General features: G+C 31.4%; 2 protein-coding genes across 2 annotated transcripts in view; both read left to right on the forward strand.

Moving 5' to 3' along the window:
• The first annotated feature begins 20,240 nt into the window (after positions 1–20,240).
• Positions 20,241–54,953, forward strand: LOC147063937 (protein yellow-like). Its single transcript, XM_085958736.1, has 4 exons — positions 20,241–20,289; positions 27,188–27,425; positions 49,567–49,755; positions 53,600–54,953. Exons 2-4 carry the CDS (start codon positions 27,191–27,193, stop codon positions 54,523–54,525), a joined length of 1,350 nt encoding a protein of 449 aa, XP_085814862.1. The 5' UTR covers positions 20,241–20,289; positions 27,188–27,190; the 3' UTR covers positions 54,526–54,953.
• A 16,005-nt stretch (positions 54,954–70,958) lies between these two features.
• ZnT49B (solute carrier family 30 member 9) overlaps positions 70,959–72,089 on the forward strand; it is a 12,970-nt gene continuing 11,839 nt past the window's right edge. The window contains exons 1-2 of the mRNA XM_085958893.1: positions 70,959–71,064; positions 71,146–71,756. Coding sequence (XP_085815019.1) covers positions 71,213–71,756 — 544 coding nt within the window. The 5' untranslated portion in view covers positions 70,959–71,064; positions 71,146–71,212. The remainder of the gene's footprint in view (positions 71,065–71,145; positions 71,757–72,089) is intronic.

Consider the following 72,089-nt stretch of genomic DNA (forward strand, 5'->3'; position numbering starts at 1 on the left):
AAATTATTAATTCTATTCTAATATTCTAATTAATAAAAGACGTCATTTTAAAAAACCTTCAAAATATAGGTAGAAAAAAGACAGATTCATCTGGCATTGCGACCACGACAAAATCACTTTGGAACGGTGATAGTGTCGCCTACACTGCTAGAAGGGTCTGACACCATTCTACCTATATATTAGAAAACAACATAAAAATGGGCCATGTGGAATTCGAACTTACATATTTTTTCACCGACCTGAAGAGTACGATCGATACTTCTACGACAGATGCGAAATAATAACAACTACGTTATCTGAGGTGCTTTAATTTTTTTCCAATGAAAAGGCAACCAACTCTGTTATCAATTAATCAGGAAAATTATATTACTAAAAGAAGGCTTCAAATGTATCAATGAAGCAGTTGTGAATAATATTTTTCTTTTTAATTTGAAGCACCTTAGTAAACGAGGTTATTCAAATTGGCATAAATCAAAGATGGATTGGCAGTTTAACGGATAAATCACTTACCCGGAGAGTCAAATATGTGAGTTTGTATCTTTTTTCTAGAATTTTTCCAATAGTAATGTTTCTGAGGTTTTCAAAATTGTGTATTTTCATAAATACTGTAAATTTATTATTCTATTTAGTGATAATATGAGATTACAATCCGACAAATAATTTTAAATCCTTTGATTTCGGAATGAGTGTTTCTTCTATTTGACATTATATTATTTACATTGAGAACTATTTGGGTTATAAACCTATTCTCAGAATTCGAGAAGAAGAAAAATATTCTCAAATAATTTTCAATTATCTATCTATCACCTGTGAGATAATGTAAATTTAGGTCAATGGTAAAATAGTAATACATAATCATGAACGGAGGCAGTCCACTGTATGACGATGGCATCCATCAGTTTATTATTTTCTTTTAAGTTTTAAGTTAAATCAGTTTATTGATTCAGTAGGTCTAAGGCATAAAGCCCACCAAGAAAGCGCTCGGTGCGCTCACTACTGAGTAGGCCCCCTCCCACCCGCGCATTACCCTTCACTTATGTAATAAGGGGCTCAAGCAGCACAAAATAATTATTATTATCAGCGTCTCTCATAACAAAGCAATAAAAATATTATTAAATTTCTCGGGGCTTGTAATTAAAATCGGACACGCAATAACTAAACAAAGAGTTCGCTGTTCTTAAATAATGGCTTCTCGCCCGTCGCATCGACGACGCTTCGAGGAGCGTGATTTTGCTCGCCGTTTTCAATGAATGGACTACGTTGTATTTTCGTTATTCGTAGCGCCGAGAAGCCAAAAAATGATGACTCATGGGGCAGGCGGGCATAATGCGTCATCAAATCCAGTGTGCGCTGGCGTATTTGATTACGTTGTATTTTCGTTGATTTACGCGCTACTTGTGAAATTTTGCGCGAGAGCCCCACTTGCTGCGTTAAGTGGGTTTTACGCCTAAGAGTGGTTACAACATGTCAGATAATATTTATAGAATTTCCCACCTAGAGACCTAAATTACGGTATATAGGTACTGTGTTTTTCAACATACCAGATTAAAAACGGTTAACTAGTGAGACATGTACAGTAATCTAAAACTAAACAATACTAATACACAAGCCAGATTACTATATAATTCTTGCTTAGTCTATTAGTTTTATCAAACTAATTCTGGCTGAAATTGTCTAAAATGTAATGTATTTTTTTATTGCCAGTGTCGTTGTTATTAGTCTCTAGCACCCATTCTAGTATCGCACAATCAATAAAAAGGTATGGTATATATAAGTAATACCATATTTTTAACAACAATTTCAAATGTTATCATTTCTCACGGGAATTTAAAAAACATCATATTATCAACCGTTCAGAGTTAATTCGCGGATTGTGCGGCTAATCCCTAGCGTATGAAAAATTCACGTGTTGGTTTTTTTTTCAATATGCGTTTGTATCCAGGTACTCACTTAATCAATTGTACGAATAGTTAATAATCATTTCTTGTAGGTAACAATTATTATTGTTAATAAGAACCTCATCGGAATGTCGTCAAGATGTTTATACAAGAGTGCATTCTACCATCCCCACGGTTGGTATCCTGGTATTCCTTTGAAAAGGAACGAGCTTAAGCTGATACTGAGGCAAAGAACAAGGCACACAAAGTTTTGATGTCCTCAAGGGAAGAAACGATTCGCAGTTCTGCGATGAATGTGATGTTTTGGAGGACATTGTACATATAGCAGTAGGTACAATGCCCAAAATATGAACGATAGAGGACAGTTGCAAATTAAGGATATTTTAGAGAATGTCGACGAATTGAAAAGTGCCCTGGCGGTGAGTAAGACGGAAGAGCTTGGAAAAATTGTAAAGTTCTTCAACTGAATTGGAGTGAGGACCTGATCGGCGGATTTGTAGAGACAATGATTATGAGAGTAATAATAATTGTTATATTGATTAAAACGATCGTGCAGTATAATTATTATACTTAGCTTAAAAAAATAATTATTTAACTATGCACTGTAATATTACTATTTGCATTTTAGTTAATCATTCATTGGTGAAGGCTGATTGAATAATGAATGATTTGAATGATATTCAAATAAAGGAAAACACCGTCGATTAACATTTTTAAAAATAAGGTTGGTGAAACTGTTTCTTAAGTGCTATAATATTTTATAAAACGGAAGTAAGTACCTAACATTTTTCATGATAGTAAAATAATATGTCGATAACATTTTTACTATCTCGTAAATTTTAAACACACTAGTCATATTATATTATAATTTAATTATGGTCGTTGTTTCCATAATTCAAGGCAGGTATTCAGACTCTGCAGTCTACCAAAATTGTTGACGTCCAACTTATTCCTTCTGATTTTATTTACTTTTGTCTATTAGATGGTATTTACTTAAGGGCTCGCATGCCATATACAGGTCTAAAATTATAAATTAGGGGTCTCTTAAAAAAAACCGTGATGATCGAGTAGTGCCGTATCAGCTTATAATGTATTGGGTCCCGAATTTGAACACTAAGCCTGGCATATTCACATGATGTTTTTTCAATGTGTGTTTAGACCAGGAGTATGGACATAATAGGTTGAGCAAGTAGCGGCCAACATTTATTTATTGTACATACAAAATATATTTATCCACTTGCGGGATCCATAATAATGTGCTCCTTTTAGGGTCGAACTTCGAATAGATGTACAATATGTAGACAGTATAGGAAAGATTTATATTATGTAATTAGTATTTTCTAAAATGGGATAATAATTTATAAGTATTATCATATATTATATAATACTAGCTGACCCGGCAAACGTTGTTCTGCCATATAAATTATTTCTAGTGAATATTTTGGTTGTTAAATAAAAAAATAACGAATGTATCGTAAGTGTGTGGGGATGGGATCTATGACAGAAAGATGAATAGAGCACTGTAGACGATGACCGCCGATAAAAACAAAATACATCAACCATTCATTTTCTCAATTCAAAATGAGTAATGATGTTCATAATGAATGAATTACCTGTGACAGGATCTCGTTGTCTAATGTTTATGCAATATCCGTCTTGTCCCTTCCAGAAAATTAGCGGATATTGGAGAGCGTCGTATGAACGGTGTGTGTCAGCAATGAACTCCAGATTATTGTTTCTTCTTCGAATCACGATTTCTCGCGTCGATGTGCGGTCGCCAACCATGATTCCAGCAATGTCGTCAACAACAGGCACATTGAATCGACGCACGTGCTCTCCAGCTGGTGTTTTATCAGTATTGATGACAATAGCGTGATTGTCACTTTGCAATTCGTGCATGTGTGCTTTGAAGAATTTCAATAATTCATTGTACTCATTCAACAGGGGGTCCAGTTTGCCGACGATGCGCCTGGCATTAGGCGAATTGAGGCTATTGTAGCCGCAACGTCCATCCACATGATTGATATCCTCACCGCCCATCAAGTAGATTTGTAAAAAATTATGTGGTTCGTTTGGCATTGGCAGCAATGAGCCTACTTTGTGGTATACTTGGCCTTTGATTTTGAACGTAGAATGGAATTGTTGACCATTTGCCGCAGTATTGTGAACTATTTCTGTTGCTCCGAACAAAGTCATTTGGAAGCATGAATTGAATGTGCGAATGGACTTCAGGAACAGGTTTGAATCTGCAACCGTGCCGATGAGCAAGCCGTTCAATGGTTCTGGTGGTATCTCAATTTCTGGTAGTTGCACTTTTCCTGATGCGCAACACATCCCGGCTGACTCATGTTTGAATTTGAGCGCATGACAATGGGGACATTCGTTGTCCTTAGCACAGCGGTTTCCAACCTGGGAGGCGCGCCTCCCAGGGGAGGTGCGATCTATTGCCAGGGGAGGCGCCAAAATTTTTGAATAAATTATTTTTTATACCATAATATCTACAAATAAATAAAAGTTCATATCTTAACGTAACAGTGAAAATTCAGTGCATCAATGTTTATTTTATTATATAATACATATATTTAAATCCTATTAAAAAAATATTTGGAGCGGAGAAATTTAAAAATGGCGCTTTTGCAAACGCTCTGTTTCGGTAATGCACAAAACGACCGCTGGTTGCATGAAAACAATAACCTCAAATTTAAATGTCACTCGTAGCTAAAGTGTCAACTGAAGCGTGTAGGCAGGGTGTGATATATTTTTTTTTAAATTGTTTTTGACGTGATTTCTTTAATATAATATAACAATAATACATGTCTCCACTTTTAAATGATTTCTACGCCAGATATATTGAAGCAAACAAAAATCTATTTCCTGAGTTCTTGGTTAGTTTGCTAATGCATTTTTCATATAATTTTATTAATAGTAAAAAAAGTCGCCTGCGGCGCTACTTTGTTTCAGGGCTATTAAATATTTTTAATATATGGGTGAAAGATCCTGGCCTGTGGGCCCTATTCACTATGTGGAGAATCCATTAATTTTTGTCAATGAACGATGATGAATTTGGTTGACTTCTTTTAAAATTGATTGTGGTAATAAACAAGCTCATTCGTCACATGAAAAAAAATTAATTAAAAAATGAATTTGATATAAGTAAGTAGTAAAAATTTGTGTGTTAAAAAAGTGTCTGTATTATTTAATGAAATAAAGGGGGGGAGGCGCCAAGATTAGATTTTTTTTAAAGGGAGGCGTAGTAACATAATGGTTGGAGACCACTGCCTTAGCACCAATCAGCACTTTTGGATGAGCGGAATATTCAATATCTGGCTCGTACTCGAATGCGAGACGAAGGAACGAAGCGGATGTAAATGTTCGATGTACTTGTTGGCGTTGTCGGTCATTTGCTCTGCGTGTGTTAACTACGAACCGGCGCGCTTGGCTCCGTTCCAGTTGTCGTTGTTGATTTCGTTCAGCTCGTACCTCTTGTGATTGAGATGCACGCAATTGCGACATGCTTACACGCACATTTTTGTTATCTTGTTGGATTTGTTCGTCTGTTCTTTCTGCTCTACTATTTCGCATGTTTGTTGCTTTATTCGTTCAACAGCCCATATGGCCCCCCTTGCGTCTTGCTGGCATTGTGACTTTGATACACGCACATAAAAATAGATAAATTAAAATAAATCGTACAAAATTTTGCACGCACTGCGTTGTGATATGCCGAATGAAATGTCAAAATGACGTGACGCTTTTCTTGAATTCTTCTCGGACGTAGCGCCATCTGTCATTCAACAACATAAATAATTTCGTTCTGTTTGAAATACGAACGACGGTTAAATTTGTTCATACAAAAATAATAAAATCGCGATTAAAAAATGGAAGAATGAGGGTAGGAGAGTGAAAATTTGGGATTATAGGTATTTTTTTTATGTCAAATAATAAAAAAAATACAAAAAAAAAATTGTCAAAAAAATAAAAGAAAATTTTTCTGGATAGAGATACTCTAATCACCTAGCGATATGAAATATACTTGTTGACCTATTCTCATACCTAATAAATATACATAAAATAATTCATAAAAATCGGTCGAGCCATTTCGGAGGAGTTCGACCACAAACATCGTGACACGAGATTTTTATATATATAGAGATATATCGAAAAGTTTAATATTATAATCTTTATCAAATACATTTGACTTTATAATGTTATTAACTAAATGTATACATTTCGATATCACAGTTCAGTAGGGCAGGGGTCGGCAAACTCTTGGACCAAAAGAGCCAAATATGAGTATCACAACGGTTAAAAAAAATTTCGAGAGCCATACATATATTTTTATAAATATGATTTATTTCATTGAATGTTATTGTTTATTTATCAAGTGAAGAAGATTTTGCGAATAAAACTAACGCAAATATAAGTTTTTTTATTGTTGAAATTATAAATATATTTTTTACAGAAAATGAGTTACATCCATGTAACTTGTAGTTTTCAATTTTAGGCGCGACTCCAAATTCCCATCGGTTATTTGGCTTATCTAAATGCTATTTATATTATTCATGTTTGAAAATAATTGTTCACATATACATTATGTAGACTCAAATATGAGTTCTAAAGCTATACCATGTATTAAAAATCGTAGTATCTACCTTATTATGTATTCTTTTAGAGCGCTCCGCTGAGTTGTGAAATTAAATTGCATTTTTCTCTCTCCAAATCCTCAATTTTGTGAGGCTAGACCTACAAATTTGGAGCTACATAGCTCTTTGCTTGTTGAATCCACAAAAAAATCTATTTCAAAGTGCTCCTGTCAATATGAAATGGAGAAAAATTTAATTGTCGACTTTTGCAATGGGCGGATTTAAAACGACAACAATCATACCTTTTTTATAAAAAAAAATGTGAATTAGGAATTTGGCAAAGAGCCGGAAGCCAATACCCAAAGAGCCGCATGTGGCTCGCGAGCCGCAGTTTGCCGATCCCTGCAATATGGGAACAACTCATAATTTAAAGGTTTTGAGTTAAGAATGCCATTCAATGTAGAAAAGTCTTCCCTTTATAATTCAGCAAAAAATTTAGTCAAAAATATCTTCAATGTGTTATAAAATCGAATAACCCTTTCTGTGATTAATTAGTAATTCCGTTATACAATAAAATTTATTGGTTAATTCCTTATTAAAATGTATAATTTCATTGTGCATTGATGAATTACAGTAAATTAAATATAAAAAACATACCCTTTCAACGAAATCAAGGCTTTAAAATTAAAATGAGAATTACTGCAAAAAATTCAAACGCCATTATCTTGGAACAAGGTTTTATGAGTTGTTCCGGTATCAATTTATACATAATGACAACAGAATAATTCCAAAAGGTGATATTATATCCACGGGCATAATGTACCAAAATAGGGCATTTTTCGTTTATTCGAATGAGTCATGATCCACAGTTATAAGGTCCCGACGAATAAAAAATTATATCAAAATAAGATTTTTGTGTTTAAGTATTGGTACGCGATTTATATATTTAGTCTTAGCACATTACACTAACACAGTTTTGAAAGTCCCTTTCATTGTTTAACTCCCTGTTTGAGAGAAACCTTTTTTTTTCAACCATGTCCGATCCTAATATTAATAAGATCATATGGGCCTCCACAGAGTAGGGATTTGAATTAACAAATTTTGTTTATAGGAGAAATGGATGTCAGCCACTTGCTCAACTTATTAAGTCCATACTCTGACTACACAAATTGAAAAACAACATATTGTGTAGGTACTTGCCAGACCCAGGATTCACACCTGAGACCCACGACGCTATAGGCCCGGGATGGGCATATAGACATGTTTCGTGGATATAGAGTATAGTTGAGGGATTTTCCAACATGCTGTCTTCAAATAAAACAATTTATTTAAAAATCACTCGGGTGACCACACAAAAGTATGAGACAACCATTTGTTAATTATTTTTCTATCGGAGGTCTAACTTCTTTATTCATTTTAGAGTGATAACACCATCTTTAGGTACATATAATTAGTTGGATTGCAATAATTTGCGATGTTATGTTTTATCTCCGTAAAATAAATAAATTAAAACACCATTTTTCATAAGCTTACTACTTCTATGGTAATGCCAGCGTTACCTTTATAACTCAGCTTCGCTGTTGAATGGACCCAATGGGATGGGCGAATGGCTAATAATTCCTCTTAAAAACACTGTTGATATAATTTCATTTCTGTGGAACCCCATATGCGTAGGGGTGGAAATGGAAATTTCCATTCTTATATAGATATCTATTTATGTAAGGCACCCACCGTGGCCTAGTTAGTATAGCGCCTGTCTTTGGTAGGACACGGGCTCAATCCCACAGCTGGTATATCATAAGCCGATGCATAAGCGGCGCGGCCATCGTGGGCGTCTTTTTACCCACTCAATAATACTGGAAAGGTTGTGAATAGATAAAATACTGTTATTCTTGGCCGATTAATTGAAATAGTTACTTGTCAATCCGTAATGCATCGTAAGCTTAACTATTTCAAATAATGTCTTAATCGTTTATAATAATATACCTTTATTAATAAGATCTTAACCGTGTCCATTAAATCATTAATTGCAATATAATCAATTATTCAAAAGCAGCTTATTATTAAGAAATTAATAAAAATATTTAAAAATATTATAATAATTGTCTTACAATTACAACGAATTTTCATCACCTGTCAAAACCGGTTTAAAGAATTATCTAAACAAAAAACCACTGCACGGGAGTCGGTCAGAGTTTTTTTTATTAAAATAGCTAATTACCAAGTTATGCATTTTAATGAATAAAAAGTGTTGGTGCATTGACTTTATCAAAGAAATTGATGCAATAAACACCTACGTAAATCATTAGCAAAAAATATGAGTGGCTAATAGAGACTGATAGGTTTTATGTTGTTTGACAGCATTGATTATACTTTTTATATAATATGGCAACAAATGATTATGTTGATATTATACTTGGTGTATATTTACTGTAAATCAATTAACTAAGAAGAATGTATAAAAGAAATTACGATTTTATTCACATGCGCAATAAATAATGATACAATAGTTTCTTTGAAGAGTTTTCTGATGATTTTCTTGAACTGTGTCTTCTTATTTTTAGTCGCATAGCTTTTGTCCTTCAGTATAATTCAGCTGTTTGACATCCCACAATTTTTCCATCCAAATACGTTAGTGAAGTCGTTCGTTGTATATCAATGTTCTTTCTTGCAATGTTTGTTTAATCTATAGTAAGGACCCAATATTTTGGATTATTGGCTATTCATACAATATCAACTCTGTAGAACTCTGAAGCAAAAATGGTGATTACCTTTTTATTTAAACTAAAATACGTAATTTTATCTTCATCTTTGACAATCTCCGATCCTCTGATAGAGTATATAGACCATGGCCCCCACAAAGGGGGGATTAACAGGGCTCTAACCTGAGGGCCCGGACTTGGGAGGGGTCCGGCGTGGCAGGTCAACCAGTTAAGTGAGATAGACACACCGCAAATTTATAAACTCTAATAGTAAAAAAAGTCGCAGTAAAAAAAATATGATTACTTTTAGCGTGTTTCCTGACTAATAAAAACGACTATTAATTATCCAACATGGCAAAGGGTCACATGTAACTTGGCAATCACAAAAGAGGGTCGCAATCAGCCCTTCAAAAAATACCAAAAAATGATAAAAAAAAATACACGGAATACCCTTTATTTTCATTTTCACATTTAAAATACACAGAGTTCCGCGGAGTATCATTTGGGAAACACTACTATAGAACATTACACTGCCCTTAACCTTAGCCCGTCAAATATCGTGGCCTGGGGGCCCGCTTCAGGATGTGGGGGCCATGATATGGACACTACATGGCGTATCTAAGAATCCCTGTTTCTTGCATCTTTTTAGGTCATGCTAGCTTCCTGCATCTCCACCGTACTCTGTAGCACTCTGTGGATGGTATTTAGAAAGCTTTCAGGTTCGAAAATTCGATTTACTTTAAAAACAATCGAATTTCTCTTGAGGTACCCGTAACACGACTCTCTGGGACTGTACTAAAAATAAAACAAAATCTCTCCTACTGTGATGATATACGGTATCGAGTCATTAAATTATACGCAAGCTTAGAGACACCAATACTTAGCTTCGAGGGCACATCTTTGGATACTGGGTATGTGTTAGTATAACTTTAGAAATACCTCTATGTTTAGAAGTAACGGAATATAAGATAAAGCCGGCTGTCTTATATTCCGTTATTTCTAAACATAGAGGTATTTCTAAAGTTATACTACCACATACCCAGTATCCACCGCAAATGACTCGATACCGTAAATCATCACAGTAGGATAGATTTTGTTTTATTTTGAGTACAGTCCTAGAGAGTCCCAGACGTTTTGAATCCAGTTGGACGTTGCTCCAATCCTTTACTTTCAGATAGTGAGCTCTCTTTTCAAGGTGTAATATCCTCTGATGATGTACCTCTGGGCATTTAAAGCTGTTAACACACTCGATGTCTTGCCCGTCGCTAATCAGAAGGATACCTAGACCAGGACAGAGTGTATTGCACAAAACGTTGTATTTTAAGAATTTTATCTGCAAAAGTATCAATTGTCACGACGAAAATATGAAAAAAGTTAAACAATATTATTATACTTAAAAAAAACAATCGCTTTAATCTAGGTACACCGTATAATATATTTTATATTCTTTTCCACGTGTAATTCATAAGTTTACTCCGAGTAAAGAAAAAAATATGATCTATAATGATGTCGTATTTGTGATAAGTTAATATTTTGTTTACAAATAAAATATTATAATCAATTTAAAAGTTTCCATGACCCCATAATGGGATTTATTTTTTATTGTCTTAAAAAAATCTGGAAAATAATATAATAATTTAAAATAAATACTAAATTATTTGCCTTTCACAAAAAATGGTGATATAATTTGCACACCTGCATACATTTTAATATGCTTTATAACGCAAGATAAAGTATTGTTCTCTCAGCGGTGATGTTTATAAGGATAATGGCAATTAAGACTACGGCACGAGCTTGATTTATCGTGCCCACATTATTTGCATTTTAAACTTGAACTGTTAATGATTTCAATGTCCATTGACATTATACGACAGAATTGTTTTCCACTAAATTCTTACAGTATACCTTTCCTTACGACATTATCAACCATGTTAAAAAGAACTTTGACCTAGATAAGTAATAGTCGATTTAGATAACAAATATCATTCTTATATCACACAATCTAAAACAAAGAAAAACTTCGTAAAATTCAAAGCAGTTAAAATTATTTTTTATGCTTCATTATATTTTTAACTGTAGTATTTGATATACCGTTAATAGCACATTAATAAACTTTTGTCACCTCGTTCCAGAAAATAATCACAATGTATATTATAATAATATGTTAATGATATAAATAAGAAATCAACGCAATCCTCACGTATATATTTTAATGAACGGTATTACCAATTAAGGGCTGGCAATCAACCGGATTCGATAGAAGAGAAGCCCGAAGAAACTCGAAGCCCGAATCACTGGTGAACTTCAATCCAGATGCACAGCATGGTAGCTCAGATTTTTAAAGACCACATTTTCTTAGAAAAGTGATTGGGTATGACGAAACGTGATGATTGTGGTCGACTCCGATACCTTCAAAATGGTTGTTGGGGTCACTCGGTGTGTGGTGTTTGATGTGTAGGTAGAGGATGATGATAATGACGAAGTCTACGATGTAGCGGGGTGAGCTTTATTAGCAGCGTATCGGTACAATAGTATACATATTATACATGATAGTTACTATCTAAGTACTCTGATTCGAGTGACATTGAGATAAATTGTTCTTCGTTATTTATACAATAAAAGTTAGTACATTACATTAAATTCTGTTACATAATCATATTAAACTAAATATAGAATCAGCGTTTTAAATTGAGTAGCGAAAAGAAATATTATTTGTTAATACAGTTGTAAGAAAATACTATGAAAAATGTTTATTCAGCTCATACACCGTAATGGTATAGTGCTGTGATATGATGTAATAATACACCGTCTCTTATTTCTCCTAATCGACTTGCTGGTCTAGCTGAGTTGTTTACTGGAAACGGTGGGAATATTTTACTGCAAAGTAATTTGATATTTTTATAAACAATAGATATCTGATCGCTTATTATTCTGCAGCTACATGGTGTTTAGACAGGAAGACCTAAAAATATATCTGGACTTGGATTTTGGACGAATTTCACCATGAGGTGTCATATAGTAAATATATGGCTGTATATTTTTGAGATTAAATTCATGTCTAAATAAAAAAAAACATAATAAACCACCTGAATACAAAGGAAATACAAAATAAATAGTTTGGTATCAAGTAGTATCTATAAAACATCGGAAAATAATGACTGATTTATTATCAGATATTTGACGCCAATCAATATAAAATGCATATTCTTAATAAATACAATACAATTGCTATTTGCGTTGCTTCACTAACAATGCATCATTTTTTTGATCTCAATGCTATACAGCCATATATCGGTACGCTACTCCACGGTCAACTGTAATACGATAAAATTGAATGCGTATAAAAGTTGGTAAGTCACGAAATCATGTTATGGAATAATTGCAATTCGAAGTCCTCTAAAATCAGGCATATTGCCTATTTATTTGTGCTTTATTGACATGTTCTATAATATCAGATGACCTTGAATTTTTATAGCATATATATTTATATATATACACATAATTCATTGTTAACCTTAGATACCTAAATTATAGACTTACCAACTTTTGGCAGTATTTTGGCAATATTATTTATCAACACAGTTTGCAAACCTAGACAAGTCGACTGATTTTTATAAAAATTAATCAATACATGAACTATTTTTGAAAAAAAAGTGTTTCAATAAAACTAACAAAGTCACAAAATATATTATTACAGATTATAAACTTTGATATACTCAAGTAGCATATCCGTAAAAGTTTAATTTACTTACTAAAAAATATTAATACCGGAACATTTTTTTAAATCAAGATTAATAGTAGAATGTTTATGGTCAATATTTTAGACTTAGACTATGTAGTTACTAAGCATAAAAATAGTATGACGTAGAAAAAAATTGCTGGTGAGTTATAGCGGTATGAATGTTTACCTACTCTTATTATTAACATGGGTAATAACAAATTCATCACAGTTATTTTTTTTATCATTGATTCCAGAATCCAACTTTGATATCACCCGCCTCCAGAGAAGGTTGCTGAAAAGATTTTTTTGCAATAAACGGTTGTTAGCCATTTTTTTTAACCTATTGAGTCAATTCTTTATAATCAAAGACATATTAAAAAAACACAACATGCGAATTATTTAGTAGTTGACGTTCTGCCAATCGTATACCGCAAACGGTACCTATACATCCCATGCATATAATAGTATACTCAAAATTGGCATATTATTATTTATTATTATTCAATAATGAATACATATAAGATGTAGGTAATAATCTTATATTATTTTTATCAAAGTTAATATTTTTTTCTAGTTTAGTAATGTCATTTACTTAAATCGATTGGCGAAATTTGAATTAGCTGCTTTTAATAAAATTAAGTTATTATACTTGAATTATAATTTGCATGAACCATATATGGATTGATAGCTTAAATAGAGCACTCACATACATAATAAAAGATGTTAGTTCAAGTGCCACTTGGGCCTTCTTTTCTGTAGGATTTTTCCAATAATAATAATAATACTTCTGGAGTTTTAAAACCATATATTTTAATACACTATTGCTTATATTATTATTCATAACAAATGCTATTTAATATAATATAAATTAGATTGAGTAGTTACGAATGTTTATGAGTTTATAAATATTTTCTACGGTAAATTGTTTCCTATTTAAATGATAATTTTTATCATTTTAATGTCAAATAAAAATCAATAAGTATATAAATGTAGATACCTACCATTGTTGATAACCTAAACATAACAAAGTTTTTAAAACCACCCAAATAATGGTTAGCCATATTATATTCTTTTCATGGCACCTCGAATAACATAAAATCAATTTTCTGACTTATCTCTCGACGGTTTTCGTATCAGAATTAAATTTAAGACTTTTTAAAGTTTGTATATTCAATCTATAATTTCCATTAAAGCTTCGGTATTGTGACATATAAAATGTGTCATATAAATAAAAAAGGTTTTAAGATGTAGATTTTTTTGAATAAAAAATAAAATACATTTAATATATTATTGTTACTAAACTTATTCAACTACCGTTTAATGGCTGAAATACCATTCAATTGAATTAACCCAAATGCTAACAGGTGTTTTTTTATTTATTCGTTTGACTTTGAATGTAAGAAATAAATGTTGTTTTTAATGTTTTTAAATACGTATTGATAATTTAGAACACTTTAAAATGTGAGTTATCAGTAAAATGTATTAAATTGCATCATTCGTATTCTGTCGCTACTGGCTATAGTTGTTTTTAAATCTTTCACACACATACAATATGCTCCGTATGCGTTGTATGAACGGAATAATCAAACTACCTTTGCTTCAAATGTCTTTTTTCTTAAATAAAATTTACTAATTTAAAAACAATGTTTGACTCACGTGTGGCATGACTTATTTTGACATGGGCCACTTATCCATCCATCGACATGATTTAAATTTCTTGAAAACAAAAAATACGTAATTCATTTCCTTATTACCTACCTGTGTTTTATGATCTATTATAGATAAGTAAATTTTACCCTAGATACAGGATCTTGATTTGATCAGTGAGTAACCATTCGGTGCGTTACCGATTTATCATAATCGTTTCCTTACTAAATCCGTAACATATTTTTTTCTGTTGTCTTTTGATTGTAATTAATTTCACTACTTTAAATGAATCGGTTTCTGTTCTACTGTCATGTTCCAAGAAAATTGATTTTACCATTGTTGTTTTGTCTAATACATACTTTTGTAATTTATATCTTTTTCCTTTAAGGAACAAATCGTATATTATAATCAAACATATAATTTTATCTCCAAGAATGGGTCTTAAATCAATAATATTACACAATAATATTAAAAATTTGTTAGTTTTACCAACACATATTATTTTTCAAATAAAATTTCAAAATTTTCATTGTTTTACTCTTTGATGTTAAATACGTTGTAAGAAATATTTTTTTGTTATTATCATCAATAATTACCAGTTTTTAGAATAATTTTATTATTAATGTTATGTTATCGTTTATGTTTTATTCAGTAAGCGTCTTGATAGACAGATATTTGTCTGCATTATACGGGGAATAAAATAATTTAAATTTCTTTTTAAACATACTTTTTTCATTTACCTTAAGACAAATCCACTTCTGCAAAATTGTAGTACACATTACGTGAGGGAGACTAATAACAATAATAGTTTTTTCTTTTATTGTGTTAACTGTCAATTTATGGTGGAAATTCATTGTAATATAATTTAATTTAATAAAACGGAAATTTTTATCGTACTTATTCTACTTTATTACTTATATCTGGACCGGATTCATCCGCCTCAGAGTGAAAATTCTATTTTCATCTGAAAATGACACTCTGAGGCGAACGAAAGAGAATTCAATAGAAATTCACGCAGTCGTGTTTGACTTGACGATCGAAAGGTTGGAAGTAACCGTGAACAGGCTCGCCGCGAGCTCGAAATATGTGGGTCTTCATCTGAACGCGGCTAAGACCAAATCCATGTACTAGTGCTGCATGCATCGACGCCGATACTCCTGCGCGGGTTTCCGGTCTGCCCGTCGAGCTGGTGTCCAGGTTCAAATACTTGGGTGCCACGGTTGCCGATGAAAGTGGTATTTCTAGTAAGCTTGGAATCCGCATGCGTGTGGCGGGCTCTGCGTTCAACCAACTTGGAGTCGCATGGAGGTCAAAGCTGTATTCTGTAAGGACCAAATGTCGTTTGGCTACCTGTGCTCCTGTATGGCTGTGAGACATGGCATCTTACTAAGCTTCAAGAGTCTCGGCTTTTGAGCTTTGAGAATCGATGTCTCCGTCGAATCTTAGGGGTACATTGGTACGACCGCGTTACAAACACCCGAGTTCGTGAGCAGACAAAACAGCCTTCGGTGATTGAATTTATCACAAAGAGACGCTTTACGTGGTTGGGACACGTATTCCGGATGCCGCCAAAGAGTGCGGCGCTTCGTACCCTTGTGGCACAGCCTCAAGTGGCGCCAACTTGTGCTTGCTCTATGCCCCAATGTTGGGACGTGACAGGGTGGAAGAAGAAGAAGAAGAAATAATTCTAATATCTGACTAAAATATAAATAAGCTGAATAATAAGCTGACTATTGACCAAACCAAAATGATACATTAATTCTAAATTCTCCGTTTTAAACCTACAGTGAATATATGACTCAGCGATCCTTCGTCACCATGTCACGACAGCGAGATACTAAAATATTTATATTGTGCCACGTTTATAGCGCCATGAAAGGCGGCCGTGCACTTGCACTACATTCTACATAGCGTCGCTATAGGATTGGTTTCCCGAATATTCGTGTTTGTCGAAATCGACCTCTTAATGCAGAATGTTTTTTTGTATTTGATTGGACGAGAACCATCCCTTTCTTTAAATTACTTTGTAATGGTAATGAATACATCATTCATATGCTGTAAAAATAACAATCTCCATGTATTTAAATATAGGATTATGAAATTTGTTTTTCGTCTCCTGAACATTTGGTCTATTCGGGAAACCAATCCTACAGCGACGATAGGTTACAGTGGATAGGATATGGGATATTTTTTTTTTTGACCATGTCCGATCCTGATAGGATCATATGGGCCTCCACATAGTGGAGGTTTCTATTGACAGATTTTGTTTTTTACGAGAAATGGATGTCAGCCACTTGCTCAACCTATTAGGTCCATACCCTGACACACACAAATTGAAAAACAATATGTGTACTTGCCAGACCCAGGATTCGAACCTGGGACCCACGGCTTTATAGTCCAACGCTTATGCCACGCGGCCACCGTGGGCGTATAGGCGGATAGGATATGGGATATTTACCAAATATAATAAAATATATAAAATACTGGTGGTGAGTATGATAGATAATATTGATGTCAAAAATAATTTTAATCTAATATTTAATAAACATGCGTTATATTATAGCTATATAACTAATAATGCTTATTTTTCGACCATATTCGCACCTTAGGCCTAGTCCAGATGGCGCGATTTGACCCGCGCGCATTCCAGGTACATGTAACCTCATTGAGCCGCCCACATGTAATCGTCGCGTGTCACTTCTCGCGCGTGGTCGACGGAGGTATAAGTGACCTCACTGAGCTATCCACATGCACTGGCGGCGTGACACGCGTCATCTGGATAAGCTCCGAGTACCACGCGGCACCTCCAAGAATCCATGTCGCTCGTCAGTCTTCTTACATCGTTCCAGGTCATGCCAGCATTCCGTATAATATACTCTATAGATAATATTTAGCAGCTAGGACGCTGGAATCCGGTTGGTTGAAAAGCCAACTAATAATAACATGAGTTATATTAATTTTATAGCTATCCATTTATATTATTTTAAGATACCTACACAATTTAAAAAAAATGTAAATTAGGTATCTAGGTATTTAATTATATTTTTTTCAATACTGAATATTTATGTCTTAATGTTACATTTTTAATAATGAAAATACTTAACATTGTGATTAGTATTTGCAAGTACAAGGAATTCACTAATAAATTTGATTTACATGTGTGGTTATATTGGTTGCCTATTTTCTTATAAATAATCTGCACTCACCCAGACAGCGAAAAATATATGTTCGAAAGCAACTTGGTTGAATTATTTTTGTTTTTCAAAATGATGTATTATTGTACTAATATAATATACTTTTTCAATCCATTCTGAGCTTTAAAATCGAAAATTAGAACTGTGGGTTATTTTGTGAAGACTTTTCGTTTCATTCATCTTGTTGTTTCTTTAGTATTTCATTTTGTTTAGAGAATTTTATTACACTTATTTTAAATATCAGAATCTAAACTGACGATATAAATAATATTTTATCAGTATTTTAATAATATAATAAATACAACTTATAATACTATTTTAGATTGATTAGAATTTTATTATACAAAATACAATTGATTGATTTAAAATATAATAATAACTGATCAGTTGCATTGTTTAATATGTTTATAGATACGTTAAAAATACACATGTGGAATAAATTTAATTGAAAGTTCTGATTGAGCGTAGAATAAAACTGTTCAAGGTTTTAAGTCATTGTATTGGATATAAAGCTAATGGAAACGAAAGCTTCAAGATAACGACTTTTAAGTTTCAATTATTGTAACATACATATGACTAAGATAAAGGCCTCCGAATTTTATATGTAAAAAACGTTTCTAAAACTTTGGTAAAAAAAAATATTATTTATTTTATAAAAGTGTTTAGACACATCGTCAGACGAAATGGCAAGCCGCATATGCGACCGTTGAATCACCTGCGACGCTACGGCTTAGCAATACTTTTCGTTACGTTGCGTGAACGTCGAAACGCAGGGATTGCTGAAGATATACATATAATAATTCACAATCATCAACAAAGATGAACACGTGAATTTTAGAATAATATTTCTATAGATATAATATCATAATACTTATATCACTAGTGAAGTTAATTAATAATTATAAGACATGCAACTAAAAACAATTTAGTGGTCAAGTGAGAGGAAATAATATAATTCAACAAAAAAATGAAAAACTTGATTAGCTTAAACGAACAAAAAATTTTGTACTTACTTACTACTTTGTACCTAGCAACCAATAATAGTGGATTGGATTACGGATTTCTTCCGAAATAACTTTTCATACAAAACAGAATTAACTGAAAATGAGTTCAATTCTACCTAAAGATGGCTAAACGTATTAAAAAAATGCATTGGCATCGTGTTCTGATATATTCTAAAAGTTTCAAATATCTAGCTAGTCGGGAAGTTAGTACAAAATCGATTGCAAGATTTGTCCCGGATAAACAACCACCGGACAAATAAGAATACGACCTAATAAAAACGTTGTAATAAACACATTTACTTCAAAAATCAAAGCTTTAGCATTGAAATAAGAATTTGTGCAAATTTTCAAACGCCATTATCTTAGAACCAGATATTTTGATTTATTTCCCTATAGAAGTAAGGTATCGATATGTGTCCATACTAGAAGGAAAGAAATGGCGTATGTGATATAACCTGGAACTTGACAACCTCTTCCGGGAAGAATGTATATCCGCATTGGTAGACTCTGATGGCGGAGCATTTGTAGCAAGAATGGACAGTATTCAACCGCCGAGGGAAATTCTGGATATCAAACTGGACAGTCGGAGGTCGACTAGCAGCTTCAAACTCCGATGGTTTAAACTATTTAATTTTTAAATTCCACCTGTTATTACAATTTTTAGTTTTGTTAAGGCTATACCTCAGTTGAGGCATGGTCTAAAAAGATCGTGGCTAGGCGATGCGCGGATTGTGTAAATGACGCGTGCCGAACGAAATATAATGTGTCATATAAATCCAACATGCTTCCATTTAATGTTTTGTTTATTGTTCTATTGGTAACAACAATAATATATTCATTGACATGTTTTCTTTTTCAAGTAAATGGGTATCGTTTTTTTAGTCATCTTTACACGATTTAATAATTAATACCCCCGTCGCCATCACGAAACAAATTGACGTGTTTCCAGCTCGACGTTCTCTCTCCGAATGGCAGCGAATCCAAAATTTCGTCGCCCCTATAGTTGAAAATTCTTTGCCGTTTCACTGAAGTACCGTTTGAAATAACTGGTGTATTGCTATATTATTTTATCCTACGGCTTAGGTCTTTACAACTTGGAATCATAATCTGTCGTAAGTATATTAAATTACTAAAGTCGCATGTTCGCAACTTTTAAGTACGCGATAATCTAAAAAAAACGGGTTGTATATTATAATATTGCATACTTACCCAATTAAGTGTATTGTTAAAATTACTGTACAATTTGTATATTCATCCATCTTTGGACGATTATATAGGGTGGGTGTATTTTGAATTATAATAGACATAGTTTGAGAGGCATAGCCAAATGTAAATTTCGCATATTTTTGCAAATCAGAGTGTAAGGCTCACGACAGGTGAGCTACATCCACCTCTACGTGTCGTTACGGCGGCGGTGGTTATGTACATTATGTTCACCGGCGCGATCATGGCAGGGCTTACTATTTAACCTGCCAGTCATTGCGGATTAACTTCAGTCAGTGTTCAACATTGCTCTACGATAAGTGGATACAATAAACAACAGGTACCCTTAATTATTTATACTCACTACCTATTACAAGCTAGCTGCATCAATACCTGTGTGAATGGAGGGTGTGTTTTTTTAAATATAGGGTAGTTTTTGAAAGAAAATAGCATAGCAAATTATTTAAATATTGTACATAATAATATATATTTTTTAAATTGATTTATTCTATGGTTACTGGTAAAACCGCATAAGTTAAAAATAAACTTGACAAAACAAAAGTTTTAAAAATTAAAAATTTTATTAAATAGAACACAATATAATATTACACACAATTTTAACATTACCAGGATATTATAAGACCGCCTTAGTAAGATATTACTTAGAACCGATCCTACTAAAGTGGGTGAAACCGGTCCTGATCGTTATTCGTTACTATAGAACAAAACTATTTTAATATACTTAATGTATTTTATTTTGCATAAAATATTTTTTTTACCAATCGTAATAATTGACATTCGTTATTACTAAAGACACTTTTAATATCCCTGATATACATCCATACCAGCAGAGAATGATATTCCAAAATAACTATTTTTTTTCTTATATAGAATGGGTAAAATAACCCAATAAATAAAAGTCAATATATTTAACGCAAAATGAGTTCTATTTTTACTTGTGCAATTTTTCAAATTAGCTTTAAACTGAGTAAAATTTTCTGATGACTTAGCTACGTATTTTAACCAAATATTAGATCAAAAATTTTCTATCAAACGGGGTTTAAAGCAAATTTTTGACAAAAATCACCTTTCAAATCAAATTTTCTTTATAGTTTTTATAGTAAAGTGTAAAATTTAAAAAAAAATGGTTTTTCATTCTTATACTTATAGAATTCAATCAATTGATTGCGTTACAAGTTATGATTACATTTCTATGCAGTATCGATTTTACTGACATTGATGTGGTATAACTTTATTAAAGTGATTTATTTAAAAAAAGAAAACATAATTTTTCTTTATATAACTCAATCGCTAATAATTTTAAAACATAATATAATATTCTAGTTCCTCGTGATATCAAATTTTGATTAAATATTTTAAACATACACAAACAAACAATAAATAATCTTTTCGGTAATTTTATTATCAATGTGTGAATTTGCTTTTGATCTTGAAATATTGGGATAATAAATATTTAAATCCCATTTTATATGATATTTCAGTAAAAAAATAATAATTTAAAGAAAGTGTCAAGTAAGATTAATTAGATAATAAAAATATAATGTTTATCACATGAATAAATTAAATGGTGCTAAATATGTGACTAGATTATTTTTGAGGTTATCAGTTAAAACCACGACATAAAGTCTGTTTTGTTGTAAATGTTATTACACTACTTTTGATCATTTCCATTGAACCTTGCTTTCGTCGTAAAATATATAAAATAATATAATCAAAACCGCTTTTCAACTCCCATGTACACATTACTCATGGCATGTCATAAGAAAGTAAACAACTCCAACCCAATAAGTCGCTTTCAATTGATATTTATTATGCAATACAATGTTTTATCATTGATCTGTCAAATAAGAGCTAAGTTGTATGATGGAGACTTCAATCATTTACTTGTAAAGTTTTCTTAAAAATATTTATAACTGAAACGATTCTAATAAGTGTGTTTCCAACGTCTTTTAAAATGATGTAGGTATGCTTAATAATTTAAATTTTTATGTATAATTACTACTGAACAAATAAAATAGTAAAAAAATATTCTTGTGTGCAAGTAGGTCATATATAAATTTGGTTAACACCTGAAGCAATATATAAGTATGTAAGATTATCACTACCTTAATGGTTGCTCTTTTATTGGTAGCGTTTAAAACTCCAGCAAGTAATTATTATAAGGACTAATTTTATTATTCATAAGACTCTTAAACCAATCGAAAACTCATACGGACAGTTCAAATCTCACAAATTCACTCAATCTATTTTGTAATTATATTGATTCAAGAATTTATTTGACCCGGTTAGTTTTCTGGACAAGTTGAAATATTTCAATGATATTTTCATATTTACAACAAAACATCGCATTACAAAATTGCACTAGTAGAGAGTAGGTTACGATAAGTTGAACGTTAAAGCTTCCGATGTGTAATTTGCATACTTCAAAGTAAATATACTTTCCCTATTATCATCATTACCGTAATTTATATTATCTACTTAGTCAGTTTGTCTTGTAATAATACGGATGCTGATTATGCGGAAAATATTTCAAAATCACACACTATTACTCAGTGGCTAAGGGTACAGGTAGGCTGTTAAGATTCTATATAAATAGTGCACAATAAACTTTTTCAGTCAATCAAACCCTGCCTAATTCAAGTAATAGTAGATAATAGTAAAAAAAAATGTACGTTTTTCTATACTACATAATTTTAGATATTTTATAGATAGAACAATATTTTTAATCGATTATGGTTTAGTTTAAATAAAACTAACCTACATCATCCGTAATATGTATTCTTAATTATTCAATGAAAACAAATAAGTATAACTGAAAATATGTACACTATTTTTATTGGATAGCCTATAGTATACCAAAACTATTATGGTTTCGTTTAGGCAGGGCTTAATTGAATTTAAAAAACGAACCAGCACCATCTGCAAATAGTATTCTTATTTTAATGAACACAAATAATTATGCCTGACAAAGTTTAGTGCGCACTATTTTTGTCGAATATTAGCAGCCCACCTCCACCCTTCGCCACTGAGTATTACTGCAATTTTATTATTAGTAATATTGGTATGGATTTTTACTATTGTCAGATATAACTAAACTGTTGTTAAATTTCGATGAATAATATTGTTAAGTGTTAGTTAAGATATCAAAAATTATCATTATAATATATTATTATGTATATAATATCTATTTATCTTGAATCTCTTTAACAAACACCATAGCGCACTGGAATAGTATTGCAAAAGAATATTTTCTAAACTAGATCAAACTGAATGCTGTTGAATGCGAAATTAAACGACAAATTTATTGTTAATATATTTCAATATTTGCAATATTTAATGCCTTATTACAAACTTATATAATATAATATTATCATTTGAAACGTGTCACAGATAATGAATGAACTTTACATAGAAAACAGAAGCTGTTATCTTTTAGTCGATATGAACTACACCTATTGTTGTTTTAGTAGATTTAATTATTTCTTACAATTTAAAGTACCTACGTACTCTATTGTTTCGTAACACTTATAGCCAGTTTTGTATTATAAATACTTTAAACACTTTTATTTAGAAAACAACCAAGTTGTAAATCATATACACCATGAGTGTTAAGATAATAAAGTTTTACTGTTATATGAATATGTTAAAAAAAGAGAAAATATTTATTTAAATAAAAAACAAAATATTTTAAAAATATATTGACATCGTGGCTGATTGTGAGATTATTATATCATAAATTTATTCGTAGTTATGATATGTATATATCCATTTCACATAACTTCACGAAAATTATCTACGTTTCCATTATAAAATAATATGTGGATAAATGCTAAATAATAATTCTATAAGACAGATATAAATCTTTTCAAATTGCGCGTTTATAAATTGGAAACGCATATTTTATTAAATTACAATTGTATTTGATAAAAAAAATATTAAAGGTCACATTTTTATGTATGGAAATGAAACTAAAAAAAGACTATTAAGGATAATGATTAAAATATTTTAATTAGGACTATAATTAAAGTCATTTTGCTAAGTAGATTTAGTTGTAGTCAGATTTATACCTGATCTGTGTAACTTATATGACCATACAGAGAGAAAAAACATTTTACAATATATAGTGTTACAAACCCAAAAGAAATGTATTTATACTTCCAAATTACTATGACAAATAATCACGTCAAAGCATAAACAAAAGTATGCAAGTAACTAAAACAACATGTCAACAACAGGCTAAGTACTATTTTCCTTTTTTGTTTATAATGAGAGAATATTTTTTTCTTCTATAGTTACAAATTCAAGCATAGTAAAAATGTAATGAAATCAAACGATGTCATACAAAGAAAAACATAAGAATCCTCAAATATATTTGTTTAATAAATTTCTATGCAACACTTTTTTCATTTCTCGTTATTTGTATTGTTATATTATACCTAATATGATATGTACCACTCGCGAAGGGTGGAAGTAGACTGTTAAGATCCGACATAAATATTAAACATTACATTTTGACAGTTATACATATTTGTTTTCATTGAACTAAGACTACAATATGCAGATAGTATTGGTTAGTTATTAAAATTAATTAAACTTTGTGTAAACCAATTGTTGTCTATCTATAAAATTACTTAAAGTATGCCATTAAATCATTCATAATTTAAGGCATTTTATAAAATAGAAGACTAGTTTTTATCTTTATGGTTGGGTTAGGGAGAACTTTAAAAAACGAACCAACACGATCTGTAATATTATGTATTCACCCATTCACTGCTGACTAGATAATGATTGTTTAATTACCACCTTTAAAATGCACGTTAATTACATCGATTGGCCGCCTGGTCATTACGCGCCAGGTGCCTCTTCAGCGTCCAAAGTATTAATTCAACGAAAACGAATAAGTATGACTGAAAAATGTGCAATATGTTTATCTGATTGCCCATAGCACGGCTAAACTATTATGGTTTGGTTTGGGCAGGATTTAATTGATTTTTAAATACAAATTGTACTATTTATTTTGGATTTTAACAGCCTACCTCCAGCCTACGCCACTGCATGTTCATGTATAAGTTGTTACCAAACCAATAAAATGCATATCATATAAATATAAAATATTATTCATAACATTAGCTATACTTACATGTATGATAAAATATTTAAAACTAATTATTTTTGCAAAAAGCAGTTAACTACCTTTTCTACTAATAATTATTCATTTTTTTTATAATTAAACATGCGACGTGTTTAAATAATTAAGTCAATTTTTCATAATACAACAACACAAGCGTCAGGAAATGTCTCAATATCTCATTAGATTGCCTCGAAATGTGTACGACTTCCACAATTCCCTATGTAACATTACTAAGCAATTTATATATGAAAGTAATACGTGTGCAACTTGCATTATAAATAGGTAGATACGTATATCGCGAAATACTTGGTGACCACATGTTTTTATTTGAGCATATAATATCAAATTATTATGTTGAATTACTGCGATACTTGCAAACTTTTATCTTGAGAAATTAGCTCAACATTTTTATATTAATGCTGTCGCTAAATGATCCGTACACTGATGTATTTTTTTATACATGGCATACATTTTAATCCGCCAAAATCGTCTCATAGAAATTTTATTATTTTGCAATAAACAGATAAATACAGATGAAAGCGATGGAAAAATAAACTCTATCTGGATTGTAATAAGGTTAAATTAACAAACTACATAATTTGTAGTTATACGTTGTTATTGTTCACCAACGCGTTTTGTCACCTATGTAGTGTTTATACTTATGTAAATATTTTACGAACTTAAAATTGACTTCTAACAATTTTGCAATAGTGCAATTTCTATCAAAAACTAACCACTTTTGGATTCAGATATTGTATAGAATGGTGTATTTTATACATATTATTAATGGATCGTTACCATGCGGTCAACGCAAATGCACGAATATAAGAATTTTAACAACGGATATGATGTTTAAAATCATCATTTTGTGTACTGTTCCAACTAGTGATTGTAACAATTTCTTTTTTTGGGTGGAAGTATTAAGTGTTTTTGTATTTTTTGAGTTTTATTTTTCCATTGGAGAAAATAAAGTTCAGTGCAATGTAATTACAACGTTTTTATTAGCTCGTATTCTTGTTTGTCCAGTACAAATCTTGCAATCGATTTTTAACTTCCGACTAGATAGACATTTGAAACTTTTATAATATATCAGAACACGATGCCAATGCATTCGTTTAATACTTTTAGCCATCGATAGCCAGAATTCAATTCATTTTCAGTTAATTCTGTTTTGTATGAAAAGTTATTTCAGAAAAATCCGTTAAAAGTAAAAGACTATTATTGGTTGCTATGGCGTTGGTCCTAGCAACTAAATTATTAATATATACGTGCATTACTTTGGAAATCAAAATGAACTGTCAAAATGACATTTCAGTAGTCTATATTTGTTCGTATGTTTTTTTATTTACTTCATATTAAGTACAAGTTTGAGCATATTGAGCATAATAATTCAACAGAAAATTTAAAAACGTTGTATATAAAAGTTATTTTTATCTTATAATTATTTCTAAATAAACCACAAAAATAGAATAGCTATATAAATAGTTAAATAATAATACGATAAAGTCACTATAAAATAATAAAATTTCTATTAATTCAATATTTCTAAGCAAAGGTTTGATTTAACATTTTGTCATGGCTTTTATAAAACCTATGAACATTTGGTAACAACGTAAATAAAAAAAAATATTTAGACTATAAGGTGATAATGGGATATGTGAAAGTTTCATAAAAATCTATTATATACATATTTTATCATTTAAATCGAGTTTGATATATATTGAAATTATAAGGTGTAGGAGACATAATTTTATGAATAATGCCAATGTTGCGCACATTACATCACCGCCGTCAGCGGGGGTTGCATTAATTAATTCTTATGTTTACAAGAAATGTATGTTAGCCATTTGTTCAATCTATGACCCGGGAGTCATGCCATTATAAGCCAACACGTGAATAATTTTTCTAGAAAATAAAAATGTTGTTAACTAGAAATCCTTTTTATTTATATCGAATCGAGCTTTGGAAAAAATATAGTATAAGATACGCTAATTATCAATAATAAAATAACTTACAGTTTTCGTTAAACGTCACAATCTTTTACTTCAGCCTTAACTTCGCTTACGAAATATTATTTTCCTCGCAGACCATGAACATGATCCTGAGTATCGCCTTCTTGGCGTTGGCACTGGTAAACAATGCCAATGCTGTATTCAAGCTTCAGGAGAGGTTTGCCTGGAAAGCTATGGATTATGCCTACCCTGATGAGTATAGCCGCCAGCAAGCTTTGCTGTCTGGAGCCTTCATTCCAGAAAATAATCTCCCAGTCGGCATGGAGCTGTGGAAGAATAAGATGTTCATCTCTGTTCCCAGATGGAGAGATGGTAAGTTCCATTATATTATTTTACATATAAAGTTACGAAAGAATGTAAATTTTTATTAAAGCAATTTCATAATCAATTATTTTAAATCAATTTATTTAAGCATTCGACTAGATTTTAATATATTCACATATAGATTTCTAATCGTAGGTAATATTTGAATTAACTCAAGAACCCATACAGAATAATTACAAGATAAAAAGAACTTTTTATATACAACGTTGTTAAATTTTCCGTTGAATCATATAAACTTGACTTGACTAGCTTAAACCAATGACATTATTAATGGACGACGCACTCAATACAGTAGCTAGCAAGTAAATTCGCGCATTCGCATGTATAGGTAGACGACAGGCAATTTCCATTATGCGATATCACGCATCGGGAATTTATAGCAATATGACCTTTATTGTAATGGCGTTAGAGCAGTGTTTCTAATATCAATGTTCATTTGAGCGAACCCGTTCGAACCGAACCATTTGGCAGACCCAACAAAAAGCATCAGGAATTTATAGCAATATCACCTTTATTGTAATGGCGTTAGAACAGATTATGCCATTAGGCAGACCCGACAATAAAGTGAGTGTAATTTTCTTTTCCAAATGATTCGTCCATATTAATGTCATTGGCTTAAACGATCAAAAATTTGTACTTGATAGAAATACTGAATAAATATAGAGTACTGAAATGTCATTTTGACATTTCATATTGATTTCCATAGTTAACGGACGTATATATTAATAATTTAGTTGCTAGGACCCCAGACCCCTAGCAACCAATAAAAATGTTTTACTTTTTACGGATTTCTTCCGAAATAACTTTTCATACAAAACAGAATTAACTGAAAATGAATTCAATTCTACTTAAAGATGGCTAAAAGTATTAAAAGAATGCATTGGCATCGTGTTCTGATATATTCTAAAAGTTCAAATGTCTACCTAGTCGGGAAGTTAGTTGAAAATCGATTGCAAGATTTTTACTGGATAAACAACCACCGGACAAACAAGAATACGACCTGATAAAAACGTTGTAAAAATATACCGACAACAATCAATTTAATTTCGATAAATATATTTGAAAATTACTTTTTAGTTGAAATTCATTATTTTATATCTAGAAAAAATCTATTTTATATTAAAAAACGAATAATGCAAACCCTTCTTTAAACAATTTTGTCAATAATATTGTTATATTAATTTGATTTATTAAAATGAATAAAATACAAAAGCTTCTGTATTTATTATTTCAATTTGAAAATAGTTTAATTCAATAGTAAGTTAGTTGCAATGACTTCAATATTTTAAAACTATGTAGGTACAACAAAGTGGTTATAATGCTTCATAATAATATACATTTGCCTAAGAATAAATCTGATTCATATTGCGTTTTGACCTGCTTTCATTTGATTATTATAATAGTTTTTTTTATGATAAACCTAGGTGGCATTTAATTCATATAATATATTTTAATATTTTAAATAGAAATATAAATATGCGCTTATTAACGCATAATAAAAAAATAACAATAGTTTTGTCAGTTACCAATATAGCAAATTCATGTTACGCATTGTAAATATATTGGACCATAAATGTTATTCATAATATCATGCATTCCTTTTGAAGGTTATCATTTTAAATTGCTTTTACACATTTTAATTAATTAGTCAATATACAAAATGGCTGTGTTACACTTTTGCATTGTCTCTCGTGTTTAAAATAAATCACATACTTATTTTTTTTATTTCTCATATACTTGCAGGTGTTGCTCTATCTATTATATTGTCTGTAGTAAACATATTAAATTTGCGGATATATCAGAACAGTTTAACAGTTATACGTTAGTTGAGCATTTCCCAATAAATTAAACATAAATATGTACCCTACCAAAAGTTTATTGATGAAAATTATTAAAATGTCAGATTAAAATAATTATTCTTCCATTAAATTAATATAAATAAGACTTTATCTTATTTTCATATTATTGAATTGTAAAATCTCCATTTTTTAATGTTATCAGTTAATATAGAAAAAATATGTGTAGTTTTAGCCTGTCTTTGTGTGGATAGTTTGACGAAAGTTTTTGTTACCAAGAATTCTCTTATGTTTTAAACGCATGTATTGTATAATATATTCCTGACAAGCCAATAAATATTGGGAAGAAGAAGAATAAGAAATTAAAAAATGATCATTTCAAAGAGTGAGACGTATGTGAGAAAAAGCTTTACGCGTTTCTTGTAAAGCTTGCTTTTAATTCGGTTACAATAATAATTGATAGCAAGAAAATTAATTATGTTTAGTAATTGTAATATAATTGATATTTACCTTAAGGTCATTATCAAATATCAATTATAATTGTTATAATTACTGTGTCAAAATATATTATATTATTGGAGATAAATTTCGTTTGTGATTTTAATAACGAGTGTAATAATCATTAACGTGCTGTGAAATTTAAATCATCAAATCAATTAATATTATAATAATTGACAGTAAATAGCATGAGAATTTCTATTCCATAGTGCCGCATTATTTACACGGCGGTCATAAAATAAATACATATCGAAAATAATAAAATAATTTGGTATTATAATAATTTGTTAAGGATTATTTCAAACTTGTCATAATTAGTCAGTATTGTTCTATTTTTACATTAAATCATTATAAGTTTACAAAATATGACAATCACATACTGTCCGGCAAGAAAATCTAGGCTTTAACCGGAAGTCGCTGGAGACGAAGTGCGATTAACTAAATATAAAAAGCTTGTTAATTTACAGTTTTAACACGTGGACAACTCGTCGATAACCGGAAGTCTTTGCAGTCGAAATGCGTTTAAAAGTAGGAGGGGCTTAATAGTTTACAGTTTTAACACGTTGGCAAGAAGATCTTGTTTGACAGTAGGTACTTAATTAATTATTATGTGTTTTGATATTTTATCTTCCCTATTCTCTCATAGAACAGTAAATAAATAATATCGAATTCCTTTTAAGTAGTATAATACCTAAATGCTAAACTTGTAAAAAATAATTTGTGTAGGAAATCTTAAATAATATATTATTAAATATGTACATGAATATAATTAATTTTTCGATTAGGATTTTTTGGAAATTGTAATTATTTTATAGATTATTTATTCAAATTCTATCTATTATGTGTAGTTACCTACTCAATATTGAGTATGCACTTAACAAAAAAAAAACATTAGGTACCTATAAATACTGCCCTGCTAAGTAAAAAGAAAGTGTTTTTGGTTATAGTGAAATGAGAACCCAAGTTTTAAACTACCTTTTCTCTTATATTTTGTCAAATTATTGGATTTTTTTGACATAATCTCTAAATAGTCACTATGATTAATTGTCACGTCATGTCAAATAATCAAATAATTTTACATGGGTACATACTTGGGTTCTTAATTCTCTCAAACCAAAAAGACTGTATTTTTACTTAGTTGGGCAGTATAAATAGGAAGGTATTGAAAATATCATAATCTATTTTTGGTCAACGTGTATTTAAAATGATGACACAATTAGATTAGATTTGTTTATTAGATTAATTATTGACTTTCATCTACTAAACAATAAATTAATTCACTAATTATATTTAATTTAATATTATAACACAATGAAAGTTTTAATATTCATTATAATTGGTATTTAACCGAACCAGTTAATTTGATGCAAAGGAATGTGTTACAAATTTCACATTATGTAATATCATACAGACAATTATGTTATTATTTCAATGAATCCTTACATATTCATAAGGTTCGTTAATCTTGATAAAAAATCTAAACTAAATAAAATTTTGTTTAATTTAATACCAAATCATTTACCGCATTACTTGCGGTATGGAGCTATACAACGATTTTATATAATATATTCAACTTTAATTTAGTTTAGTTTTCAACTAGATACATTGCAGTTATCTAAAGTTGATTAGTAATATTAGGTAAGTATGTAAACTACCGATTATACAGTCCCTACCTAAATTCCAGATACTTATGAAGGTTTCTCGCTTGCCTGACCGTTCAAATATTTTTTTATGAATAAATTTTACTGGGCCGACAATACTTTAACAATCTTAATAAATCGATCGACTTTCCTCCACTGACATTACAAAACATAATTTATGCAAAGTTTACGAAATTAATTATTTATCACGGTTACCTTAATACATGACATTAATTTAAACGGCTCAATACCACAGTAGCTATACCTAAATTACTTTTATTTATCAATTGAACATGTATCTAACTTCCGCGTAAAACTAACTAGGTATCAGCTAACTTCCATAAACTTATTCCGCAAAAATTACAAAGAAATATGTTATAAGCAAGCTTACAAATAGAATATTTCGCCATGACAAAAATAATAACATTGAAATATGGGTAAAACACGTTAAGTAAATACACCTACTTACTGTAATTAAACAGTACTATTTCCTCTTGCTCCTATTTATTTCTTCCCACATGTTGTTAATAAACTATGAAATTTTTCTATCTTGCAACTTATAGAGCAAGAGGCAACTTTAATCTAGGTACAGTGTCCTAACTTAAAAGTATTATATTGTCTACATTAATTATTAAACTGTCAATGGATTTTTGGCCAATTTCCCTCGTAATCAAACTTTCAAAATTTTATAAAGAAGTCAAAATATAATGAAAATTGATTATATTCAAATATCAAGGCTGTTTTATATTTCAAACTTATTTTTTCATGAGAAGCAAATCTTCTTATGATTGTGATAATAATTACTATATACCACGTTTTTAAATTGTCTGATGAATCATATAAACTTGATAATTCTATGTATTAATAAATACTATTTTTTTGTAAGTACTTGATAGAAATATTGAATAAATATAGAATACTGAAATGTCATTTTTACATTTGCTAGGACCCCCCTAGCAACCAATAATAGTGTTTTACTTTTAACGAAATTTTTCCGAAACATACAAAACAGAATTAACTGAAAATGAATTCAATTCTGCTTAAAGATGGCCAAAAGTATTAAAAGAATGCATTGTTGTCGTGTTCTGATATATTCTAAAAGTTTTAAATGTCTAGCTAGTCAGGAAGTTAGTAAGAAATCGTCCAATACAAATCTTGGACAAACAAGAAAAAATCTTTAACGGACAAACAAGAATACGAGTTAATAAAAACGTGGTAAAAATTAATATTCTATCATCAAAAAGAATCGCTTGCGTCGTATATCTTCTTCGTCGTCGACTATTGTTTATCGGTTGAAAAGTCTTTCGTCTTTCGTCAAAATCAAGTAATTGTATGAAGAGTTTTATACTAATAAAAAATAAAACCGCACACTATTGACAATACATTTCTTGGTTATTTGATCCATTTAATTCAACTCTGTTAATAGTAACGAAATACGTAGTAAAAGTGTAAAATATGTACCTACCTACAAGTTTTTATTACGTGAGGAGTGCATTTTTGGTTATTACCGGTACTAAAATACCTTGTTACATCCCTGTCTACATATCAATTTTATTTTTTATTAAATAATACTATGTGAATACAATTATACCTATCTACCAATTGATTCAATGAGCAATGGTTACTCTCAGTGCAAAATCTTTATAATAATACCTAAGTGTGTCTTTTTTTAAAGTTAGTATTTATTTAATAAAAAATGTTTCCTTTTTTATTATCTTATTCATGTCCTTTTCTACATTTAACAATGCATATATAAATCACAAGAATTTCTATTCAGTTTCAATGGCAATCATAAGTAACAATTGAACGAATTGCGTAAAATATTCTTATCTAAACATCAAAACAAGAAACCAGTAGTCATGCCTCTCGGTAATAATATTACTGACCTACGCTAACATGGAGAACTTTCGTAATAATGATACCTTTTTCTCTCAGAGCTGGAAACCTGTTTGAAACATTTATTTACGCTGATCAATAAATTTAAGATATATATATACGTCGTTAACTAATCTTTGAGATTTTAATAGTAAATATTGTAATCGTCTCGACTACCTAAAAAATATTTAATATATTACTTATGTATTTTAGATGTGGTCAATTATTTGTAAATAGATAAGTATAGTGAGCAAAATTATATACATATTATAATGTAACACTTAAATTAATCCTAAATAGCTAAGTAATAAACGCGGGAAAAATGTTCCAATAATAGTTAAATATTATGTTATACCTATACATAATCGGAATCCGTTATCATTTTTTTGGCTTCACTTTATTGCACCATAAACATGCCGTTCGCCCACTCAGATCCGCCTCATATACATATAAAAATATGTGCATCACATGAAAGTCACTGAAAATAGTAGGCAGACAAATCAATAATTGTCTTGCCAGTTTTGTTTTTTCTTTTTTAATTGTTAATGTCCGCGATTAAAAAATACGCCATATCCAACCAAAAATCTACAAAAACTCATAGTAAATAACACTTATATTGCATTTTAAATAAAAAGGTTTCAGCGCATCTATTCTATACACAAGGCTGCTATTGACGACTATCGAGGGTAGTTGATTATATTATATGTATTGATGCGGTTAATTATAACAATAAGTTAACCGTGTGAACTGTCAAAAAGTGCTATGTTTTAACAGCACCTCTCTTGGCTCTGTTAACTTTTAGAGTGAGATAGACAGTTTTGACGGCTATCTTATTGTTACAATTATAATACCTTAATACATAAATCTGCTGATTGCAGCGTTGTGTATAGTATTCTATACAAAAGGCTGCAATCAGCAGCTTTCAGATGCGTAGGTAAGTCATAACAATTAATACATTGGACGCTAAAGACGCGCCTAGCGCGTAATGATTAGGTGGACATTCGATACAATTAGCATGCTATTTAAATGTGGTAATTAAAAATTATTTATCTAGTCAGCAGTGAATGTGTTAACCTAATTCGTGTCACCTACCTATCAATCCAAATATTTAATTATTATACGTCTTGATTTTTGAAATATTTTCAAAACACATTTAGCGTATACAGACATTTAGCGTATACATAAATATATTTTTTACATAGGTACATAAGTTTATTATAATATCTGGGGAAATAAATTTACGATTGAGTCTCTTGGGGCAGGCCTGCGCTCATTATTGTATTAAATATTAAGTAGTTGTATCAACATTTAATAAGAGTAATTTTTACTGTTTACCTTCTGTACACTGACTATTAGATATCATATTTAAATAATCAAACGTTATTTTTAATTTGAATTAAACGCTGAGTGGGAAAATATTTGTAACTCACTGTGCCGAAAAATGTGTAGAATTTTTTAAAATTTCACAATGTGCTGCCTTAATTAGGGGATAAGTTTATTACTGTCACTAGGGCACCTTGAACGTAAGTTGACATGACATTACCCGAATGAAATGATTGAAAACTAAAAAAGGAATGTCATTACACCGTCGCCATGATTGCCTTCATCGCAATAACAATTTTCGCTTTCAATGTTTTTAATTGCAAACTAATTTAAAATCTCAATTAACGTAATTATTATTTTTACATTACAAGCATTACAACATTAAGTAGTGTAAAATTTAGACACTGACGAATCATAGTGATACAGCGTAAAGCACCTATCCTTCTACCAGAAAACTAAAAAATATATTATTATTTTATTTGCAGCATATTTGACAAATAGCAATAAAATAATTCAAAAAATGGAAAGAGTCCAACATGATCAAATAATTATAACACATAATACAACTGTAGTTTTAGGTGAACTCAGTAATTGCGTGACTATTGGGGCATTGGGTTAGGAAATATTCCCATCATATTATATACATAAAACATGTCGATAATCTTCTTCGCAACGAAGTTTTATGAAAGAATGTTTACAATAAATAATTAAGTTTAGCTAATTATATTAGGCCTGTACCTACTATGAAATATTTAGATTTGTCAGACCACGAATTCAAACCGGAAACTTGATACCAGGGCTTCAAACCGATATTTTTTTCGTTTTTTTTTTTCAAGTAAAAAAATATAATATATCGGTTCGATTCCGGTTTCCGGTTATCGGAGTGATTAATTAAATTTTTTATTTGTATTAAAAATATATTTTCTACCATGATTTATAACCTTTTATGGTACTTGTATGATAGACCGGTGCCATGCTCCGAAATCAATAGTTATGCTGCACCGCACAGCTGTAGCCATAATTTAAAAAAATAATAAATATTATAAATTATGAGAATTATGTCGAGATGCGTCACATGAATGTGAATGATTTCTTTGTGCCCTAAATTTGACACAATATATATGACATCCCTACGATCGACAAGCGAAGTGGGGAGTAAGAACATAATAATAACACGCGTGTTTGACGGTTCCAGTTTTCGTTCCGACAAAAATAACGGTTTTTCCGGTTTACGGTTTAGTTCCGGTTCGAAGCCCTGCTTGATTACCTAAGTATTTAAACAGCAAGACGTAGCAATTTTATTGTTTTAAGACCTGTCACTACAGACAGCTGATTCACCGTTGTTTACTACACGATATAAAGTTTGTAAGTTCATGTCGTCAATTATATTATAATCGCGTGACTGAAAATATTTAAAAAAATACGCATGCGGATGTTACAAATATAGCTATGAATAATGCGTAAACTTCAATGCTGAATTTCAATGCATCCGGATATAACATGTAGTAACATATTAACTAAAACATGTGCAAAAAATAAAGAAATTTACTCTGGAATGTCATATCAATAACGACCTTGTCTTTATTACGAAACACTTGACAGAATATAGATACACAATTATGGATTTAATTTTATAATATACATATAACATTATATATAGCATGTAGGTAATTAACATTCTTAAACTCATTATAAAGGTCAAGTATCAAGATACGAATAATATTTTTTATAATATTATGTCGCCATATGTTTTAGAAGACAGTATTGATACAGTAAATCAAACTTTTGCAATTAAAGTAGCTTTTGATAATTATTATTTTATAATTTGACACTTATAATACCGCCCGCCTATAACGAATAAATATATACACTATCAAATGATTTACGACTTGCTAACTCTTTGCTAAAAAAAATACTACTCGCAATACTGCTATTATACATGTCCAATTACGCTAATCTCTTCATCAGAATGCTAATTACGTGACGACGGCTAGTAAAAAAAATGGTGGGAATACCGAATAACTAAGTACCTACCTATCAGATTTTCGCGCATATAACTAGAGGTAATCGTATGAGCTTTTTTTATATTACACCACTCGGCACGTTTTAGTTTGATTGAATGAGTATCCATTCAAAGATTTTTGTGTGTCGTCCAATCACGGTAAATACTAGTAGCGTAAGGTGACTTTTGATATTAATGTTCCGTTTAAAATATATATTTAAAAAATAATGTACATTTTTACAATTAGTAGCAACACAACGATCGCAATAAAATAGCTTAGTTTTAGGTAAGTAACAATAGTATTTTTTTCTATAATGTGATATAATAATATTAGTTGATTTATTATAGAAATAACGTAATTTAAAATAACCTCAGAAACATACTCAAACTCACATCTTTTCGTTTCCGCGTCAGTTAAAATGTAGCTATAAGAAATAATTCGCATCGATCATAGACGAATCAATAGTTCAGAGGCAAAACCACACACACCAGAAAAGTGAAAGACGTGAGTTCAGGTCCTACTCGATCCAACCTTTTTTTAAATTTTTTTTCCAATATGTATATTTCCGAAGTTTTTCTAAAGTATGTTATTTTTATAATGAAGAAATTAACATTATAAAAACCATAAAAAATATTTGGCTGATCATTTATAGTTAATTGAATTATCTTTATTTATAATTTAGGGATGCGTTGCATCCACAGGATCTCTGGACCGCACGCCACTGGTTACCTGACACTCCTTTGACCGGACGATCTCGCATTAAATAATAATACTTTTAAAGCTAGTCTACCCAAGTCCATTTATTCGTTATAACCAGAACATGTCGGGTTTTAATAACTTCTCGTATTCACTGTAGCTGAGCCGCTTGCGATACACACAGAACAGATTAATAAATATAATTCCGATAGGCTATAACACAATACACTACATTTTGACGCAGGGTTTTGAATGTGTGAGAACCTGAAAAAAAATGATCGAAAAACGTAAAAAAAGGCCCTTGGCTTTAGTTTAAAATGAAATATCTTGAATTCGTCGGTAAGGGTTTTTGGTCACAAGTACCTAAATAAAAAGGGAAACAGAATTTCTCATATTATCTCTGTTATTTTTTTTTTTGTGAGAAGCAACAAAAACTATACATTTTCATCATATTATTACGACAATGCGTAATATAATTTTTGCCAAAATACTATAATTTCTTGGACTGCGTATTATAATTCGGTAAAAAAATAACACTGGTATAGATACCACTATAGATATCACCGATTGTACCGCTCGTACATTAAAAAAAAGTATCTCTATTCTATAATACACTATTTACACTCTATTCTGTGGTATATAATATTATATATACAATTAATTGGATGTTTATATAAATATATCAACTTTCCTGAGATTTTATAACAAACAGTAAGATATAAAAGTCTTCCGCAAGTACATTTTACTTGATACGGACATAAAGGTATCAAATGCGATTGCATCCAAACTTGCATTAGAAAAACTTAACCAACACGTTCCGGTTTATAAAACCTGTTGAACAAACTATCTTTCTTACGTGAAGAATTTCGTTGGCAATATTTACGCTGTGCGTGATTTAAAATCAGTTATCATAAATTATTGAATACGCCTTATGTTTGTGATAGTCAATTTATCTGCTATGTGAGGTAGGTATGCATTTTTTATAATACTTAAACTAGTTTTGATACAGTTTCGCATAATATTACGTATTCACAACGTGTTAATTTTTGAAATTGTATACATAATTTAAGTCGGTTAAATAATGAAAATAAATAAAATACCTCAATTTTAACTACGTCACTGTTTTGTATAGGGAACGAAAAAGATAGGTTTAATGCTAATTTGCTTGTGCTTAACGCAATGCACTCTCACTTTCTGGCATGACTTACAGGCCAGAGTAAATTAAATCAGTTATTCTTGATTCTTTCTGAGGATGTGTTTATAACCTTAAATATCGTATAATTAATATTTTAATATGTTATATCACGGAAACGCATGTTCAATCAATTTAAAAATATTAAAGAAAGGGTATAAGAACTATCCATGTTAATAATATATTATCACACATGGGCATTACTTCAGTCAATAATGACGACTTTACTGTATTTTAATATTTTGTTGTCCAAATACAACCTTACTATCTTTGACTCATAGGTGGATTTAGATTATCATCAAATTTTGCATCAGTATAATACATAAAATTGAAGAATGTAACATGTTCTATTGATATATAAATATATAGGTACCTACCAGACTAAATTAGGTAACGATAAAATTTCACTTAAGGCATTCGCGTTTTACATACATAATTTCGAACGGCCTCAGTGACATAGGTAGCTACTTATTTTTTTTAATAGGTACTGGAAAAATATTACCTTGATTTAAGTATTGGTAGTAAATTCAAAGAGCTTAGTGAGCTATAAATTTATATAGTTGAATACATAATGTAAAAACACCTTATATGTATTATACCTGATAGATTTTTTTAAAATAAAAATATAGTCAACATTAACGGAATTGGATAAAAATTTCATTTAAGAACTAAAAGTTAAATTTATCTTAATTATTACTTTGGACGCTGAAGACACACATGCGCGTAATGACCAGGCGGCCGATCGATGTAATTAACGTGCATTTTAAAGGTGCTAATTAAAATCTCATTATATAGTCAGCAGCGAATGAGTTAAGTAAGGTGCCCGTAGCTTCATTTTAAAGCACATTGGCGCGAATCCAGTGGTTACAGACTCTAGTCCCGTCGGGCGTCGTAATAAAAAAAAAGAATTTTTCTTTCTACATATTATATTATCTAAGGTGTTTTCAAATTATGTATATTCGATATACTGATAGAATATTGCATTATTAAAACTTCTTAATTATTTTTTGAATAAGAGAAATGGTTTAAATTTAATATGTTAATTGGGATTATCTACTACATATTTAATTATATAAGAATGTTATATTTATCTGTTAACAGATTCTTTTATTTTTTGCTATAGCTTACGGATTTGAATCTGGATTATTTGAAACAACTCGATAACTATGGTAGGTGGTACAAATAAATGTTTACCTACTTTGATTAGTTAAGCTAGAATGTAGTGTAATGTAGAATATTTCATACTTACTCATTCGTTTTTTTTAATTTGAAATTTATGGAGATATGTTAATAATTATTGACCAGTAATCCAAGCGTTTCATTTACATCGTTTGTCTATGCTTATAGACGAATTTCGTCATATGAAAAGTGTAATTTATATTAATTATTTTGCTCTAGTTTCACTACATATTTGAAATGAATTTAATTTAAATAATATTATTACTATAAAACATTATTTTATAGTTTGTTATAGCAGAGCTTGAAATGAATTAGAGTGAAATCCCGTGACCAGCATTCGCCTAGTGTCGAGGGGAAAAATGCGTTCCGATTTATAAATTATGAAAACAATAATTACATTCGCATATTAAATATATTTTTTCTTAACACCCCCATTACTGTAATGTTACCATAGGTTACCTAGCCCACAGTAAATATTTCAGTTATTATCCACTTCGCGATCGTCATATTTCAACTTTTCCTAGAATCACTAATTAAACATAAAATTAAAATGTTATTATTTCCAACATAGCCAGCAATGTCTAGTGAATACAATATATTTTTGATTGATACTTTTTTTCGATCATGTCCGATCCTAATAGGATCATATGGGCCTCCACAGAGTGGAGGTTTGTATTAACAGATTTTATTTTTACGAGAAATGGATGTCAGCCACTTGCTCAACCTATTAGGTCCATACTCTGACTCGTACACAAATTGAAAAACAATATGTGTACTTGCCAGACCCAGGATTCGAACCTGGGACCCTCGACTTTATAGGCCGGCATTTAAGTCACGCGGCCATCGTGGGTGTTACACTGATTGATACACGTCAGATTTTATTGTAGGTAGATGGAACGAAGAAAAGAGAATTATACCAACTTTTGAGACAAGATTTCGTGGAAGTGAGATTGTCTTCACTTGCGGCATTGATACATTTTTTACTTCAATAGTTGATATTCATATTATAACATTAAAGAACTACCGTATAAAGTATATAAGTATATAATGAAAAAAAAATGCATACTTTATGTTTGGAAAAATATGGAGCATTCCGGTTCGTAAAAAGCACTGCGTTATAGCAAAATCAATTACGCTTATATGGTAATAATTACTGATTATTCAGAAAACAATAATATATTATATAACGCGAAGACTAGAGATAATGTCTACCATATATGTAGATGATTCGTTATTCCATATTTCCAGGTGACACGAAAAACACGAATTATAACAGCTTATAATATGGATTTTTATAAACTGGAGGTTATAAAAACCTTTATACGACGAATCGTAATCAGTTATTTACCCTAATAACAGGTGTAAAACTGTTTCTACAAAATTATACGCTTATTCCTACATGCACCCATAAAAATGTATTTAGAAATTAATTTTCAGAAAACTATTTTACTCATTCATTACATATTACATTATATGATTATCTAGTTAACTACACATAAAAGATTGTGTGTCATATTGCCACAAAATTTATACGATTTAACTTTTTTAATTTCGCTTATTTAGACTCTTAGATAAATAAACCCATAGTGTTCAAATTATAAGATTTTTGACGTATATTTAATGCTTCAACGTCAGCATGTCTGGTTTCTTGCGTTTATTATACGTACTTAATCAAAACCTAATTTTAAAATACACTGAAAAAATAATATTATACGACCTCGCATTTATTATACGAATCATTTTCGGCAACATAGGTATTAAAATTGTTAACTATACAAACAAATCAGCTGCTAATGGTGACTTGAGGCGATTTTTTAAACGGTTGATTAATAGGCCTGGTTTTTTGACAATAAACTGCGGTCTACCGAATCATTGATTTAGACCACGCGCGCATTTGTTTAGTCATAACTAGAAGTGCACAATATGTATGTAATAACTTAAAAAATACACCATTGTAAAAAAAATGTATTTATTGACATATGGATTCCCATTATTTACACATAATATCTAAATTTAATAATATCGGACTTTTACAGCATAATATCCCATGTACACACGTGCATGTATCTACTGGCATCAATATATCGCGATATTAACTGTATAGGTACATGTAAATGCTGACTGTCTCGCCAATATTCTTCAAGCGTAAGCGAGACGCGTTTTTATCATTGTATGGTGCTATTAGATAAGTTGTTAATATTAATAAACGTCGAAATGCTCTATTGCACATGCTCATAGGTTATGCAAGCTCCAACTATCTCGGGGAGATTCAGAAGCCGCTAAACTTTTTTGATCCATGCATGCAGTTTTGCAACTTGCTTGATAATACGTGTTTATATTTATATTTAATCGTTATGGTGGCGACTAGGGATTCCAATCACGGGATCCCGAATCCCGAGCTATTTTCGATACCTATGAATCCCGGGATTGATAAACATAATCACGAAACTTTTTTATAAACAGAAAAAATACTTTTAATAATAAGTAACTACATTAGAAATAAACTGAGTTTGAATGAAGTTTGATTTTTATACCCATTTGTAAGTTGCCGATTACTTTTATTTTTTCACATAAATTAATAAAAATGAGAAAGATTGTAAAAAAATTATGCTTCGCACTTTTAACAAAATAATTCCACCATGATCTCATACGTTTTACGGCAGTTTCATATTTGGCTGACTAATTAGATTTATGAAGCGGAAAGGTCATAAGTACACCATGATTATTTGCTTTACAATTTTAAATCTCGCTAATCCATGCATTAAGTCTTTACTATCAGAAACAGCAATCTCATATTAAATCCACATTATTATTTATATTACAATATTATTTACTCCATTAAACTTATGTATTTCCAAGATTGAACGTAGATATACAAAATTATCAATAAATGTCTTAAATAGTATAAATTATACTAGATTTATTTTTGACCGATTTTATCAATGTTATTTGTAAATATAAAATTGTTATATTAACAATGGAAAAAATGCCAATCCAGGGATTTTCAAATTGTAATCCCGAAATCCCGGGATCAGAATTTTCGCTCGGGATTGGATTCCCTAGTCGCGACAATACGTACTGCCGCCAGTAAATCTATGCACGTATAAACGGGCTATTAAGGCGATGTCTTTGGCCTAAATAACACATATAATGTGACTTTTACGCCATTTTTTTATATTTAAAGGCATCTACCATGAATTTCTAAAAATCTGTTACTAAAAACTTTGGTCAATTCTAACCAGATGGCAGTAAGTTACCATAATAAGTTGCAAGTATTATTAAATTGCCAGATGAAAAAAATCGCTAGACAAAAATTCATTTACATATTATAAGAATATAATAATATATTCTACTATAATATTATTATATATATATACCTATTCAAATAATTATATATTTTTTTAAATAAGTACAATATTTTATTATATCGTATTGACATTTTTATGATTTAAACGAAAAGTTTTAAATCAATTTATACTTGTCAACTTCTTTTTTCATTTTGAATAGAAATTTAGAATACAAAAGGCCAATATAGGGCCAAAGGAATGAAAATATGGAAGAGAAGTATTAGTCTATTGACAAATTTTTTATTTTTATTTTATAAAGTAAAATATACTATATGCACATACCAGGTCACACTGCAGATGAATATTACCTACTCTATAAACTTAGGGAAGGTAAAGAAAACAACTTGTTCATAGGAGTGGTCAATTTTAATAGAACATTACACAATAAAAATAATACAAAAACCTTATAAATAGGATAATTAAATATATTTACACTTAAAATTAGTTAAAATTATGAAATAAAACCCTAAATATGTACTTTAAAATTGCTTTGAGCTGCATCCTATACTGTGTGTTACAGCTCAAAGCAAAATTTTGTGCACACGTATATATTGCATTTTATGCAAATATACCTGGTGCGGGACTTGCATCCAGGGTATCTGCACACGGATGCTGAATGGTGGCCAACGCTGTCCAAACATACCTCAGCGATCGGTTGGGGGACAACCGTTCTCCTGCGAGCTGGTGGCTCTGTGTCTACCTGCGATGTCGACATGTTTCTTGGCCGACCTCGTGCTGGCAGTGTTAAAATGTTGGCTACCCGATCTTCATACCGAATAATAGCTTTCGCTAATCTGATTCAGTACGACAACAGTCCCATAATATCCTTTCGGGGTACATTTTCTAGTTTACAATTCCGCATATACATTAGCCAACAGTTTACCACCGCCAAGTCCACAAAGTGGTTAAAAACCCTCACAGGCCATTTGCATGTCTTCATCGCAGTCCTGTAATAAGTAATTATCCGATCGCAAAGATCAATGCCACCCATCGACATATTGTAGTGCTTTACAATGGCCGGCTGAGTGGCACTGATCTTCCTCTTTACTTCCTTCGACCATCGCATGCAGGTACCAACAGGAGTACTGCCGACCGCAGTGGAAAATAATAACACGGATTTATTTTCTTTCCACTTGACTACACAGACTTTGTCATCCTACCGAACCTTCTCATCCCAATCTCCCCTCTGCATTGCCTTATCGTTTTTTTAATTTCTTAATCACATCGCCGAGTCTATTACTTCTGACAGTTCCAGTTAAGAACATTTTGTCGTGAAGTAACGAATCGGCGAGCTTCAAACTAGTGAAAAAACGATCAGTATAGACAATGCAGGAGGATTGGGGAGAGTCCGGCAGAGTAACTTGACCACACTTGCGCCCAGACCGAACTGCTTCATATCTCCATCTGATACCGTTCCCTTCCCTACATATATGTGAAAATCTATCACTAATCCATCTCTGGCCGCGAGAACAAAATTTTTAAGGCCTACAGGATTTGGCTTGTTAAGCACAAATTGCCTGTGTCTACAGCGGCCAGTGAACGGCATCATTTGCTCATCGATGGAGTTATGAGCAGGTCTGGGCAAAGTATGGCATTTTTTTAGAACCTCACTTAAAAAGGGACTAATCTTCCAAAGTTTATCTGTGCAGCCCGTGCGGTCAGCAGTGTTATCTGCAAAATGAAAGTGATTCCGCAGTTCGAAGTACCCGTCTCTGGGCATTGCTTGATTAATGATTGGAATGCTTAGATCATAACACCAGTACATTCGAGTCTGCGGAGACCTTAATGTACCCATCATAATTTTGATGCCGGTGAATACGAATTTCGAATTCGTATTCACCGACCACAAGTCCCTTTTTTGTGCTAAATATAAATTTGTCTGCTCAGCTATTTTTTCGAAGAGAGTGAGGTTGAAGTATTCGAAAAAGGAGCTGAGGACATTGTCAGCAACATGCCCTCTCACCAACAAATCTTCCTCCAATTCCGGACCAGCATTCGGCATACTGAAACAATAGGAAAAAAATATTATTACATTATCCATATTTCCTCATTAATTCAAGTATTTAGCAGTAAAAATACAAATAATGATGGGCAATAATATGTCAACTCCTCATTCGAGACAATCGCTACATCATGTGTACAAGATGTAATGAATTCTTGTTTTTATGCCAAAGCATGTAATGAAAATGAATCTAGTGTATGACCGGATGGTCTATAAAACCAATAAATATATTATTAAGAAAATTGTAAACCTACCATTTTGTGAGCCAGGGAAGAACCCTGGATTGTGATGTCGAAGGTTGTAAATGTCGTCGCTGTTGTCGGACTCGTAACCGTCGCCGACTTCGCAGTCTGTCGTCCAATATTTCATCGAGTTCATCAGTATTAAAAGATTTATCTATATGTAAACAAAAAAACATAACCTAATTACATTCATATACTCGTGTCAAACTTATCAGTTTATCACTGTAGATAACGTTTTCAATTTACGATTATGTTGTATTAAAAACACGGACACGTGTTTGAAAGCACATAAAATATTTGATTACAATCAATCATTGGTTACATTGTATAAGCATTGTGAATAATTATAATGATGATTATGAGATACATTTTCGAGACAAGTTTCAGTAATTTTGAATGAAATTAAAATTTTATTTTATTAAATTCGGTTCTACAATCATATTATGCGAATGAAAGAAATTCACTATCTATTAGATAATTTACAAAACGTACAAGATGGGCTCGATGACATTTGTCATAAACATAACCTCAAACTAACGTAAAGTATTTATAATTCTACGAAAACGATGAGTCTACGCCTAAAATAATATATATTGATGATAAATGCATGATGGTGATTGAAAATACAGTATATGTAACTCTTTTCAATAATTTTTGAATGTTTGTTTGACAATCAAAACTGCGTGACATAGTTTGTCATTTTGATGTACGATAATAATATTATTTATTATACACTGAAAAGTTTACTTACTTGACAAAAATGTTACTGATGAGTCGATTCCTTCCTGTTTTCAAACAATATACCTAATAATGGCCAAATAAAGAAGAATTGTCATCAACCCGATATTCGATCTTCGATCGAGAGCACGAATGCTACCATATGTTAAAATGCGAGATTTGTTTATTTTGTTGATTATTTTTATTATAAATAATGATAAAAAAGAGTTGTAATTTAAGCAAATACTAATTGCAAATAATTCGCAGTTTCAAATTTTGAATATAGGCAGGTTTCTACGTAAATTAAGTTAATATTGTAATTTCAATTATTAAGTTATTTTTATTCATATGGCAATTTCGCCTCAAACTGATAAACTGATTTTTGTCAAAATGCAGAGAAATGTTATTTTGTCTTGTCTATGTGTGAGTTTCATTTTCAATGTCATGTTATGGTTGTGTGTGTATTTTGTATGAAGATATTTTGTTTCCAAATAATTCCACGACGGCAGCACTATACGGCCAAGCGTCGGCTAAGTGTTGTCAGCATGTTGCCAATTCGAGCAATTATTATGGTTTCGATTTCTATCGATTCGTTAATATACAAAAATACAAGATTAAATTTAAATAACTGCCGTAAAAATTAATAAATAATATTTTTAATAGAAACGTTAATCGTTTTTTGCGATAAATTGCGTCTAAGCCGAGATATTTCGATTTTAATTGCATGCTTTCTAACCTCTAAATCGATGTTTTTTAAATTTAAAAAAAAAGATATAAGGATATAATAAATTCCAATTTACGTTTAGCGTTTCGCTAGGTAATAGATTTAGGTATATTTTTATCGTAATTTTGATAATAAATCTTATGTCATTCATTCTTACCACCCGATAGAAATGTACCGAATTTGACACGTATTTTTGGTATATAGAACTCCACGATACATCTTAATTTTTTATTTTATTTTTCTCATTACTTTTGAATATATATCTACCGATTAATAAACTTTTCTAGCTATTTTTCGATAACAACTTTACCTAGAGACATCACCTTAAAATAGATCCATTTGCGCAGCTAAAATATAACTAACCATAATCAGCTAAAATAAATTGTTCTTAATTAAATTTATTTTTATATTGGTACGTACAATTTTGCTTTCAGGATATATTAAATAATAAATACTTACCCGATCTTATTTTTAAAGCTTGTTTATATTATTTATTAAAATTCAATTGAAAATTTAAATCTTTACCAATGCAGTATGTATTTTGAACACTGTTTTGACTATATAATTCCGTATTGCAGCTTTGGGTTTCTTCGACGCGGGTGACGCAATCGATTTAACAGAACATTTAGAAAAAGGCCTTTAAACAATTCAAACCAGTCATGTGACTGTTAAATTATACCAAAATCTTTAATGTTATTTTAATGTGACCAATCAGGGCATCGGACTTTTAAGACAATAAACGCGACCTTGCGTACTGTACTTTAAATTATGAAAAAACCAATTAACCTATTTAAATGTTGAAGGCTTGAATGAAAAACCTGGGTCCCAAAATTATTAAAATGACGAAAAAAAATACTAGAATCTAAGCTAGTGAACAAAGGTAAGATTGAAGATAGTAGCCCCAGATTACGGCTATTGTCCCAAATAACCACCGGTTCATAATAATGTACGTAATTACAAAATATTGAACCGTTTATACATTTATTTCAAAATTATTAAATTCAAAATATAAAAGCATTTTTATCAAAATCAGGACATCAATGTGTAATTTTCTGTTTCAATAAAAATAACTAACTACCTAACAAATTGAACCAAAATTGCTTTGACTTTTTAGCACATTCAATTTGTCTCTGTTATGAAGAGCTGATTTTCATATACGTAACCACTTTTTTCATTTTTGTACCTAGTATATTATACTAATCGTCATTGTTTAATTAAATAATAAAAATAAAAGAAAATTACTAATTAACAGGAACATAGCGCTTTGAATAATATAGGTACCTACCTGTATATCTCCCACACCCATGTAGCTCCGATAAGATAAGGTTCTTATTTCAAAACGTGGTTTGATTTTTCTAAACTAATTGATTTCTTCAACGCCCATGTTCATTATCTCAAGGTGATTTTAAATTGTGTTTATCAATAAAAATTAAATTATAGTATAGAGAGCAAATTTTGTTAATGTGTTGAGCTTCCGGTTGCACGATTTTATAAAATTCCAGGTCGTTTGATTTTTAGTAACATAATAATATTATAGGGGGCACCCAATTTGATAAAATTGAATGTGTTTTGATATGCAGCATATTTACAAGTATCCATTGAATAATCGATTCAATGATAACAATTTTTCAGCCATTAATACACACATAAAGTTGCTTTTTAATTTGTAGGCACGTATTATGAAAATTCGACAAATAAATAAAAGACACATAGTGTACCAATCATGGCACGATTTCAATATTTTATTTATTAAACTATATGGTATAATGCATTTTAAAACAACATTTTGGAATGGTTTTAGGCTGTGGCAATTAGTTGGGTATATTATATGTGGTTAAAATTTGAATAAATTATTTTTGTCAAAAGCTATACGGCTGCATGAATTTCACCATGATACCTGTCAATTTTGACAAACAATAATATAATAAAACAATATATAGTTACTTACATAAAATGTTTATACAAAATAGCTGATATTGTGTTTAAAATAATCATTACTACAGTGAAAAAGAAATAGGATCTTTTTTATTTTACTACGTTTTTATTAGCTCGTATTCTTGTTTGTCCAGTACAATTTTTTTCTTTTTTGTCCAAATCTTGCAATCGATTTTTAACTAACTTCCCGACTAGATATTTGAAACTTTTAGAATATATCAGAACACGATGACAATGCATTCTTTTAATACTTTTAGCCATCTTTAAGCAGAATTCAATAATTCATTTTCAGGTAATTCTGTTTTGTATGAAAAGTTATTTCGGAAAAAATTCGTAAAAAGTAAAACACTGTTATTGGTTGCTAAGGGGGTTCTAGCAACTAAATTATTAATATATACGTGCGTTACTATGAAAATCAATATAACATGTCAAAATGACATTTCAGTATTCTATATTTATTCAATATTTCTATCAAGTACAAAAAAAATACTTATTAATACATAGAATTGTCAAGTTTATATGATTCAAGAGAAAATTTAAAAACGTGGTATATAAAAAGTTCTTTTTATTTTGTAATTATTATGTACATAAAATAATATATTCATATGTATGTAGAGTATATTATTTTATTTTAATGGTGTAATAACCGAAAAAACTATCGAATGAAAACTGTTAAATTTTACAGGTTGGTGTAAATTTTTATTTAAACACATTTTAATACAATTTTACCGTGTATTATAGAATAGTATTAAAATGTAATAATATTTGAATATCTATTTAATAATAAATTATAATATCATGTAAGAGATAACATATTCATTTGAAAGCACACTTCTAAACATGTATTTTATAAATCAGTAGGTTCTTTAGTTTTATCAAATAAAAAATTTAAATAAATTATAGAAAATGCAATCTTACTTGTTTACATTATAAAATATTATATTGCTTCTCATTTTATAGGAATTCCTGCGACGCTAAACTACATTCAAACTGACGCCGCCTACAGCAAGTCACCAAAACTGACTCCGTACCCAAGCTGGCAAGGCAACGAATTGGGAAACTGCGCGTCAGGACTCAGCACCGTCTACAGAATCAAGGCTGACGTCTGCGGCAGACTATGGGTCCTTGACACAGGAACTTTCGGAATTGGTAAGAATATTTATAAATTTGGCACATAGACTACATACGTATATGATACGTTGTAACTTGGTTTCTACTAGGAGACTTTCTTATTTGTATTGTTAACGTCAAGCAATAAGACCTTCTCCAATACCTCTACTCTTTAGTACCTATATCATTATATCAATCAAGCACATCCATGTGTATGTCAACAATCTTTTATGTAACATTGAAGGGTACCACATACTCATTTAGAATAGTGAATTGAAAGTTACGGGTTCAAATCCCATGCTTAGATTAAATTGACAAGAGTAACCCGGCTCTCACACCTAAACTCGCCTCGTATGCCAAGAACGGCAATCCATTGTTGCATCTAAAGAAAGCATAGATCTACCTAGAAACAGTCGCACGTAGGGAATCCAATCCCGAGCCAAAATTCTGATCCCAGGATTTCGGGATTACAATTTGACAATCCCGAGATCCCGGGACTGGTCCCGGGATTGGGATTTTTTCCATTGTTAATATAAAATTTTTATATTTACAAATAACGTTGATAAAATCGGTCAAAAATAAATCTAGTATAATTTATACTATTTAAGACATTTATTGTTAATATTGTATACGTTCAATCTTGGAAACACAAGTTTAACGGAGTAAATAATATTGTAATTTATGTAATAATAATGAATTTAATAGGAGATTGCTGTTTCTGATAGTAAAGACCTAATGAATGGATTAGCGAGATTTAAAATAGTAAATCAAAAATAATCATGGCGTACTTATGGCCTTTCCGCTTCATAAATCTAATTAGTCAGTAAAACGTATGATATCATGGTGGAATTACTTTGTTAAAAGTGCGAAGTATTGTTTTTCCAATCTTTCCATTTTTAATAATTCATGTGAAAAAATAAAATGAATCGGCAACCTACACATGGGTATAAATCAAACTTCATTCAAACTCAGTTTATTTCTAATGTAGTTATTTTTTATTAAAAGTATTTTTTATATTTTCGCTTTTATTTTATTTTCCATAAAAATTGATAAAAAAATCAATCCCGAAATCCCGGGATTATGTTTATCAATCCCGGGATTCATAGGTATCAAAAATAGCTCGGGATCCCGGGATTGGAATCCCTAGTCGCACGTAACCTTCGAAACGTATCAATATTTGGATGCGGTGATCGGTGAGCAGGTATAAGAATGACCAATTCGTAGGTTTCGTATGCGTCCTACACTCTCGTAGCCCGAGAAGCATGCAACTTGTCGATTGCAATAATAGATTTTTTTTCAAACTAAAACTCGCATTCGACCATTCTGCGGAGCTCCATTTGCCAACGTGTGTTTTGAGAATAACGATGACTTCACATCGACGTATTCGACACGTTGCAAACGAGACGAGTTTTGATGGGAGAGCCGGCTAATTCGTCCAGAGCAATGGATTTAACGAATGGTAAACAACGATTCCTATTAAAATGAAAGGATGCTGAAATAGCCACTACTCTGTGTACGCCATAGTGTACCTCCTTTTAGCGTAATTTAGGCCAAACTACAGTGCCGCACCAACTTTGGCCTACATCCTAGATGGTAGAGCTGCCATCTTATACAGACATACAAAATCATTGGTTGGTCAAACAAAATGTTTTTTCAATGTATATTAATTGATCCAGTGTCAGTCAAAAAAGAGCTAAAGGCTAACAAATATTCCTTGTAAAATGTCTATTAATACAACACCCACTCCGCTTAGATGCGAACATGGTAATTTATTTACAATACGAATGTATATACATATTATGTAGTTACCTTAGAGATGTCTAGTGAAAGAATACAAAACATGAAGATGATTATTTGTAAGATATTGTCGCAATACCGAAATTATTTATATTAAAAAAAGGATTTCAAATTGAAAATATTTAAATATACCAAAACAATACAATCGTGGAAAATCATTAAATTAGGTCCGTTTTAATGATAAATAATTAAGATAAAAATAACTTTTTATATACAACGTTTTTAAATTTTCTGTTGAATCATATAAACTTGACTTGACTAGCTAAAACGATCAAAAAAAATTGTACTTGATAGAAATAATACTGAAATATCACTTTGACATCTCATATTGATTTCCACAGTAACGCACGTATATGTTAATAATTTAGTTACTAGGATCCCAGACCCCCTAGCAACCAATAATGGTGTCAAAATAACTTTTCATACAAAAAAGAATTAACTGAAAATGAATTCAATTCTACTTAAAGATGGCTAAAAGTATTAAAAAATGCATTAGCATCGTGTTCTGATATATTCTAAAAGTTTCAAATGAAGTTAGTTAAAAATCGATTGCAAGATTTGTACCGGACAAAGAACTACCTGACAAATAAGAATACGAGCTAAGAAAAACGTTGTAAAATACAGTAATAACAGTACCTACCTATGTAATAGGTCAATGAATATTTTATATCAGTTATTATTAATTATTATAAGTACGCAAAATGTTTAATTCGTGGAAATTGTCAGTGATTTGTATTGTATTACTAGATATTTCTAGTAGCACTATAAATTATCGTTCATAACACTGCAGTATACGCTCTCATAAATGGTGCGAATATGTAACTGGGGATATAAGGGAAAGCAAGATTACAGAAAAGATAAAATTAACATGTCGGAAAATAAAATTGCGAGTGAAAATTAATTATTGTTATCGTCGGCATAATCAAATTGAGAAACTCTACCGCCTCGATACTAGAAACCTTGGTTAAAGTTGGTAAGCCTGACACGTGTTATTTTTTAAAATTAGAACAATCGTAGTAGAACGGGTGTCACCTGTAGATTAGTGTTTAATTTTCGACATCAATCGGTCAATGCCAGTATGTGTAGCAATATTGGTAGCAATACATTCGATTGAAATTAGTAGCAGGATTAATATGATTTATATTATATAAGTACATACTAATCATTTTTGATTAGTTTTTAGTGTGATTTATCATAAATAATTATTGTATAAATAGCCTCTTGCAAGTACAAAATGCTTTGTCATTAGAAAACTAGCTATTTAAAAGGTATTATTATTTATTATAAATCAATATTTAGTTATATTTGTTATACCTATCCTATATCTTATGACTTTGAGTTATGAGATAGAAATTGAATTAAAAAATAATATGGAAATAATAATCATATTATGATAATCACCAACTAAATGGGTAGTCAATGATTTAAAGGTCCTATGTCTAATTTTATTGCAATGTAATAATGGTATCATGATAATATTTTAATTTGTAATGAAATAAAATTATCGATGATGGAAATGGTCAAAACTAGTTAATTTTTAATTTCATATAGTAATACACCTTTTCCTTAAAACTAAATATTTTGTTATGAAAACTGTTTGACCATTTTAATAAACCTGAAAAAAAACATATTTAAGTATGTATAGTGCGCAATACCTATAAATTTTAATAAATCTAAAAAAATATGTAGCCTTTTCACATTTTAATATAATAATTTCACACCATCATCAATCACCACATTTATCTTATGTGAATCATATTATTCGCTCCCCGAAATTATTTTTTCCATATTTTTTACGAGAAATGGTTTAGTACATTTATCAGATATATACAATTAGAACTGGGTACACAATAAGAAAACATACATGTGAAGCACTTGGTATTCGAACCCATGACCCATGATTCCAGAAGCGAATATTCTACCACATGTCATATGCGACAATATTAATGCTATGAATTTTACCGGTCAAAAGTACTTATAGCATTTGAAACATTCATCTATATATTTATTAATACATAATATATCTGTGATGAAACTTCGTGTATATAATTCAAATAGGTAAATTCTTTATTTTTGTTTTTCACAGGAAACACAACTACAAACCCGTGCCCATACGCCATCAACGTGTTTGACCTGGCGACCGACAGACGCATCAGACGTTACGAGCTCCGCCCAGAAGACATCAACGCAGACACCTTCATCGCTAATATCGCCATCGACATCGGTTCATCCTGCGATGATACATTCGCATACATGTCAGACGAGCTCGGTTACGGACTGATTGTATACTCCTGGGAACAGAACAAGTCGTGGAGATTCGAACACAGCTACTTCCTTCCCGATCCACTATACGGAGACTTCAACATTGCCGGTCTCAACTTCCAATGGTACAAAGAAGGAATCTTCGGAATCACTCTCTCTCCAACTAAACAAGATGGATTTAAGACATTGTTCTTCAGCCCTATTGCTAGTAATCGCGAATTCGCCGTTTCTACAAGAGTACTCAGAGATAGTTCTCGTGTTGATGATTCGTGGCAAGATTTCAGAGCTCTTGAAAATAGGTCACCAAATGGACATCTTACTGGAAAGGTTATTGATGATAATGGTATTATGTTCTTCAATTTGATTGATCAAAACGCTATCGGTTGCTGGAACTCAATGTTGCCCTACAAAGCTGAGAACCACGCCATCGTAGACAAGGATGACGTCGGTTTGGTATTCCCCAACGAAGTCAAAGTTGACGATAGCCAAAACTTGTGGGTAATGTCAGATCGTATGCCAGTATTCTTAGAAGCTGATCTTGATTTTAATGATGTCAACTTCAGAATTTACTCAGCTTCTATCAGTGAACTGGTTAGAGGAACAGTTTGCGAAGCCAAGCATCCATTCAATCCATTCTTGGTCGCCAGTAAACAACGTCCTCATCAGTTGTTCCAGCCCCATTTCAATCACAGGTTGAACTCTCTTCCGTGGTGGGCAACAAAGCAACCTTATCAGGTATACGAGCACTAATAAACTACTATTTTAGTTATTCTTCTTTGGAGCTCTCATTTTTGAGTGTTGCAGTCTCCTACAATTATTTTGTTCATAAGCTTCAATTTTTATTCATCACAACCCTATACTATGTGCATTGAGAGTTCCACTGTTTCCTCTATCAGATCGTAACATATCAAACATGCTATTGTATAAGGACTATATAAATAAAGATTAATGAGTCATATTGATTAATAAGACAAGTATAAAAATGCTTATTCTTCGGGTATAATATATTTTAATGTGTGCAATACTATGAGTAGATTAATTAATTATATCCATTCTAATTCCAGTGTTAACATCTTTCGATGTATCTATTTATTGTTCATCATGTAAATATTTTATCATATCTATGTAAAGGTGAAATAATATTATAATGAAATAAACGTTCGATTTTTGAAATATCGTGATTTTTTTTATTTTCCAGCCACCACATCTAATATAATAATAATAATACTATTTTTCATTTTTAAATAAATCAAACTTAAGTAGACGGGCCTCGTGCTGGTTGTATTGTATTATAATATTGGGCATATATGAAATATTACCAGAGGTGTCTCGTGAAATAAAATAATAGACGTGTATCCGTTAAATTAGATTATTTTTAAATAGCATTGCACAGCTTTTATATTGTATTAATTTAATTAATCTATTCAAGACTGAATGTGTTTTGAACATTATTTATACATCAGCCTTAAGAATACCATCATACAAAAGCCTCAGAATCATCATAATATATATTATGTATTAGAAAAATCTTAGTTTTTTGACTGTGGGACTCGAACACACGTATTATTTTACTTTTCGAGTGAGTTCTCTTTAAGCTATTGTATATCCAGCGGTACTTTTTCCAAATAACTCTATCTGATGTGTTTAAAATCACGTAAGAAATGGACACCATCCTTGTATAACATAAAAAGGAAAATAATGATATTACTTACAAAATAAATGATGGTGTCAGGAATGATTTTGTTGCGACTTCCTTGTACGTAATATTATATAGGTACTTTGTATGTAATTATTATTAAGTAAACTATCTTTTTTTATTTTACACTGAAAATAATTAAAGACAAGTTTTAGGAGTACAATATTATAAGTAAGTATTGAAAACACATCATTTTTAAAGACCTCAGTAATATAATTACCTAAGTATTAAATTCTATTGAATAGACGAAGAAAAGGTTGATATTTAGGTACTTCATTGTTTAAGGGGGCATTACAAATTGATTTCCCCTTCTCCCCTCATAACTCAGTACCTACTCACATAATACATTAGTTAATATGGTGAAAAATATAATATGGCATCATAATGATTCAAATATCTTTCGTGATTGATTCTTAATAATATACACCCCCGCAGTATTATATGATTTTATTGAAATAAATATCTACGCCACTGATCTTGTATGCGCGTATTTCACAGGGCCCCGGACAGCAGCTGTGATTTTTTTCGTACTTATTCTGTAATTAGCGGGTTACCTCTGCTCAGCGTCTATAAATCTTCCGCAGCAAGGGTCGAACGGGGAAAGAGGAAATTGAACCAAGCAGTGAGGCTTTGTCTGGCGCGGCGCTTTGACTGCAGAGCTATTGATTCTTAAAAAATGCCACACTCCTTATATTTGGTCTACCATCTTTGCTCCAGTTATACCATTATATTATTTAATACTTGATAGGTAAATTTTTCCATTGTTGGTGTTGACAGTCATCACGAGATGCCAATATTAATTTCATTTTACCTTAATTAAATATAAACTACAATATCTGTTGGGTACTAGGTTGGCCAATCATCCAAAGAGTGTTAAAATTAATATTATCCTTTAGTGTTATTAATATTAACCTGCAATATGATAATATACATAAAACCACATACAGAATGATACAATAATATTTTTCTTAGCCTATGTCCGCTCTTGATTCGAAACATGATAAATTATGGCAACTTTATACATTTGGTGCTTTGTTAAAGCGCAATCAGCAGTTCTGCCGCCTATCGGGACATCGAAGAAAATTTAGTTATTAGTCTAATTATAATTGCGCGACTACTATGTTGTTAGGATGCAATACATTTTTTGTTCTTGACATTTTAATTTTTATTAAGACGTACCTACTCAAATATGAGTAGGTAATTCAAATAAAAAATAATGCATTTTTAAAATAATGTTATAACTTCATTAATATACTTACATATATTGACTTACAATTGTTAAGAAAATATAATTAATATTTATTTATTAAATATGCTTACATAATTATATTTAATATACATAATTTGAAAACATTTCATGCATATACCTACTATAAAAAATCCTTTTTCAGAAAAAATACGACACCCGACGTGACTTGAACCTGTAATCGCTGGATTCACGCCAGTGTACTTTTCTATTCAAGCTACAGGTATTCTACTTAATAACGATAATTTAACAAGTAGTTCTTACATGAAATTCTTATCAAAGTGCGTTAATAATAATTATAACGTTACATTCTCAAATCATGTGAATTATTCGTTGAATAAAATAATTGGTTTATATTATAATATAAATATGTATGTGTATGTATGTGTAGTATTGTTTCTTAAGTTATATTGGGAAAAATCCCCCCATTTTATTTTTGACTATAATTAATGTGCTCCTGAAGAAAATAAGATTGGAAACCTCTACAATAAACTATTGATCAAACTCATTGTTAGACGAATTAATACGGGATATAAGAGAAATTATCTAGGAAGTAAAAGATAATAAAGGCCAATTTATGATAATATATATCTTAATTTCATGTTTATAACGATTTCCAGAGAAAATTAAAATTTCGTTTGTAAGGCTTTTTAATAATACAGTTGTGTCTGAAAGTGTATTATGGTACCAGCTACGACTATATGCACAAATTAATATAAAAAAAATAATCAAAACAAGAATTCGTTTCATGAAATGATTGACTTTTTCCTTTATGATAATGTGTATTATACATTAAATAAAATTTGCACTACTTACATGCACGATTTATGTAGGTATTTGTCATTCACTGGACACTTCGTAATAATATGTACATACGACAGGTAAAGGTGTGAAGTAATGCTGTATGATTTGCAATATCCATATCAATCACTATTAATATGTACCTACCAACGTGCAAAAGACATATAGAGAGTAAATAATAATCAATCAATCGATAAAAAATGTGTGTAACAAAATGGTGTTTATGTTTTATGTAGAAAATGACGTAAGTATTGTAAATTGATATGACTAAGATGTATACCTTCGCATATATTATGTTTATCGCATTTTCACCACGTATTCTAACTAGATCGTTGATTTAGCAGACTCTTGGTCACCTTTCATTATTTTAATTTCTCTTACGAACCTCTGGATGGTATGATTTATCTTGTAGGTAATCAGTATTGCCAACTTATCGCTTTTCTTGCCAGATCTAGCATTTTCGAAAATTTGCATTTGACGTATGGCGTTAAATGTAACGTTTTTTGAAACAGCTTAAAATTTGTCATAATAAAGCTAGAATATTATACCAGATTGGTCTTTTGTACCGCATATCTTACTAGTAAAAACTACCGGGTGGCAGTGTCACCTGTCAACATTATTGTCGATACGATCAATGTGATCAATGCACAGACAGAGGAGATATACAGTATGTGTTGCGCTGCGTTTCAGACAGATAAATAAAAACATAATATTATGACTACTTAGGTATCATATGTTTTATTACTTATTGTGATTGTTATTAATTGTTAAATACTAAATTATTTTTCTATCTTTCTTTTTGTAAAAACTATGTGAATCATTATGACATATTTTTGGAAATGCCGGTTTATAGACACTTTTTTAATTTTAAATAAATCTAGGTTTTTTCTGTTATCTAGCTTATTTTTTTCTTACCCTATCTGGCATATTTTTGTAGAATGCTGAGAGGAATAGGGCTTACCAGTTCATAGACTATCCAACAGACAAATCATCAGGGCGGTCATGACGTCCTGACAAATAATAATAAGTAATATTCCATTTACCAAAAAAAAAGTATTTTTCTTTGAGTTTTGCTATTTAGATATTATATTATCTATTATCATCTCCAGTTCGTGGGGTTGCTGTCATAAGTTTGTAAGTCGATAGATTGAATATTTATATGATAGAAAAACATTCAAGATCATCCGATATAAATAGAACATGCACATAAAGCACAAAGAAATTAGCATTATGCCTGATTTTATAGGGCATGCAAAACTTAACAAAACGCAATTATTATTACTTCATAACATGATTTCAAGACTTAATAACTTTAGGCAGTAACCCCACGATAATAATATTACACTCATAACAAATAAAATAAAGTATTATTATGATTATCCGTTCAGCTTTTCAGTATCTAACTTCTTTTGGGCAGTTAAATAAAATTGTATTATTTATCTTTCAATATTATTTTGTTACAGCGGATTTTCTTAAACACATAATAATTATGGCACATAAAACACATCAGCACACACAAAGGTGTAGGTTTTATTTTGACAAGTCAATTTCGGAAATTGCGTATAATATATCACTTTGCCAACAAGGGAACTCTGTAATTTTGTCCCATTGTTTGGAAATGCGTGAAATTTTCAACTTCTCCCATATTATTATTTATTAGGTATATGTTTTTAAATATATTGTAAGTACCTACATAGTACATAATATATGTATATTCATCATCATCATCAGCCGGGGTCAATCCACTGCTAGATGAAGGCCTCCCCAAGCTTCTTGCAACTCTCTCGGTCCTGTATCGTTCGCTGCCACGTATTTCCGCCGAACTTTACCAGTTCGTCAATCCAGCAGCTTTTAGGGGACCCTGTGGCCATTTCGTGCCCCTTGGGTACCACTGGATGACGGCGTTTGTCTAGCGGCCGTTGGCGAGCAATGTGCCCCGCCCATCTCCATTTCAGCTGTTTGGCAACGTCTATTACATCGCGTACTCCTGTCTGCTTCATAACCCATTCGTTTCTCTAACGGTCCTTTCGCGTGATGCCCAACATGCACCTCTCCATGCCTCGCTGTGCGACTCTTAGCCTTTAGACATCTCTCGTGTTGAGGGTCCACGTCTCGCAGCTATACATGAGCACGGGTAGCACACATTGGTCGAACACCCTCCGCACAATGGTAGGTCACTCTTGAAGATACTATTCAGACGTCCGAAAGCACTCCATCCCAGCATTCTTCTTCGAGCAATATCATCGTGCATGCTTCCGTCTATGGGCACCTGCTGTCCGAGATAGACGTAGCTGCTGACTTGCTCGAGTTGGGTGTCATTAATACAGCTAATCGCAGATTATCTGTATATGTATATTAAATTACGTTTATTATTACATTATTTAGTAAGTTAGAATATAATCAGTGACTGTTTTATGAACATGCCCAGTCTCTGATTGGAGCCCCCCTTGCAAAAGTATTGCTTACGCGAAAAACACTGTCATTAGGGGTTTTAAAATATAGTAATAATACCAAGATTCAAAAAAATTTTTTTTTGGTTTTTACACTCAGAATCTGGGCCGCGCCAATGTTAATTTCCCCCTGGCTGTCACCCCAAAGCCTCCCCCCCCTAGAATCTAACAATATTTTTAATGGAAATATACATCAAATTTAATGAAAATAGTGGCATTATTTTCATCAAAATATTTTTATTATGACAAATTAGGTATGTTATCATTTTTCACTACGATCTTTAATAATTTGAACAAATATGCAACACAGGCGATTTTTTTATCAATTCATTACAATAATGCTAATTATATTTTGCTGAAATATTTTACTTGATAGAGCGTTGGACCATTATAATATGAAGGCTTCGAGAGAGTGCTTTTCAGTATATTTTTAAACATTTGTAATGCATGTCATTAGTTATAGAGAGAAATGGAGTTACAAGTAAATTGTACGTAAAACATTTCACCGTGGCACAGTTCGCCGTGAGCTTTCTTATTGGAAAGAGATGACCGTATACGGTCTTCAATTTTATTACATTCAATATGAACATTAATTCAATATTAGTAGCTGATTTTGGCAAAATTTATGAATTCAAGAATGAAAACCTAACCTAACAAAAATAATCCAGTATATCGACTATTTTCAAAATTTATTTGCTGCCGACTTCCTGTAAAGTGTAATCCGACAAGAACCGTGTTTTATTTAGACATGATTCTTATGTCAGTACCTATTACACGACCCAAAGAGGTCGGACTGTCTTTAATATTCGACCATATATTTCCGATACAACATTTAACGGTGAAGTGTGATACAGCGAACTGCATACGTACAAGTTTCCGGACACGGAGAACTTGAACACATAAATAGGATTTATTATAATATGTACTTACATGTTTACATTTAATATATCATGCGTTAATTCTTCGATCAGCTGCCATTTCATTATAATATCTTATGGATATCTTTAATATTATTCGTTTTATTACAATGTCATTCAATTTCGGGCAAATTTTCATACGAAAACAAAAGGGTGCGGTGATCCCCACTTATACGTGCCAGGTGAGACAGCGTGCGGGCTGTAAATTAACCATAGCACGTATAATTATTAGGCGCCGCTGGCAACACTCATGTGTGAGATATGCCGCTGCAGCCTACTCCACCACCTCTTATTATGATGCAAATAATAATAATTTGGAATTGTTTTTTCATTACATAGTTATCGTTAGCATCGAAATATAAACTTAGAATGAAAATCATTTTAATACTTAAGGTATATTATGTAGCATCAATGACATCATTGTGTAGCATACATACTATTATCAGTGGCGAAGGATGAAGGTGGGCTGTTAAGATCCGCCATAAATGGTGCAAACTAAGCTTTGTCGATCATGCGTATTTATTTTCATTGAAATAAGACTACAATAATTTAAAGATGGTGTTGATTAGTTTTTAAAATTCAACCCTGTGAAAGCCAAGCCATAATAGATAATAGTCGAAGAATACTCGTCTATTCATAAAATATCTAAAATTATGCAATTAAATCATACATAACTTTGAATATTTTATAGATATAATAATATTTATATATTATAGTTTGATGAAGGCAAGGCTTAATGAATTTAAAAAAAATTAACCAACAATATGTGTAATAATATGTATTCTTAATCCAACGAAAACAAATACGTATGAATGAAAAAATGTGCACAATTCTATCGTATCGCCCAAAATATACCAAAACTATTATGGTTTGGTTAGGCAGTGCTTCATTGATTTAAAAAAAAACTAAACAATGCCATCTGTGAATTGTAGTCTTAGTGCAATAAAAACAAATACGTATGACTAACAATGTGCACTTTTATGGATCTTAACAGCCTACCTCCACCACGCACTACTGATACCTATTATGCCAGAGATCGACATTATAAGAAAAGTGCCCCAATATTATTTATTTAAGAAAACCAAACATTGTGGACATAACAAATCTAAATTTAAGACGTTCACAACATGAGATTTACATTATAATAAAATATTACCCTCACAAGTAGAGTTGGGTATTTCCCGATAAAATCTTAATCTCGAGATTCGGGATTTCAAGAAAAGAATTCTCGATAATTCTCGAGATATCAGGAAATTAAAAAAAAAAACTGTAAAAATCCTAAAATCAGTGTAAAACAGACAAATTCGAAAAAAATATGATTTTAATAATAGACAAGAAGAATAGATAAGAAGACAAACAAAATAGACGTAGGAAAACAAAAATAATTCAAAACATTACTTATTAAAATAGAATTTCAAAAAACACAGACTGTCAATAGCTGCGTCTGACAATCGCGTACGCTTTTGAGACACAAAATTCCCTGATGTTGCGAAAATTGCGCTCATTTTGAGTCGACGTTGGATTAATCGTGTTAAATATCCCCGATCAGTCTTTGAACGTTTTGTGTTTTCTGTACACTTTTATCATATAGAAAATCGTTTTTTCAATTAATATTTGATAATAAAGAAATCCCGAATCCCGAAAAAAGATTCTCGAGATCCGGGATTTCCAGAAATGTTAAAAAATTCAATTCTCGAGATTCGGGATGGAAAATTTCGAAAATTTCTCGAAATTCCCGAAACCCAACTCTACTCACAAGAGCGTAGAAGAAAATTTAAATAAAAAAAATGTAAGTACAATTTTATACAGAAAAAATAAAATTTTGAATACAAAACACTGAAAATCTATTTGGGGCGTGCATTGGCTAGTCTTGCAACACTCGCTAATGGTGCCTGTTAGGCTTGACACGAGGAAACGATTCCGACCCAGAATATTCATGGCATAGACCACGTAGGTAATTGATAGCCGCATTTTAATTCTAATTTCTTCGGACACCAGGATTGGAAACCATCCCTCGCGATAACAGGCAAAAATTATGTCTCAAGAGCAGAAGTGACCTATGAGATTCAAGAGAATGAAAAGTTAGCATGCCTTTGTAGAAAGGCAATCGGAAAATAATCATTAATTTGACGAATTAACGAAAGAAAAATAAATTGTGTATCTTGCCTGTGAGTTTATACATGTAACAGTATTTTTTACGGCTGATAATAATACCTACCCTTAAAACTATCAAATTTTAATAGGTTATCGTATGACGTAGATGAACCGCTTGTGAGTTGATTGCCAGATGGATATAATCTTGTATTTTTTATAAAATCTTCAACAGGTTTCGATGAATTTGTTCAATTAAAAAACCTCATACTATTTAGAAAAAAACTATGAAGGCTTTAGTAGTCCAGTGACGTGATATGGGGGTAGGTAGGTAATGCGTTGCTTAGGGGGCGGCACACGGAAGAATGAATACGAATATCATAACTTTAGAAATCAGTGGCGGTTTTCCTTGAAGCACACGATGCAGTCGATTGATTCGTTGAAAAGTGCCGACATCTTAATTTAAAAAATAATGGAAGCACTCTCAATCCTGGAAACCTATCTTGTTATTCCTATTTTAAATAATAATATCCAATGGCGGTTTATCCGGTGCTCGAATAGAAAATTCTACGAATCGGAGCGCTCGACAATTAGCTGAAGATACTTACATAGTAATCAAATTTCATGTGTATCTATTTTATAAAAATAAATGCGTTAGATTATCTAAGCGATAACTTTACCAATTTCACGAACCGGAACGGCGCTCCGGTCCATTTCGAACCCTGGGTTTATCGCACAAGGAAAAATGTTCAGGTGGGCCTTCAAATCTATCACGGCCTCTCAAACCTACACGTACCTAAAACACCACTGCTTGAGACACTTGGAAATGGTCTAATCTAGTCTAGTAGATTTTGACTAATAAAATAGGTCGGTAGGTACCCTACAAATTTGCATTCAATTTGATACTAAACATGAAGAGGGATGTGATTCTTAGTCTGCTTAAGGGCTGCACTTTGCCTATGGATATCGCTGTGGAGACCTAATGCACTCACTTTAGGAAATAATTTGCCTAATCAATAAAAGCATTGAGTATTGCACAATGCTCATAGTATAGAAATAGTCATGTTCCAAAATGATAATACTTCTGTTTTTAATGCCTTGCGATTGCGTAAAATGTATATTTTTTTATGTTGTTCATGCTTTTTGATGATGCGACCATCTCATCTGCTTCCTGATAGACCACCACTGAAAAAACCATGAAGACTACTCATTTTATAGTTGAACACAAATTTAATTGATGATAATCAATATTTTTTTTTATATCCGTCACCCTAATAACTGAATATCATCATTTTAGGTACACTAATCCTTAGTGGGTTTTGTCATTTTTTTAAAACTTCTTCGATTCTGGACGATCCTTATAAGTCCAGTCATCTTAGTTTCAGCCGCCAAGGTTCTCTCTTACACTCAGGGGATGTGTACACAGCCTGCTTTGCTGATTACTTCTCCGACATAATAATATGCACATAGTTGACCTAGAGAAGTTTTGATGTATTTATTTATTGAACATACCTACGCGATTTTGAATAAATGTTATTAAATAAAACCTACCAAACGGGAATTAAGCCCACATCCATCGCGATCCAAGCGGTGAGCTCTACTGAGTAAGCTACCGATACAATAAAATTGCAATCCATGTATTTTTCCCATGTACGAATTTGATGTGTTATTTAAAAATCCATTAATATTGACGACCATCATTTGTAATTTTAAATCGACATATATACAATATATAGGTAATTAGCTACCTACTCACTTTGATTTCTAGATGGTATTATCTCTCTCTAAATTATTAGTTTAAATATAAATACTTAAATTATTAATAATTTTTAATGAATTTATTTTTAATCAATAATGAAACAAAAGCTTTTGGACATTTTTTTTAATACCTCAAATGAAATCTCTGGGTGAGTCGTGATTGCAATAATAACATTGTATATAATATGATGTTATAGTGTTAAGAAATTTGTATTGATAGCTAATTTTGTTGAAGCTCGTTGCCTGAATTACGGATCTAGGACATTTTCTAAATATATAGATACCTACCGACCCAAGTTCCGAGATTGTTCCAAGTTATGCATGATAATACATAAACTATCCTCATTTACGAAATTCTATAAATAAGTTTTTTTACTAAAAGTTTCTCGAAGTTTTTTTATGGTGTTATTTCTAACAATTTTATTAATAACGAATCTTTAAAATACTTATATAGCGAGCCATTTCCACGTCGTTTGTCCTTCGGTCTCCAAAAAAACAGGAAGATATTACGAGATAACGATGTATTATTTATGATTTTACAAAATGGTGTTGATTGCGGGCATGATTTTACAATATGGCCACTTATATCTGATCGTAAAGAGTAATAGCAATAACGCTTATACGTTCAGGGTCGAATTGGGCTGCTAACATCAATATATTTTTCAATCGCCAGACTACCTAAATAGCTACTCTCTTGTAATCATTTTATAATCTCTACTAAAATATTATTTTAATCATAATAAAACCAAGGAAATACTTTTTCCACTTATATTGAAGTCATGCTATAAATAGTGCTTGCTAAGAACATCTAGTGATATTAAGGAGTGATAATCTACGAATAAACAGTAACTAAAAACAATAAGAAGAAGAGTTTATGTTTTCAGACGTATAATTTGAAAATTCCTACAAATCTTCCCAGTTATAATTTTTTTAAATTTAAAAAAATATAATTTTTTAAGTAATAATGTATTATTGTGGAATCCTTTTTATTTATATCGAATCAAACTTCATTATATCATTAAAGAAAGCATTCAACGAAACCTCATTTTATTACAGTTTTTTTTTATTAGGTGTAAGTTTATTTGAATTTAAATACTTATTCATTTTCTTTAATTTTTACTGTACCTACCCATTGTTTTATTATTGTTAAGTTGCATGTTTCGCAATTCTGTCATTATGTTATGGTGAATCTAGAATTATGTTCATCATTATTTTACAAAAGACCTAATAGGTTGATCAAGTGGCTGACATCCATTTCTCGTAAAAACAAAATCTGTTAATACAAACCTCTACTCTGTGGAGGCCCATATAATCCTATTAGGATCGGACATGGTCGAAGATTAAACGAAATTATGTAGATTTACTAATAAAAAGGAATATTATTGCTCATAAAAAATATAAAAACAAACTACATGACTTCGATAAATCACAGTTATTGTATATCAGCAGCAGTGAAGTACCCACTAGTAAAGTACTCTCGAGTCTTGATAATATAGTTTTGATCCGTCTTGGACTCGAACAACATTCGGGCTAATCAAATTCTCGTTATTTTCTTTAATTGTAACGTATATTTGTATTCAGTAAATTTCCAAAAAGTTTTGAGTTAATGTCTAGCTGGTCTTTTTATTTTCTTGATTTTTTTCTTAATTATTTTACCTACCTAATAAATGATAACATTGTTTTAAAAAAATGCTTGTCGCTTACCAGTCTTCCTGCGCATTCCCAGGTCATGCGAGTGTCCCATTGCTCTACCATAATAATATTATTATAATATCTAGGTAGGTATCGTATTTAAAATGGCGTATTTATACTTCATTTTCATGTATTTCACTCGTGACTACGTTTACTTTCGTAATTACTTTTCTCGTGTAGTTACTGTGACGTTCTTCACTTGGTCAGACCATAATGTAGGCGAGATTCTACGTTCATGCGGACTTTGATAAATTAGACTTTTTTTTACACAATACCAGACTATTAGGTATACTTATACATTCATAATATGTATTCAACATAAATAATTCAATCTATTTCTGTCAACATTTTAGCATATTGTTTAAAAATTGTAAACATAAAAAATTTTAATATATATCTTGAATCTTTGAAAAATCCAATACGGTCCTGAACTATTCGATCAATAAGGGGGCATTCCATTGAAAATGTGAGGTTTGAGGGTTAATCAACACCTTAGATCCAGCCCCTGTGTTTAGCGGGAGATGGTGTCAGATAAAACGTCTTAAATCATTATTTTAACACCCTTTTTCGATCAAAATAAAAACACCACCTTAAATGGCGATATTATAATGTAAGTAACTCCCTCCCAATAGTTTACTCCGGAGATGAAATTTCTCAGATACACTCGATAATAGCATATTGCTTCCTCATATTTTTTCAAATCTCTTTTGCCACCAAGCATCGATTGGGAGGATAGTAATTAAATCCATTTAAGAAAACAAGTTGCCTTTGAGTGTTGTTATTTTTCGTCCTGGAATATGAGTTATTGCTTTATACAGGTACAACTTTTATTTTTGTGGGTATATGAGTTGGTACTTATTACTACAACGTTTATATAATTAAGAACATCATCAGAAACATACCTTTTAGAAAATCCTAGAAATAATTGGGGCTGAATGAGTCTTGCAGCCAAATTAAGTTTACCAGCTTAGTAACCAGCCCAAAAGCTATACTTACATACCAACATTATACAATAATAATTAATTTTCTAAAAATATTGATAAAGCTGCACGCATTTTTTACGATGGATGTTGACTAAAGTCGAATTTGAATCAAATGGTTTTCTAGAATTGTTCTGATAGGTTTATTTTTTGTTTGTTTCATAATATTATACTATGCATCAAATGAAAAATGTAACATATTATTAAAATCGAATAAATATCAACAAAAACTACCTACTATTATAGAGATAAAAAGTCTGGTTTAACGAAATCATGTCATTGTCAATAACTCAATATTATATTATTCCAGTGCACATTTAAAATAAACGGTCTCAGGTAGGTATATCAACTACTAATCTCATTTTCGCCACCTTCCATACTACTTCATGTGCTGACTCACCGCCATCTTTAGATTAATAAAGCCTGAGCATAACTTTTTGCACAATCAACGAGTGGTCCACTATTCAGCTGTCAAAATCAGATCACAGATTGCTTGACATATTGATTCGCCCTTTCTCGTTGCAAATTGAATTATATAAAATCCTCAAATTAAATTTATTAACTATCAGTGTTATTAATAAATAATATACATTCCAGTTATTCATCAACTGTCAAGGTCAGATTAGTCCTTCTAACAAAAACCGGTGGTAATATCGATTTCCAAAAAATGTGTAGCATTGATCTATGCATTACATTTGTATAGTTGTATTTTGCTAGTGTATTATTTTTCATGTAACTTATCTATTCAAATCAAACCATTCCCTGTGTGAACACGACAGACGCGTCAGTATGAGTACTCTATATATTATAGAACAATGACAGGCAATGACAGTTCATACATAGACAACAACGGGAGGGGCGAAAAAAGGAGGACCAGGTGCCCTATGTTATAACTTGTGACATGAAGTCACCCGACAACATGACGTAATTGTGACGTAACCTCAATACACGCATCGAGGCGAGCCGCCCAAGCACACGGCTCACCATAGATATTATTATGCTGAAACACCTATTTGTGTATGGGGACAATGAATAAAGCCAGTATTAGAGTAGCGTTAATTTCTCGAATGCTATTGACTCACTCCGGTAGTACGTCACAATGATGTCACATGACGTCATGTCGACCGGGCGACTTCAACTCGAAAGTTACGACATAAGGCCCTAGTCGTTGTGAATGTATCGGCTTTATACTTGAGTCGACAATGGCTGACTTTAATTTTAATTATGTAGGGACACAATATCACACTACTACAATATAATAATACTTATAATTGGCATGTATCGGACATTTTTACATACATATAACATGTAAAAATCAAATAATATGTTGAATCTTCATCCCGATGGAGCTTTCTTGATTTTCCTATAAAAGTAATAAAAAAAGATTCATTTTTCCCTTTTGTATGTAAAAACCAAGAGAATTACTCTATACAATGTTCGAAGTTTGTATGAAAGTTAGTGGTCCTTTTTGCCATCATTGTTATGCGGTTTAGCGTCCATCTCAACACAAAAAGGTTTTTTCAACATCATTGACTAAAATACAATTTATTCGACGGTTTTATTCTTAAAATTTTCATCAATTTGTTCAGTGGAAATAAATGGAGGTAAAGAGATCTTTCAATCTCACACATCGGCGGTTGAGTCCCTTGGGGTGGATCTGTTTATAAGATAAATTAGTTTATATTCATGACATAGTACGAGTATAATAGGTATAAACTTGCCTATTTATTATTTCATATTTTGTGTAGTTTATAATAACATAAAATGGCGTTAATTTCCCTTTTAAATAAGTACTAACTTCATTTTTCATATTGAAAATAATAATTATTATACAATAATATTGTGGCAGCAGATATTATAGCAACACCGACGACATGCGGAAAATAAAAGAATAGGAAACCATAGCAACGAATAAACAACGATACAAGACCGATCGCAACGAACACGAAATGAATTATTACTGTTTATACAATCAAATCTAAAGTCATTGGACATTAGAACGAATATTCTAAAGTGGTGACTCCGAAGTGAATAGAGTATGTAATATATGAAACGACGTAAGTACAGACTACCGAATACCAACATTACAGAACAACATACGGTTAGCAAAAGAAAAATGCAATGGCCAATCCTACCATGCCAGAAGAGAGCGCGGTATCACTAAAAACCCCACCTTTCTGCCAATGTGGACACGGCATAAGATCGCGCGGGTCACGGAAGCAGCCATCAAATGCCACGCCACAGAAGATTCGACGCAAGTCCTGCCAGCGGTTATTATGGGACTCCGTACAGCCTACAAACCAGACATAACACCGTGGCCGCAGAGTTAGCCTACGATGAAGGCATCCGGCTACCAGGAGAGTTTTTTTACCGGGTCAGGAGTTGAAGACCCCCATCATCTACTAAAAAGTTTGCGGGAGAAATTCAGCTCGCCCAGAACAACAGTAGGTACATCCAATTTTCCTTCATAAGGAATTGAGCACCTATTCAGCCGTATTCATTGGTGTAGATACCGTAAGGAAACCCTTGCAACAGCTATATGAGGGAAGACAAGACTTTTGTTTTGAAAGTCAAGAGCAAGGATTAGAGAGTGAGCATATTATATAAACTCAAATCGCCTAATCAGTTAGAACAGATAGCAGGAGAACACCGCGCACAACCACCACAACTATACAACAAACACCATCAACACCACCACCCCAACAGTGGCGCACCCAGGATTTAATATTGGGGGGGGGGGGGGCAAGGAGGAGAACGTAAATGTAATAGACGTTGCCAAACAGCTGAAATGGAGATGGGCGGGGCACATTGCTCGCCGAAAGGACGGCCGCTGGACAAATGCCGTCATCCAATGGTACCCAAGAGGTACGAAACGGCCACAGGGTCGCCCTAAGAACTGGTAAAGTTCGGCGGAAATACGTGGCAGCGAACGACACATGACCGAGAGAGTTGGAGAAAGCTTGGGGAGGCCTTCATCCAGCAGTGGATTGACCCCGGCTGATGATGATGATATAATAATATTATATTTTGTTGATACCGACATCTCCCCTCACTCATGTGCAGCTGATAGTATTATAATGAGACAAGCGTTATAGAGTTTTAAAGATTAATTATTAGATGTCGCTAATATGATAAATAATTTCATTGCCATAAAAATATTTTATTTATTTTATACTAATATATTAGGTTGTACTCAAAAACAAATTGAAAGTCACACACCTACATTATCTTTAGGTGAATATTTATAAATTATTTATGAATAATTACAAAATGATACTACACTTCTATTATAAGTTATTAGTTATTAGTAAACCATACTAATAAAATTAAATACCTACCTAAGTATTTGAAAAAGAAAGAAGTATAAGGTAAGTGTAAGTACACATAATTTAATAAATTTTAATATTTTGAAGATTATAAAAAAGGATAGGTACGCCGAATAAAGCATAATCAGTACACTACAAATAATTTTAGTTCGAGTATCCATATACAAAATTTATCTCATTGTCTCTACCTCTATTCTCTATATGAAATTGTCTATTATCAAATTTTGACAGCGGAATTCGTTGTGAGCGAAGTTGTCGTATGTCACGTCTTATTTTATATTAATTGTATGATATTTTATCTGATGATTTTGCTGCCAATTAGACATGGATAAGTATGTAATATATATGTTGTCATATATAATTAAAGTCTGACGTATTTTACCATACCAGTCTTTTTATATTAAACATTTCAGAAATGATTGACATTTCACAAACCGAAGAATAAAATAAATATACACCGGCGAATTACTCTATATCAAAATGTTACCTCGGTCTTTATTGTTTGCAAAATACCTTAGCAATAATGCCTGTAAATTACCGAGAACAAATTCGGAACACCTTTTCATCCTACACATGGGTTGTGTTCGACGTCAAATTGGATATTTGTGTGGAAAGTCTGTCAAAATTAATAATAAATTGTTGAGCAGCGGATATTATTGCTTGGGAGATGTAACACAGGGAAGGAAGGCTTACTCTAACAGTGATGTCAAGGCTCCTATCCCTGGTAAAGATGAAACCATTATCAAAGAAAAGGGTTTAACACCAGAAAATGGTTTAACTACAGAAAAAGGTTTAACATCGCCAAAAATCCCACTGGATCAGCTGCCCAGGCCAATTGACTTGACTGCTATGAAAGATCTGGCAATCAACAACACTGTTGAGAGTAATATAGTCAAAGAAATTGAGTTCAAATCGTCTGGGAAGAAACTTATTGTTGAAGCTAAAGTTGGCCCTGATTCGACGATTACAAGTATCACTTTTAAAAAGGATAGTCCACCGAAGCCACCTGGAGAGATTCCAAAAGGTAAAAACCTATCTTATCATATCTGATCTAGACGTGTATTAGGGTTACCATTTCTTGGTCAGTGAGGAAAGGGTGGCAGTTGAGGTTAGGTAACTGAAAAAAATTCCTAGGCCAGCCATATTTCCAGGACTTATTGTCAATCTTGTTCATCTTCAGTATTTTACCAATATTATATTTTACCTTTTTATAATAGATATTTAAAATACATTAAAAAAAAGTAATGCCTAACTGCGATTCGAACTCGGGTGAAAAAATTCCACTGTCTTGATAATTGAGCGTCTCGGCCAAGTTGGCATTAAGTCCGGCGCATGTAAATTAATGAATATATTTACA

This window comes from Rhyacophila brunnea, unplaced genomic scaffold, assembly GCF_057557595.1.
Source record: "Rhyacophila brunnea isolate RB1 unplaced genomic scaffold, BYU_Rbru_1.0 scaffold_8, whole genome shotgun sequence".
NCBI classification, from domain to species: domain Eukaryota; kingdom Metazoa; phylum Arthropoda; class Insecta; order Trichoptera; family Rhyacophilidae; genus Rhyacophila; species Rhyacophila brunnea.

Bases quoted from the DNA above. Each gene is read 5' to 3' on its own strand.
- LOC147063937 (XM_085958736.1), top strand. From the start codon at position 27,191: ATGAACATGATCCTGAGTATCGCCTTCTTGGCGTTGGCACTGGTAAAC. The intron at 27,426-49,566 runs GTAAGTTCCATT...CTCATTTTATAG, and splicing joins TGTTCCCAGATGGAGAGATG to GAATTCCTGCGACGCTAAAC. The intron at 49,756-53,599 runs GTAAGAATATTT...TGTTTTTCACAG, and splicing joins CACAGGAACTTTCGGAATTG to GAAACACAACTACAAACCCG.